Raw genomic sequence first — 64,711 nt, forward strand, 5'->3', positions numbered from 1 at the left:
TCTAGTAAGTGGACTTTCATGGATGTTTTACAATAGAAGTTGCCTCAAATTGGATGGCTTAAACATCACAAACTAATCTTCATTCCAACACTTAAAGTGTTAAATAGTCAAATTTCGCTTATTTTTTCCAAGCTTAAATCTCTCCTTAGTGTGTGATGTTTAAAAATGATAATCTCAAACGAGAATCCATTATGGAGAAAAGAATCAAGTTTTATCTTAAGAAGGATGTTACTCAAGTTGTTAGTTTGTTGCATCTTCACTTTCATGATTTTTTTGTTTTGATTGGACTTTTAACCAATTCATGTATTTTTTCATGTTTGTTTCTCTTTTTTTGTTGGGTTGGTGTTAAAAAATGAAAGCTTTTTTGCACAATGTTGTGATACTTCTGGTTAGTAGTAATAGGGAGTTTGAAACATGATCTTCATGGGACTTATGTTCTCATGATTTCTCATCAATATGATTGTTCTTAAAATGTATCATTGTGAGGGAAGACAACTAAAAGTTGCATTCAAAACATTTTGTGATGATCCAAAATCTATGGAGTATGTAAACACAAATATGTCAATAAACCATTTTGTTGGCAATGTTCTCTACAAAATAACTTGGCTTATGGAGGCCATAAGTGAAGGAAAGATAATAATTTTAGAAAAGTCTCAAATTTTCTTTCTCATGCCTGTTTACCAATCATAGAAAAAATGTGCATACACTATTTCATCGACCACAAGCTTGTTAAAACTATTGTGAATGTTGTTTGAGAGCCTTCATCTAATTCGTAGGAGAGGTATTAGAATGACACTGACATATCTATACCATTTATATTTCTTAAGAATGTCCACCACAAATTAAAATCAAAGTGGTAGTTGTAAACCATATTTGATTAAATGTTGAACAATCTTTTGGATTTTTTTTTACACATGCCCACCTTTACCCATTGTACTCCAATATCTACAATGTTGCACATGGTTTTTTGTTTTGTTAGTGCAAAAGTTCTCTATAATTTTCATTTAGTTAATTTATTCTTTAAAAAAATTTTGAAATGATTAGTTGATAGGCTTTTAATTTTTCCGTCACCATTTGTGAATTGGGCCCCACAACTTATAACTGTCTAATCTACAATGTGCTATCTATAGTTATAGTTATGGTGTTTATTTATTTATTATTAGTAAAAGGCCAAAGCCTTATATATTATATTATATTAAAATAAAATTACAAAGTCTTCATTCAAATGAGCATTGGTAGGAAAGAATGGAGAAAGAAAACCTACAATTTTTCTTGGGACCAAGGTCTTAAACAAAGTACAAAAAAAGGGGCATACCCTAGTTCCTAGCCCACTAGAGATATAGCCTTCTTTACAAGAAATTTCAATGCTTTCATCTATTTTCAAATTTGGTTTTCTTGATTTTATATTCAGGTGCCCTTGTCCTTGTTGGGATTTTTGGAAAATATTCCTTCCTTTTCATCTTGTGGATCCCTTATGTCAATTTGTATATAGTAATTGATTGTTCACATTTGAGCCTCCTTCTATTTTATTGACATATTTAGCTTCTTGTAGAGATACAAAGTTCTTTGTGTTTTGATGACTTCTACATGAAACTTCAAACTCACATGAAACCATTGGCTAAGAGTAACCAAAAAAGAAAGGAAGGAATCTCTTATTCTGGTGATCCTAAATTTCTTTTTTGTTAAATCTATTACTTTCCCATTTTACTTTTTCTACTTTCTTTATTTTCATTTCAAAGTGCTTTTAATTTCTTTATATATTCACAATTTTATTATCACTTAAAGTTTTGATTGGTATGGAGCCTTTTTTGGATCAATTGATTGGATATGAATATCTTTGCTTGTTGATTTCAAAAATATTCCATGAGTTTCTAAATAAATCTAGTGCATTGATTTTATCCCTAATTTAACTAGGTAGTTTGATTTCTTTTCCATTAACCCTTCCTTTGTTTTGATATTAATTTAGGAGTATGTGTTTTTTAAGTTTTATTATTTAAAAATTGTTATGCTAAATTGTTTTTTAATTTTAAAAGGACCTTGACTAAAAAGTCAATAGAAACTAGGGCAGAAGACAACAAATACTATGTCTTCTTACAAAGATAGGAATAGGTCGAGAATACATAATATATAAAACTTTGGCTAAGACTTTTTGTAACTAATATCATTCTTATTGAAGATAACAAAGAGAATTTTGATGAAGTTCTAGTTGTAGATTAATTTGTTTTTATCTAGGGTACTTTAAGATAACATTATTTTAAGGTATAGGATTTTTATATAGTAATTTATTTTGTATTTATTTTCTTCTTATTCTTTATTTATTATTAATTTATCCTCCCCATCTACTCCTAAGTTGGCTAATTTATTTGCTTCTTTGTTTCTTTCCCAAAAAATGTGTTCAATCATTATCTTGTTAAATTATTTAAGTATTATTATTGCATATTATAGCTTAGATTGCAATTTCCAGTTAAGTGTACTTTCCTTTCTTATTGCATTTAGTATAAATTTGTGAGTCTCCTTCTATAATTAGCTTATTAATCCTCAATTTATTATAGATACTTATTCCTTCTATTAGGGCCTCTATTTCAAATAGATTATTTTATATTTCCCCTAAAAGCTTTTCTTATGTTGCAAAGCAAGTTCCTTTGTCCAAGTAAAGGGTACAAACTAAACTAGTTGTGCCTAGATTTCTTCTTGAGGCTGCATCAAAATTCATTTTCACCCATACTAGAGGAAACAAAGCCCATTTGCATTCTTCTCAAGCTAATTTGTTTTTTTTAGTGTATAATAATGGTGGATTGATTAGGTTAGTCCAATAACTATGCATCCCTACATCCCATTCTATGAATGTTCCTTCTTCTTTCTAAGTGTTCCTTAAGTTATTTTTTGCAACTTCTATATTATTTTCTTCCACTTTATTGAGGTGGGAAGGAATCTCCATGGATTTATTATAGAATATTTTTCTTTCTTTCTTTTCATATTTCCCATAGTAAAATTGATGGGGACCTGAGACAAAGATTATTATAAACTCTATTGTTTATATTTTTGGGCCAACTTTTTAAGTACTCCAAAAGTGTGTTTAGAAGAGTTGTTTGCCAATTTAGTTTTTGGCATAACCAAGACCAACATTCTTTTTTTATAGGATGAATTAAATAATAAGTGATCTATTATTTCATATGCATGCTCACATAAGGAAATCTAGATGGTCCTTCAAAGCCCATCTTTGAAAAATAGTCCACAGTTAAAATTCTTCTCTAGAGTGCTACCCATAAAATTAAAAAAATCTTCTTTAGGGAGGCATGCCTTATTCCAACATAAATTAAGTGCTATATCAATTTCCTTCCATCGTTGGGAATTTATAATCCTTTCATATCATTTTTCACATTTTATTTACCATCTCTGATGCCCCCCAAATCAATTTGTCTTTCTATTCTTTATGATTTATCTATCTTTGTTTTATAATGTCTTCAAAGATTTATTTTTCTAGATGATTTGATTGAGATTCCTCAAGAGATTTCCATTGTCAAGCCCTATATTCGTTCTCATTGACTCTAATTTTATAATCACTTGTTTTTGTTCCCGAAAGATTAATTAAAGTTGATTTGATATTATTGGGAAGATTCAAAGACTCCAAGGGATGAGGGGATTCTATCCCATGACTCTTCCCAAAAAATAGAATCCTCTCATGTTCCTATATCCTAGGTTAGATTAGTAGTAATCAAAGGTCATTCTTCCATCATGAAGTTCCAGACTCTTGACTCTTTAGGTGGATTAATAGTCCTAAAAATAGATAAAGGGTTAGTTGGATCTAAATATTTTGAGTACAAAATCAATAGTTATGGTGTTTATTATCTTGTAATAAGATTTTCAATTATTTTTTCTATTAAAATAGTGGGAGATTAGGCTTATCTTGATTCTCTCTTCTCCATGTCAAAAGGTTAGAGTAACATCTTCACATGTAAAGTCACATGCACCTAAGTAAGTATGTGACCCATTATTAACCCTAATGTGTGTATGTCTGGTAGAACATATGTTTTTGTGTCAATCACAATAATTCTAAATAAACTAATTGATGTGTTTTCCTTGGTGTTTTGACATATGTAGTGAAGTGCTTCACAAAATTCATGTGGTATTTATACAAGGTAGACGATTCATAAAAATTGTGGAATAAGTAATTGTTATGGAAAAAAAACATGCAATTAGTCTCGATTTGCACAATTGTAGGAAAAAGTAAAACTAAACGAAGAGAAACCCAAACGTATGTCATAATTTTTAAAAGACAAGAAATTTAAGTTATGACAAGATTGAGCTTCTAGCATCATGTGATGTTGTATATTTGGAGATTCATTCACAAACCTTTGAGGAATTTGTTATTAACTTTGTGATTACTACAGGTTTTCCAAAGTTTAATTTATCTAAACTAGAACTTGAATAATAATAAATTGTATAATTAATATTTAACAAAATTTAATTTTTACATGTTAAACACATTCCAAAATTTGTATCACCTCACAAATTCTTCAGCTATTGTGTTATACTTGCTTCAATTGTAAAGGATGAGGTGATCTTGACTTGACTTGGAAAAACAATAGTGTTTTCATGTAATTAAAGCAAGTGGATAGAATAGATGTAGTGAAGTACTTTGTAGAAGCCATTATGGGATTTATACAAGGTAGGTCATTCATAAAAACTATGGAAGAAGTACTTGTATGCATAAATCATGCAGTCGATCTCAATTTGCACTTATTGTAGGAAAAAGTAAAACTAAAAGAAGATAAACCCAAAAGTATGTCATAATTTTTTAAACAAATAGACTTAAGTTATGAAAAGCTTGAAATCATCATGGAATTATATATAGTTAGAGGGTCATTCATAAAACTTAGAGGAATTTATTAATAAATTATTATTACTACATGTTTTCTAAAGTTAAGATTATCTAAACTAGAACTTGAATAATAATACTCCATACAATTAATAAATAACAAAATTTAATTTACATGTTAACATTTTTCAAAAAATTTGTAACCTCACAATTCTTTAGCTCTTGTGTGTTATATTTGTTTCAATTACAAAGGGTGGCGTGAGCTTGACTTGATCGGGAAAAACAATAGTGTTTTAATCAAAGTAGGTAGACAAACAACAATATCCAAATGATCAAAAAATGTATCTACAAATTTTGTGTGCTAAGGATTAGAGACCTCCAATTTTGTAATCTTTTATTGTAATCTTTTATGGATACATGTTGGAATTCTTTAGAATAACTGAGAGGAGAGGTCAATCAGTTATCCAAGGTCCAAATTTACAAATAAAACTTTTCAATTCTTAATAGACCCATATCCATAAAACCTTTTCATGCATGCATCCATTAGATCATGCAATACTTAAACTTTATAGATTATTGTCCTAGGTAAAATAACTTTGTAGAAATTTAAACATAAAACATAACAAATTCAATAACATATTTGACACAAGGGTTTTATGTGGAAACCCAATTTGGGAAAACCCACCAATAACATGCTACTAATTCTCAATCTTCTAAAGTGATGCCCTGCAAAATGCCAACACTGTTAAAGGTTACAATACACACTGTTAAATGTGACTTTGTTAAAGGATTGCAATCACTCTATTAGGAAGGAGCCTTAATAAAGGAATTTAGACCATTCCATTAGAATTTTACCTAGTTAAAGGATTTACAAATAATTGTTAAGTCAACCTTAATCCAAAGGATTTATACTAGACTAATAAAATGATTATAAAGTAATAGTAAGGCTTGATCTGATAACAAGTTACAACTCACTTGTAGATTATGTAGTACCTCTCATGTTTGTAGTCTAAACCTTGTTATATTTTGATTTGAGAGATACTTAATACTCTTGTTATGTTTCATTTGAGATGACCTAAGGGTCAGATGTTAAACTTTGATTTTACTATCATAGATGTTATACTACTATGTTGTTCAATTTATCATATTTGCATGTTGATGCAATTTTGAAATGATAGTAGGTCTATGATGATATCTGGTTATCAGGTATTTGGGCATATCTCTAATTCTATTATGTGATGGATTTTATGTTATGGATATTTACTTCATTCTTGCTTCATTATGTTTTATGCAAATGTGAGTGATGTAAATGGTTAAATTAGGTATTTAATGCATTTATTGCTTTGGCTATGATATTATATGTAATTTTTCTTGATCATATGTTTTAGTGTGCAGGATTTATATCCCTAGTAGTGGCACATAGAGTTAGTGATTCAGGTGTTCATATTTTACCAATGCCATTCCTGTATGGTCGACGGTATCCTTTAAAATGTTAAATTAAACCCTCCAATTATTTGTTAAATCCAAATTCATTTGCATTATGTGATTAGACCAATGAGTATGTCTATGCATTTAGAGTTTTACATTGTCGTGAAGTTGTTAAGGTCTTCTGTGATTTTGGTTTCAGGGTTTCCAAGCTTTATTTAATTGATTTAATTTCTAGCAGCTTTGCCATAAAGGAATTCCAATTACTTGGAATAGCCTATTTTCATTTGGATTGTTTCAGAGTCTAGCTAGTCTAACTAGCTATTTACCCTAATTAATTATTCGCTTGAAAATTGAATAAGTATTGAAAGAGGAATTTATTTCCTCATTTCTCACTTTTGCATTTTGGAAAATTGAGATCTTTTTCTAAAATCCTTTTCTAAAAGATTGCTTTTATGTTCATTGTGAAAGCTATGGGCATGGTATCTTTGTGAGGATGGCCTTGTTGGATCTAGCTTGGGGAGACCTTTCTTTGTCATCCTTTTTGGTTGTATTTGCAGATTATTTATTTTACCTAATTGTTTTCTATTTTAGTCCTTTTGGTTGTCAGGTAGGGCTCTCCCATTTTCTTATTTCAACTTCATTTTTGGTTTTGATTATGGTAGTTTTTTTTTTGGAGGCTAAGAACTAGTGTTCCCCTCCATTTTTGTTTGTTGGTTCTACATGGTTGGTCAAGTATGAATGTTTTCCAAATTTTTGGGATGAGGGTTTAGGGTTTTGTACTGTTATACTGGTTGTTTTTACATACAGTGTCTAAAACCAATTTTTTTTAGATTTTTGAGGCTTTTGTGCCCTAAGACCAAATGGGTTTTTATTTCAAAGTTTTTTAGTTTTGGGATTTTACCTCATTTTGTGTGTTGTTCTATTTTCTCGAGTTTTCTTGGCATGATGTTGGTCATGGACTTGGATCATCCGTTTGCATGTCAATCAAACTATTGTTGCATTGGGATGTGTGTCACATTTGTCCTCCCGAGCTTATTTTTGGTTGAGTGATATTTTTCTTATGTTCTCATACAATCCTTATGTTGTGATCTTTGTGATGGTGGTACACCACACATGAGTATGTGTGCATACATTGTCGGGTGACTTACGAGGTCCAACCTCCCATTTGTATTTTGGTGGAGTTTTGGTCATTTGAGGTTGGGTTGGGAATATGCATGCCTATGGGAACTCATCATTGGATGAGCATGGGTAGGGTAGGGTAGCATATGGAGGGGGCTTCTATCTCATAGTCTGGTGATCATTGTGCCCAAAGGGTTGGCAAAGGAAGTTTTTAATCAAGTGATAACTAAATAAAACACTAGGTGGTAATAAAACTTAAGATAATAAAATTTCATGTGTTAGAGCCTTCCATTGAGGAGTTGAACTACACAATCTAAGCTTGGGCATTCTGATGCCAAGTGACTCTGCATGATGACAACCCCCTACATAGTAGCCCATTGAGTGTTTGACTAGGACCTATCATTTATGCATCATCTCGAATCTTGGATTTAGTCCTCATTACTATCTAGCATGAGTGTTAGCCATGGACATCTTCTTTGAGTGTGTTTGTGGTTGGATCATTATCTCCATTAGCATGGCGGGAGTGGACCTACGAGTTTTACATGGTTGGGAGGAATAGCTACCTATGCCACTACTAGGGACTGATATATAGAGATGGTCTATTGTCTCAGTGCAACCATTTTTGGATTTTTTCACTTGATACTTTAGGTTCTAGTGTATGCTTCTTATGAGTTATTCTTTCATTGCAATGCTTGGATATCATGTTTAGATGATGTTAGTTTATTTGACACATTCCCTTATTATGATGTTTATCATATGAGTAGGTGATGTGATTTGGTTAGCTAGAGTATCTATTGCTTTTGGATTAGCATGTTAGATTTCGTGTTCTTTTGATGTTACACTTTAGTAGTGATGTTCTCATAAGATAGCTTCGACTATCAAGTTGGCAGTTTAGGATGTTATATGCGAGGGATGGATAGGACCTTTGAGGTTTCATGATGCTATTATGGTTGGGAGAAACCATGCACTTAGCTTGTTATTTCAATACATTGTGATGTTGCTTTTAGTTCCTTCCCTTCACTCCTATGTTAGATGGTTAAATGCAATTTCCATCTTGCATTTTAGTGTTTGAGTGTCTATATCTTGATATGTGAATCTGGTATTCCTTAGTGTGTATGTTCTATTTCTTCTTGTACCTTTCTAAATTCTCATAGGAGTATTCTTTCTTGCTCTAGGAAATAGTGTTCTAGCACTGGGTGACATTTATAAAGTGTCACATGCCCAAAGAATAAATATCGTGTTATACTGGAAAGTATCACACATCTTAAGGAGAAATTTCATACAATACTAGAAAGTAATGTACGCCCACTAAATAAAGGTCATACAATACTTATGAAGTATTGCATGGCTTCAAGAGAAGTATCACCCAGACCCTAAAAGTATCACAGGCCTTCTTTAGAAAGGTCATACGATACTGAAAAATATCACATAGTGCTAAATTAAAGTATCGCCTGGGTCTTGGAAAAACCTATTCAGATGGATAGCGGGCACTTTTCAGTTTGACTGGAATTTTTTGGGAGGTTTTTTGGCTACCCTCTACGATTTTCTTGAATACCTTTGAATTGTATTTTGATTTTATAATGTTTAAAATTACAAATCATTTACGTCCTTCCATGGTTAGTTATTTTGGTCAGTAGTGGCATTTGGAGATCTATTGGTGTTTGGGTGTTTTTTTAGTCTTTTGTTGTGATCTTTGTGATCTTCATATGTTATATGTCATGTGCATCCATACTTTTTAAATAAATAAAAATTCTTGGCTTATATTTATCCTTGTTCCAAGGATCTCTAGGTGGGGTATTACAGATTATAGATCACTATTTCATTCCTCCATTTTGCTTGGCATTTCACAAATTTCAAGTCTAATAGCTTGTCCATCCTTCAAGAATTTATACTCTTAAGCCTTCTTTCTTTGCATGCCAATTATAGTCACTTTTGTTTGGCTATTGAATGAAGCAATACCCCAGACTCCTTGTCTTCCTTAGGTTCTCACACATGACAACATTTGCTTCTAACCAACTATCTCTACAAATAGAGAATTCAAATTCTTTTTGCTTCACCACAATCATCCATTCTAGGGTTAGGTAGGATACAATGAATCTACCATGTTTCTATTTGGTTCCTCTAAAAACTTCTTCTACAATCTTCCTTGAATTCTCCTCAAAATGCTTTACCTTAAATTTTGTGTCAACAACTAATCATAGTTATCTTCTATTAGAAATATGATTGAAAATCTCATTGTTGTTGAAGATCAAAGAGGGAGATTGTTGTATTGTTTTGTCATTAATGTCAAACTTGCTATTTGTAGGGATGATATTTTCTTATAAGATCCAAGTACTATCACTTAGTTGATTGATGAAGAGGATTTGATCAATAAGATATAACAAGAGCACCTAAGGGAAAGGTTGAGTCATGATGTTGTAATGAAGTGCAAGGATCAATTAAGAAAATGGTTAAGTAATGTATTGATGACATACTCACAAATATAGAGGTTGGTCACACTTAGAGACATTGAAGGAAGAAGTTGTAACGAGGTTGACTACAAAGCTTAAACTAAAATCTTTAGTGGGTGTCGAGCAAGTTAGTTGAATCCGAGAAAATTTTGAGTAGGAGTCAAGTAAAAAACATTTCTAGTGTGTGCCAAGTGATATTCATGTGCTAAGTAAAGATCAGGTGTTGAGCATCAGAAAAATTTCAGTTGGTGCCGACTGATCTTCAGGTGCTGAGCATCAGGAAAAACTTAGTTATTGTCAAGTAACACAGTATGTGTCGAGCATTAGTATTTCAATAGTGTCGAGCTACTGCATTATTTCAAAATATGAAGAATCACCAAATCTAAGCTGATGTAGTGGTTACATTGAATTTTGTGAATGAGTTGGAAGATAAGGATGATGAGTTGTTGGCACAAAATCTTATGTAAATCATTTTTGAAAAAATTCTAAAGGATTATTTAAGAATTTTCTAGAGGAAACAAAATATGGGTTAGATGTAATGAATCCTACCTAATCCATGCAAATTAAAATTAAAAAATGGAAGAATCGAGTGGGAAATGGTACTCCAAGACTTCTAATTAAGAAGCCATAGACCAAGAAGCAAAGAGCTACTAATATTGTTGCTGCAAAAAGAGCCAAGTTTGCAAAGTGGTTGAAAGGGTGTCGAGGAGGAGACATCTAGGAGAAGGAAGAGCACAGAGGCTCTGCTTCTATGAGTGGTCATGAAGAGATGATTGCACTAGTATATTGAGTATGGAGACTAAAGGAGACAAAGCTTGAAAGGACGGAAAGCTATTAAGAGTTACAAAGATTAAAGACCAGGCAAGGGTATGAGCTGAGAAGTGATATGAGATCTGCAAGATAAGTTGTATGTTGTAGTCAGGTCAAGTTTTTCTAATACTTTCTAACAATTTTATTATATCTAAAAATCCTATGGACTTAGGTTGGCCTAAAATCCATTTGTAAGTCCTTTAACAAGGCGGCATTCCAAGTGAATGTTCTAAAGTCCTTTAACCAGGCCCACTTCTAACAAGATGGTTAAATCCTCTAACAAGTTCATATTTAATGGTGTGTTGTAAGCCTTTAACAAGGCAGACTTTTCATAGGGCATCACTTTAGAAGAGTAAAAATTGAGTAGCATGTTACTAATGGTTTTTCCCAAATTGGGTTTCCACGCAAATCATTGTGTCATGTGTTATGCTTGCATGTTGATTTATAGTAACTTGCTGATTGGATAAGTTAAAGCTTGGATGAATGAATGGTTGAATGGATCCACTATACTTAGTGAAAAGTTTGAATAGGACATCTGGACCTTGAATAACTTATTCACTCCCCCCCCCCCCCCCCCCCTCTCAATTCTTCTAAAGCAATTCTAACATCTTCCACACACTTCACATAATTCAAGAAAACAAAATAGTCAGCTTAGATTCATCAAATCTTCAATTTAACATATTTACTAGTATTCAGCATCAACATGTTGTCACTTACCTTCTATACTAAATTCTTTCACTCGACCAACACTAGTTTACTCGATAAATACTAAAGTTTATTGATGCTTGACATATATTGACAATCACTCAACTTACACTATTTTTCATCTTTTCTTGGAACCTCTTATTTTTCACTTAGCTTCCACTAATTTCTGCTCAGCTTGTATTGACTACTTAGCATGGCTAGGTAGACACTTTTCATACTTGATCTTCTTCTAGTCTTAACTTGAGTGATCTTTTATTCCATACTTTAAGTAGATAAAAAATAAACTATAGTATTAATGTATTAGTTGGTCTTAGTGCTTCTTTTACATACCAAATAACTCAACCTTTCTCTAGGTGCTATTGTTATCTCCTTTATTCAAATCATCTTCATCAATCAACTAAATGATAGCTTTTAGACTAAAAAGAAATTGTCTCACTAGTGAGTAGCGGTTTTGACATCATTGTCAAAATAATGTTTTTTTCATTACAGGTTCTTCACTTCAAAATAATCTTATATCGACAATCTCCCTCTTTGGCATTAATGGCACACCAATACCAACAACAATACCAAAAAGAAAATAAATCTTTGAAGTTTCTCCCACTATCAGTGTAGTATATGTCCTTTGTCTATGTAGGGTAATGTGAGCTTTGTCAAGTTCCTTTACTACTTCTTCTCCCTCTGATTTATAGCTCCCTTGATACTTTCTCCCTCTTACTTGGTAGATGTATATTTATGTCTTATATGTTTAGGTACACTATCTCCCTCTTTGACAATAATGCCAAAGAGTTGTTATCTCTATATGTAGATATAATCAATTCTAGAGACTCCCTCTATCACCTTTCACGTGACTATAAATCTTCTAATTCAACTCCTTCACTACTTTAGGTAGCTCCTAAAGTAATATCCACTACAACAAGTTGTAAGATACAACATTTAGCTCATTTGATGCAGGGCACTACTCATGCTTCTTAAGTATCTAAGAGGTAAACTAGGGGTGATACCCCTAGATTTTTGTTAGCATCAACAAATCCTTTTGGTTGTTATATATAAACCTCTTCTTCTAATATGTAATTCAAAAATGTTAACTTCAATCCATTTCATAAACTTTGAAACCTTTGTATGCAAAGTAAGCAAGTAGAGTTCTTACTGCTTCCAATCTTGAAACAGGGGCAAATGTTTCTCCATTGTCTATTCCTTCTTATTGTGCATACCCTTTGCAAACTAATCTTTCCTTATTCCTAGTGACTTCACCATTTTCATCTAACTTATTTCTATACACCCACTTGGTTCTAATCACATTCTTGTCCTCTGGTCTAGGAACTAGAGTCCATGTCTTATTCTTCTCAATCTACTCAATATCTTCTTTCATGAATTTACTCTAGTCCTCATTTTCTAAGGCATCTTTCACTATTTTAGGCTCATGAATGCTCAAAAAACATGCATCACTTCTCAGCCTATTTCTTGTCTTTGGTCTAGCATCTTCGTCTCCAATAATTTTTTCAAAAGGGTGATGTCTTTTGACATACTTTGACAATCTTGGTTTTGCTTTCTTTCCTCATTAGGTCTATCAACTTTTGAATCAGCATGCACTTCTCTATCAAGTAATTCAACATCTCTTTCATTTACACTAATCTCAAAATTAAAATGTGTCTCAGCTTTTGTCTGTAATTCGTCTCATGACTATAACTTTGTTCCTAAATGCAACTCAACATTCATTGTATGTGACTCAGCAGTCACTGAAACTTATTGTTGATTTGTAACTTGGTTTATAGAATCTTCATCAGCAAGCATACCTTCATAAAAGCATACAAAATACGTGTACTCCTTAGCTTCTTTCATAGGTTTAATCTCATGTACTTTTGTATATTCATCAAACTTAACACTTGCACTATCTACAACTTTGTTAGTGTTAGTATTTAAACACTTATAAGATTTTCTTCTTGTGGAATAGCCAAGGAATATACCTTCTTTACTTTTAGCATCTAATTTACCATTCCTAAAATCATTAAGAATGTAACACTTGCTTTCAAATACCTTAAAATATTTTACATTGGGTAAGTATCCATACCATAATTCAAAAGATGTTGAATGAGTACCTTTCTTGACTTGCATACGGTTCAATGTATACATAGTTGTACTTACAGCCTCTCTCCAGTATTTCAAAGCAACATTCTTCTTCATCATGAGTGTCCTAGCATAGGCCATTATAGATATGGTCCTCCTTACATCAATTCCATTTTGTGGAGGGGTCTTAGGTGTAGATGTCTATCTTTTGATCCTTCTGTCATTATAGAACATCTCAAACTCATTTGATGTAAACTCTTCACCTCTGTCAAATCTTAGACATTTCAAGATTTTTCTTGTCTCCTTCTCAACTCTAGCTAAGTACCACTTAAAAATTTGAAAACCATCCTATTTCTATTTCAAAAACATAATTATCATCATCCTAGAATAATCATCAACAAATAGAATAATGTACTTGTCACCTTTGTAGATTTTCAAATCAATTGGTCCACACAAATCAGTATGGACAATCTAAGGAATTTCTTTAGAGGAGTGAGTCTTACTTTTAAAACTAGAATTTCTCATCTTTCCTAATTGACATTGTTTACAAATTATGTTGTCAATTTTCTTCAATTTAGACAAACCTCTAACTCTTTTCATGTTGCTAATACTCACTAAGTTATCAAATTTAACATGACATAACCTCTTGTGCCATAACCACACATCATCAAATTCTAAAATAGGACAAGTAGCATCATTCATATCAAGCACTACTACATTTACCTCATTTTTCAACCAAAATTTTTGACTATCAACTAAATAAGTTTAGGTTGGTCAGAATGTTAAGAAAAAAAAAAAATTACATGTAAGCCCCGTGTTGGTCAAAATAGTAGTCAAAATTTTGACCAACACAAGGGTGGTGGTGGAAATTTTGACCAACACAGGGCTTATACATAAAATAAAATAAAAACATTTCTCACTTTGTCTTTCATGTGCATAGTTTCATTTGGGTTTTCTGTGAATTTTCACATGCTTTTTGTAGAGGGTAGGGCTAGTGTTTAATGTCAGATACAATCGCAAGCTCACATGATCCTTCTATTTTAGAAAAAGATGAATAGAAAGATAAAGACATTTAGGAGTGTTTCATGCCTAAGTCACGTTGGCTCCTCCTACAAATCCATATGCATTAGCTTTCTCAAATTAATTTTCACTTTCAAGTCAAATAATCATGAGAAGTAGCATCAATAAAGACTTATTACATGCAAGCTTTTTCTTGCACTATTATTCAATGTCAAAAGAGTGTAGATCTAAGCTAGGAGTAGAAGAACAAGTATTCAACCTTGTTTCTTTGGTTTTCAGTATGGCTTCAAAGAAAAAATATCCTTATCAAATGTCAGGGTTTGGGTGATGAAAGTAATTAGCTCTGTGGGGATCATAATGGTTAATAAGAAACTTATGTATGGATACAACTTCAGATTTGGTATGTTTGAATTACTTGTATTTATCAAATTTCATTTTAATAAATGCTTAATGGATACTTTCTCTAGGAAGAAATAGCATGTAGTCTGGTTTTTAGTAGTGGTTATATGTTAAATTGATGAATGGGAATATCTTGCAATGTAGGGGAATTCTAGGTTGAGATGTTTATTAAAATTGTGTAGGTTACAACTTGATGTTGACCAAAATTCACCTTGGACCACAATGATTATAAAATCTTGCATACATAACTTGCCTTTTCTAATAGGGATAGGCCAATCTTCAGAAAAAATGTACTAAAGAAAAAACAGAGTCAAACTTTTCTTTTTTCCAGATTCGTAGTGATTTTTAATAAAAGCTTCCACTTATCATATAGAGCACAATCGTGTATCAATTGAAAAGTTCTCATAATGCAGTGTTGGTTACTTGTGCTGAATTATTTTATTCTTCATGAATTTATTAGATTTCGCAATTAAAAAATTGTACTTTCAATTTCTTGATTTGATTGTGTATAGCTTTTTATCATCAACGTTTCGGATCATACTACACGATCCATCATTAGGATGCTAAAGAGAAAAGAACATAAGATAATGGATTGCAAAACTACTAGACTTTAAAAATGAGGAAGGGGGAGGGGGTAGGGGAGGAGAGAGAAGGTTGACAAGACCCAACCTCAATAATGAATGAGAATAGCAAAGAATGAAGGGGGGGTGGGGGGTAGTTGGGGGTAATACACTCAAGGGAGTGAAGAGAAGTCAAACACACACACACACACACACACACACACACACACATATGAGGAAAAGAGAAAATAGATAAGATATATTATGACTCATATACACACCTATTTCTTGCTCCCAAAGCTTCCCAACCTTATTTATTATCACATTGTCATTACATTCATGTTTTTGATTACTTGTGGCAACATAGGCTCCACCCATATGTCTAGGCCATGGCTGGAAGGACTAAATTTCTCATGCACATTACTCTAGCACCTTGATTTTGTTTGTATTGATGCTTGCAAGCATGTTTAGCCATTTAGAATTACAAATTTTGTGGAAAACTTTTCTCATTTTTATACAATGCTTTTGTTCTTATATAAGGAACAAGCTACAATTCTTGCACAAATGAACCTTCTCTCACCCCTTTTATTTTACTTTCATTTAAAATCCTACCACATAAACCTTAACATATAGTGAAGATGCTTGACTCAATTTTACAAAGGTCCAAGATGAAGGTTGAATTGTCTATTGTTTACTGTAATGCACTAAAAGTGTGACTAAATTGAATTGGGCAGTAACTTGAATGATTTTTGAGAATCCTATCTTTAATGGTGAATTCCCCAATGTCATTTGTACATTCTCATCCATGTATGCATGAGGAAATGAAAGAGCTTTGGTCAATTATTTCAGTACTTTGACTTGATATATAAGGACACTAGCTTAGCAGTCTAAACATTTTATGTTGTCCCTAAAAGAGTAGGCAGTAAATAAATGAAGATATAATAACTTTTTTTGTTATGGATATTCTAAATGAGTTTTATTGGGTCTAACCTTTAAGTACATAAATTTTAGAGCACATGCCACTACTACAATGCTGGCCTCACGTTGACATTTGCCTACAAGTCTACAACATAACGTTTGAATAATATAAGAGGGTGTTTGTTGATTTCAAAGTATATCATTTCATGATTTTTTTTTTCAAGTCATTTTCCTTTCTTGTTGAAAATGTCTTGTATTCTTTGCAAGCCCCTACACTTTTGCAGGTTGTGCATTCCTTTACTATTATAATGTTAACAGCTTGAAGGTTTAGGAATGGCATCCTTGCTTGCTCTTGAGAGAGCTATGAATTTTACATTTATACAAATTTGAAATTATTTTATATGTACACAAGTAGCAATTCACAAAAGTATCAAAGCACCAAGAGTCAAAACTTTAGTGATGCTTTCCTTGGTTCTTCTTTATATTATGGAGGGCGTGATCTATACCATGATCCTTCAACTGCAAAAGTAGAGTGGGCATGGGCATGTATCGATATGCTTTCCTTTCTCATCATGTTATTAGAAGTCATTTTATTCAAATTGTAGGCATGTGTGAAAAGTTGTCCAATTTTAGATTTGAAGCAAGCTTTCCATGATACAAAATCAAATGTACATCATGAGTACAGGGTAATTATTTTTGTTTCCTATAATGTATACTATGAGTTGTTTTATTGTTTTCTTCTACCAAATCATTCTTAAACATATATCCAAGGGGAATGAAATGGAAATTATATTCTCTAAGGAATAAAGGTTTTTTTTTTTGAAGTGCATAAATACAAAAGTTATTTGTATGTATTGCATTCTTTTGCAGTATACTTCTCGGTTTCTTAAATAGGCATTGGTGTGACTGACCTCATTAGTTAATGTATGAAAAATATGATGTTTACAGCTTATATATACAATCACACTAGCATCTAGTGATATCGAGGAGACTCACGACACTTTAAAGTTTTCTCAAAGAGCCCAACAAGTTGAAATTCGTGCTGCACCAAATAGGGTTTGTATTTCCATTACTTAAAAAATGGCAAATCTAGGTACTAGATTAACATATAAGACTTTGGAAATTCTTGTACTTTGATATTTCTTTTGTGTATAAAGTTGAGGCTTTGCTTGCCTATGTAGATCATTAATGAAAAGTCATTGATAAAAAAGTACCAAAAGGAAATTTTGAGTTTGAAGGATGAACTTGATCAATTAAGGAGGGATATTATTGTGACAACTAGTCAGAAGGAGCTTATGATAGTAAGGCAATAGGTCCTTTCCTCTAACCAATTTATTACTTTCTCCCTGACATTGGGATGTCTTGTGTATTGCATTTTTGAGTTACATTTCTATGATCCAATTTGAATGTTTTTTTTAATGGTAGTCAATCATTACAAATTATGTTCCCCCCCCCTTTTTTGTAGTTAATCTATTTTGAAGTTCTTATTCATGGCTCATATAGTGAAAAAATTTAGAAAATATTGAATTATCTCATTGCACCTATATATATTTAGCCTTTTAGGTAGTTATACTCTATTTTTAATGAGTCTAAGAGTTGTACACTATGAATAGCTTGAAGTTGGCCAAGTTAAAATGTAGTCAAGGTTAGAAGAAGAGGAGAAAGCTAAGGCAGCACTTATGAGTAGAATCTATAGGCTAACAAAGCTTATCTTAGTATCTATGAAGAATGCAATTCCTATAAATCTTCCAGATATTCCTGCTCATCAGTACAAAAAAATTTTTGGTGAAGATGGGGTAATTATAATTTATATTTGAGCCTTGAAAATTTTAGATGCTTCAACTAATTTGACAAGTTTCTGAAAGATTTGTGTGTGTATTTTTATAGATTAGTTCTTTGAAGCAAATAATTTACAAACTTAAATCTCAATTGTTGGAGCTAGTCAAATCTCAGGCTTATATTTGTTCATCTGATCAATAATGAATGACATGGATACATTTAAGTATGGCAACTTAATTAGAGTGCTCACAAGTTGTAACCAACTTGATAGGATGTTAGGAACGTATGCTACAATAAGTAGTCCACCTTTGCCAAAAGACCTATATCTACTTGTCACACCTAAATGGGAAAACTAGCATTTTAGATGCTACTTGATTATGTTTTGAAGTATATCCCTCATGCAATGTAGGTTTGAGGCTTTATCACATATCACATAAGGATTCATCTTTTGGGCAAAAGATAATTGCTATAAGAATGCAGCATGATTTCAAATCACTTAACTGGAGAGCCCCTCAAAGACATTGCAACCATATATCAATGCATACAACCTATTCTCTCATAGAAGGATCTAAGGACCACATAACCTATAAAAATGCATTAAGACAACAATTTTAAGCTATGGTTCTATTTATTCATGCTTGAAACCTACTTAAAAGGTTATCTATGCACAATTGTTGAGTATGCATGCTTGGTTCTTTTCTATTACACTAACATCATTAAGATCACATCTAGATAAATTAAGAACCATTCCAAAAGCCTCATTCTTTACATGCTCTTCGAGTTTAGACCTATTGATAAAAGTTTGTATGATAATGTTGCCCAGGCCTTTGCCATTCTAATGCAAAGGTGTATTTTAATTTTGACAGGTATACCAAATATCTTAAGGTCTTGATTCTTCCATCATTTATGTAAGATATAAATATATTTGAGCCATCCCAAAGGCCTTATTCATTGCATGTTCTTCATGTTTGTGCCTCTTGGCAAAGGCTTGCATGATGATGTTGCCCAAGCCTTTTCCTCAAGATGCAAAAGTGTCTTTTAATTATGACAGGTATAATAGGTACTAGAAGTGCATTGTCTATATTGTAGAATGGAAGGACCAACTTATTCCAAATTGAATTGATACTTATCTTTATCATTTGATTTTTTGAATTTGAGCCAATGAGATCATGGCTCATATGTAGCTCTATTTTTTTTCTTGTTTAATTGGTCTCAAGCATTAACACCATACTACATAAATATATGTTCCTTTTCTAATAAATAATGACAAAACCTTTCGCCAAATGCACAAATATAAAAATTTTTACTTTATTTTACTTTATGTTGATTTGTTACATTATTTTTAGGATAATTGAGGTTTGATTTAATGAGGATATGCAAGTAGCACTATGATTTTCTTTAAAACTATACCACACTTTATTTCCTCATTCCAAATTCTATTTTGAAAAGTCAACTGAAAGACACTATATGCAATTGCAATGCAATACATGAGCTTGAAATATTTATGTTACAAATACTTCCAATTGTGCTCCAAGCAAGTTTGTGCAGATGGACTAAATTTTAGTAGTTTGGATTCTTCAATTATAATATAATTCATTTTCCAATGTTGTTTTGTTTTATATTGGGTCTATTTTCTTGAATCTTTAATTTTTTTAGGATACAAGCATCAGCTATTATTATTTTCTAGCAAATTTAAAGTAATTGTTAATTTGGATTCCAGCTAACCTTGCATAAACAACTAATATTTTCCTTTTCTGTAGTACAGGCAACAGAGATTAACAAATTGATGCAAGAAAATGTAAGGCTAAATGAAGAAAATGGTAGCCTACAAATTCAGAGTCAGAAGTTGGTTAAAGATTCATCATACGCAAAAGAGATTGCCTCAACTATAGTAGTTGAGCTCAAGAATCTAGCGAAGGAAGTTACAAATCTTTCTTTCCAAAATTCAAAACTGTCAAAAAAATGGTAGCAACCCAAGAAACGCTATCTATTAGGGGCTCAGTAAAACAAGGTCTTAGCAATAGTCAGCATAAGAATTCTGATGCCAGGATTAGGAGAGCATGTTATGGAAATAGGACATTGAGGTTGGTCATGGGGTTCATGATGATGTAGATTCATGGAGTCTTGATCTAGAGGATATGAAGAGAGGGTTGCATGCAAGAAAAGAGAGGGAAATTTCTCTTGAGGCTACTTCAACTGAAAAAGATATTGTTGAAATAGAATATCAGAAGAAAATTGATGAAGCAAAGAGGAGAGAGATAGATTTGGAGAATGACTTAGCTAGCATGTGGGTTCTTGTTGCAAAATTGAAGAAAGAGGTAGTAAAAAATGTCGAGACTAGAATTGTTGATGTTGTTGAAAATGATAGAAATAGTGTTGGTAATGCAGATGGATTAAAAATTCAAGAGGATGATATTAAAGTGGGCAAGCAGAAAGACACAAATGCATTAGAATTTTTAAAGGCTTCTCTTGAAGTTGAAAAGAAGTGAGGTGTGGAAATGACATCACTTATTGCTCAACTGAAGGTAATGTAGTTAGAAATATGAGAATATCATGTGGGTCATATATTTTAAGCTCTTTTTGATAGAACATGTAGATGACAATGTGTGTGTTTACATTTTGTACTCATATGCATGACTGGATTAAATGACAAGGTGAAATTCTTTCAACTCCATAGCTAATTGTGAAGATACTTGAGAATTTATAGTAATTTCATGCTTTCTTTAAACCAATCAAATCAGTTAAATCATTATAGTAATACATAAAATCAAGTATAGATAAAAATATTTAGTTCTTTCTTGCTATCAAGTATGACATGCACTTAACTTTATTGCCGAGTGAGGATCTGGAGGGGTTAGAACTTTCTACTTTAGAAGATCTTCAAAGTCTTCATGTTGAGGCATTGACCAAGCTTGGTGAAGCTAAGGTCTCTTTCCTTTTTCTATAATTGAATTTTTTGTACTTTTGAAATAGTTATCAAATGCTTGCTTTTCAAAGAAAAATTCCAATCCTTCTATATGTGTCTATACTAGACCAATATGTGCTAAATCCCTAATCATTTTTATATAAAATATTATGCAGTCTTATCATTAACATTGGCCTCTTCTTGAACAATATTTTCATACACTTTATTCTGAGCAGTGTGCACTTGATCATTTGATTCCTCATAAAGATGCTAAATGAAAACCCATGTGCTATTTTATGAAGTAAAACTAGCATAGTTTTTCAAAGGTTCTAATGGCTAGGTTGATAAGATAACAACTTTTGTGATTATTGTGGCTACAATCCTAAATCTATAGTCTCATCTACATAGGATTATGAAATACATCTTAGAGTATAATAATAATTGTAATAGTGCATATACACACACCTTTTCACAGTATCAATGATCATTGTCTATAAATGAATCATAAACAATAGCAATTCTAAGGAACCACAATCTGAGGAAGGGGCAGGGGTTACTTAAGATGAGACACCTAAGCGATGTGGCTCTTTTTCCTCTCCTAAGGAAATCTCTTATGAATCCTCAATTTATATATTAAATTAAATTGCCAATCTTTCAAGAAATATTAGTCTCCTACAAGCAATAATATCTAGATTAGTGAGGAAATGTGGTAGGGAGATGCAGTAGTGCCAATTTTCTCAAATTGAGTAACCTAGCCCAACTTACTTAGTTAGTGTCCCATGAGGCAAAATGACTAGGTTGGTCAGTCAATGCTCACAACTTGGTTTTAGTTGTGAAGAACCAGTATCTAGGCTTCCTTCAATTAAAAAACCAACATCTAGTAGGTTAGCTTATGGGCCAAGGGGTCAATTAACTTGGTTGGTTTTTCTGTGCTTTTGGGCTTAATTGTGAGGAACAGTCTCTAGGCATCCTATAGGTCATTCACATTAAATTCTTAATATGGTTAGTTGTTGGAAATATGCAAAGAATTGGATTCAGTGCATTTAAGATATTATATTTTTCAATAGGAATTATCTATATATGATCTACATCCTTGATTTTAATGTTCGGTATTAATTGATTACAGTTCTCTCTAAATTGAATTGCAATTATGTACAAGAACACTAATCAAGATCAAGTACATCCCTAAAGGGGACATTACAAAGAATTTTCACATCTATATATAATTGTGTTCATTTCCTTGGAATTTTTGTACTATTCAACACTCTGTTGCTTGTGAACTTGTGATCAAAGTAGCGTTCAAGGCATCCCAGAGTGAATGCCTGGGCTAGATTTTCTCAACAAGTGAAGTGCACCATGGACTCTAAAGCTGAGCTTCAAAAGTGCAAGGATTCTTTACTTGCGGTGCCTTGAATCTACATCTTCTTGCAAAGAAGTTGCTGGAGGAAGCTAAATTTGATACTTAGACAAGTCGAATCAACACGCAATTTTCCATTTGAAGGTTACAACGTCCTGGTGAGATTTTAATTCCATGTGCCATAATCAATGCAAAAACAATCTAAATATATCATTTATATACCCTTCTAGATTTGTGCAATATTTTCTCCTTTCAACAATGAAGAGTATATGATGTTTGTGCAAATCAATTATATTGAGATCTTGGAAAATGATCTCCTAATTTCATTATCATCAGATGCATTCAATCACTGATCCTCAATATGCACTAAGTGCTTGTATCTTACTCCATAGGCACTTTCAATTTGATAATATGGATCAAAATGGGATCTTATTTCCTATAACTCCAAAGAACAATGCCTAAATTCTCTCTCTGTTACTTGCTAGTAGAAGCAATGGACAAGCTTTGGTGTCAAAACTATGTGGAAATTCAATTCCTAGCCTGTTTGTATGCTTCTGACTCCTGTCATTTATAACTAACTGCCGTGCAACTTCCTTTAGCAACAACTATTTGGTAGAAACCTTAGTAGTTTGATTAGGCATGTTGTACTTTCTAATACACAGATGTAGGTGAATTTTGGAAACTTAGCATACCATGATCCATACTTCTTCACAAATTTCTCCACTCAACTTGATAATCTCGTCAGGAGTGCCTTGTAATACTCAATGATAACTTAAAGAAAACCCTCTTGAAAAAAAAAGCCTAAAATGTTGGTAAAACCAACATTTTGTGGGAAGGAAAATTTTAATGTCAAGGGCAATTTTTTTGTTCCATATATGGAAATAAAATATTATATGTTGGCGATTTTTTTCTTGCCCTAGCAAAAATTATTTTAAATGTGGCGAATTAATGTTTTTTTTTTGCTGATAGATAAATAAATAATGGCTATTTTTTCCATTGCCAAAAATTAATTAATAATGTTAGAGGAAAATTATTTGTTTTGTAGAAAAATGAATAATAATGGTCTTGGCTAATCTTCAGTGGTAAACTGAAAAATTGTTTAATCTGAAAGTGAAATTTGCACATGTACTGGCTAGCAACTGTACTAACTACTGAGTAGTCACTTCAAGTTTCAACTTGTGTACTATCATAGGTATATTATTATTATTAGTGTTGTAATATCGTTACGTCAGTCTCACTATTACCAAGTCAGCTACCGTCACTTTCGTATTGTTAATAATAAATACAATAGTTTTATTGATTGTTGATTAATTATAAATCGATGACAAAAGATGCATCTAAGGGCCACTCGCTTGAAAAGACTTGGAGTGGCACAAAATTCTCTGGAATGGAGACATGTGAAAAGGTTTGCATGAAAATCATTACTCAATGTCAGAAACTATTGACTGTCTAACATTAATGCCAGTACATTTTGGCAATTCACACACTTAAAAATTAATAGGAATATTAAAAAATAAGATATGAAAGATCGCAAAAGCCAAAGAATTAAATGCAACTACCATTAAATAGCCTCTTCAATTCCTATTTCATTATCATTTCTCATATTCTTCAATCTAAATTCGGTTTGCAGTTGCACTTTGTAGAGTTTCTTGAATCTTAGTCATAGATACGCCAATTCACCTGAAATGCACTGCAAAAACTTAGAAAAAGCCCTTTTTGGGCAAGATTCCTGACGATGTCCTTGCCATGGTTTGCAAGGTAGATGCATGAAGTCCTTTTATCTGCCATGCTATATTCATAGTACTTGGCCATAAATTCTTGAGAAATGATAAGAGGTACCATGTGTCCACAAATATTACCTCTCACTTCCTCACATCTCTTCTCAACCTTGGAGGCAGTCAAATAGACATGCTAATGCTTCTGTGTAACATTTTTAGAAGATGATGTCAAAATTATTGTATTGGCCGAGCAAGTACTAGGGCTAGTCATTGGCATCCATTTTGCAGATGGAGCAGACAAGTGTTGGGAGGAAGGCATAGGGTGCATTATCCATAAACATCCTTTCTTGCTTGGCATGAACTAATGACAATTGACTCGTCATCAAAAGTCAGTGCGGCTTGAAAGATATTTTCTACGAAAATGGTTGTTGTTGGACAATGTTAGTGAGACTGACTTCACATGGCTAGATGAGTTCAGCAACATCATCTTCTCCAATAGATCTATCACAGATAGACTTGAAGACCTTTTTGATTAAAGGCTTCAAACCCTTAGCCTCTCAACCCGTTGATGCTTCTACCCTCCCTAGTTCCTTAGTTCCCTCACCCTATTCCCTATTTTTGAATATTATTTCCTTACCCATTGTCCTTAAGGCAAAAAAATGTTTTTAAGATATTTATATTTTTCTTTGAATTGGGCCTTGCCTTTTTTTGTAGATTACGAAATAGTAAAACCAAGCTGATTTAATCAGCTATTTTGAATATCTATGCTATGAATTAGTATTATGTACATTGTACAGTCTAAAATATTATCAAATGAAAACAATAGTTTTGGCTTCTCAAATCATTGTTCTTGTTATTCTACAACTTTTTAAGTTTGTTTTTGGCATCTTGATTCTCAATACACTGTTGAAATGTTACTGTTAGTCTGTGACTTTGTTAAAAATAGCTAACTGTTAATAATTAACTATTTTTCTTTAATCCGATTGGTTAAAACAAATGGAGCTTCAAGAAAAACTAAAAATTAATAGATTATAACTTTAACAAAGTTAAATATAATTTTGATAATTTATGTGTCAAATTTTTATTTCATACCTATCTTGTCACCTATTCTTAACTTTTTTTTCATTAAAAAATCTTTTAAATGATGAAGAATAGTTTATAAACAATTATCACAATTTTTAATTTATGTTAAATTTTAATAATGTATAGATATTTTAACTATATTATATTTTAATTTTGAAACTAAATAATAAATATGAATAAAAAATATAGCATTTGCAATTATATTTTTAAACTGTAATTATTTTATTTACATTAAACTATTGTCAATTTGATTATTTCATGATATCTTGCACCAATTTTATTTTATAAAATTTAATATATCTTCATTGAAATTTTCATATCATCTTTACAATAAAAAGCTTATGATAGAAAAGAAAATCCTTTATTTATATATATTAAAACTATTATAATAATTATTATAAATTATATTTTATATTTTATATTTTATATAAATAATTAAATTAACATCATGATTTTGACATGCTCATTTCCCAAGCTTAAAAGTAAATAATAATAATTAATAACAATTTCTTTTATTTTTCTCTATATTAATTAGTATGCTATGTAAATTGAAAAAAAAAATCAATGATCGCGGCTCAATTTCAGGCCAAATTTTAAAAGATTGAAGATAAAGTCTATTTCTACCTGAAATCGGGACACGTGTACTCGAAGATTCTATCCAAAATCTTGACTATTGAATAAAAGAAGGATTGACGGCCTGAGATAAATTTTGGGCCAATTTGGAGAATGCTTTCCCATGTGCCTAGATTCATTCAGAATCATGACACGTATTCGATCATTGCCAATTGAAAGACTCGATTAATATTATTAATAATTATGTTTATAAACAATTCTCACAATTATCAATATATGTTAATAATTTATAGATAATTAAACTATAATAAAATTTTATTTTGAAACTAAATAATAAATATGAATAAAAATATAACATTTGTAATTATATTTTTAAATTTTTTTTAGTTTATTTAAATTAAACTATTGTCATTATAACTTATTAATAATTATTAGTACTTGTCGGTAGGTACTAGGCTTAGGGCTCCTAGCTAAGAGCTAAATATTTCATTTTCAATTTGATTCATTAATGTTAATATTTTTATTTTTTTAAGTGCATTGGTTTATATTTTATATTGTAATAATGTATTTTTTTAATAAATTATAATATGTTTTTTGTCATTCAATTAAAAATAATATTAATTATATTATATAATCATTTAAGATTTATTATTATTATAAAAATATTATTATTTTTATTTATAATTATTTATTATATAATAGAATATATAATATAATTATTAATAATATAATTATAACCATATGATATATATGTAATAGAACATATATATCAATGATTATATAATATATTTATGAATAAAATTTAAATTTAAATTAACAACATTATAAAAAAATATAATTATATTACATTTTTATTAATTAAAATATTTTATATATTATAATAAATTTATTAAATTTTAATTAGATTTATATAAAAATTAAAGGCAAGTACTAGTGGCAATTGTTTCATATCTTCCACCAATTTTATTTTATAACATTTAATATATCTTCATTGAATATCAATAATTAAATTAACCCAAATCGGGACACATGTACTACAAGATTTCCAAAAATTAAAATCTTGACCGTGCTAAAAGAAAGATCGATGGCCCGAGATGAATTTCAGGCCAATTTGGAGAATGATTTCTCAAGTGCCTAGATTCATCCAAAATTGTGACACATGTCTTTGACAAGTGTCATGATTTCGGATGACTCTTGACAACAGTGATATCACTCCACAAATTCACCTAAAAATCATATCGAATCATCAATAATTAAGTTCTTTTTTTATTAATTTATTTATTTAAAATGAACAAATTTATTCAAATGTATATCAATGTAATAAATTTTTTTATTTTATTATTATTGTTATGTACATTACTAAATTATTGAGTCTTGACTCTTTATGTCATTTACATGTACATTGTACATACTATTAATAATGTACCTAAAAGTATTAATTACTTAATACTTTATTTTTAACTATTAACCCTATATGTTTTTAGAGTAAGAAGTTGAAAGTTCTCCAAGTTGAGTCTGATATGATAGGGTTTTCAAATTTCAAATTTTCTCAAACTGGCAGAATTCCATTTTGTGTTCTAAAGATTGAAAGCATGAAACTTGAGTATCAGATGACAACACCAATTATCCAATCTCAATTCTAGGTATTTAATTTTTTTTCAACTTTTATCATTGCAATTTGTAGCAATAGAAATCTTGATTTTAATTGTCTTAGGTTTACACTTTACAATTATTTTAAATAGGGCCTGAAGAAGAATTTTATGTAATAACCAATTAGCAAGCATGGGTAAAACAAATTCAAAAATCTCCCATATGAGTGCAAGCATAAAGGAAAAGAAACACATTATAAAACTTAGGCAAGTGCTACAAACCCCAGGTTTCACTGATAATTATCATGATATTTTTTATCCTGTTGTCCATGGAGATTTAGGAATCATGAGAATTAGACATTCATTGTTTAATAAGTAGAAAGATCCATAGAAGGGGAGAATTTATTACAAATATAACAATAGTATTCATGCACATACAACTAGTTGCGCTAGTTACTGGATTAGCAAACCTCATTGTACCCAAAGTATTCCCTTGCCCTAAAATTGTAATGCTATGTGCTCAAAATTATGATGAAAATAGAAAGGCAATTGTAAACCAAAACACTCAGGAGAAAATTGTATCCCTAACTAAGAGTGAATGTTTCACTCTATTAGACCTAGAGCTAGGGTTTGAATCAGAAAGCTCTAATGAGTACAATGACTTGGATAAACTAGCATAGGCTTATGACAAACTAGAAAGATTTTTTCAAGATTCATTTATTAAGGGTTTAATAACTAGTGTTAGACTAGATATAGACCATAAGCCTCCTTATCACTATGATATTTTTGTGCCATGGGTTCATAATACTATTTTTTTGTTATCATTTTGTCTGGGATTAGATAGTAACAAGGAAGTGGGGGTCAGTGTTCTTGAAATGATTTATAATATCCATTGTCGAGGTCAATCAGTTGAGAAGGTAGATGTAAGATATAATTTTGTTCAGCATATTGTTGAATCTATGCAACAACAATTACTAATAATTAAACAAAGTACAACTACAAGCAAGACAAAGACATTTAGGTTCACAAGTTACTTGTACTACCTTCTTTTATCAAAGCATCACCCAATAGTTGAGACAGAGAACAACAAACTTGATATTGAGGTCTATAAGTTTGATGAGAAAACCCAGAAGAAATCAAAGACTCTAAGTCTAGTATATGAGTGGACACATAAGATGAGGATGACTATAGTAAATAAAAACTACAACCATTTTGTAGACTTCTTTTTGGCACCTATTTACCAAAAAATCACAGGCACTTTGATGCCTAGATTGCATGTGTCTTGTAAAGATTGCATTCAACTAAAAAGTTAGATTCAATTGGTTGATTGGTTCTTCATGGAAGAGTACACTGTCTTAAGGTTTTACAATTCAGTAGTTGAACCCTACAAACTTCCAATGCATGTTACAAAAAGGGTTTTTGCACTAGAATATGTACAAAAAATGGAGAGTGCAGATGAACTTTTTAGTAGACAACAAAAGAAAATGAAATTTCCTTCCTTTCCTTTTGCAATTGGAGGCCTCACATTTGAGAGAAAGCCTTTCAAAGTGGCAAATGAATTGATAACTTTTTTGGCTTTGATTTTGTCAGTCACTGAAATTATGATCCACTAAACATAATAAAAATGAGACTTATTGCCAATGGGAACCCTGTGAGCAAATATCAACATCAGGAGATGCCATTGATAGAAAATTTTAAAAACATGGATTTATGGGATGAAGTTAAGAAAGAGATGGAGAAACATGCAATAGAGAATATTATTTCAATGCAAGAATTATCACCCCAAATTATGACATTGCACAAATCAAAGCCTCTGACATACTTAAATTTCTACAAGAAAGCATCTAAACCTTCTAAGAGGTCTATGTCAAAAGAAATTAAAGAGGCATGCACATTTGAATTGTGGTGTCAAACCAAAATGATTGATTTTTGGAAAATGAGGCAAAATTTGGGTGAGCCAATGACATCAGTTGGTTTTGATGAAATTAAGGAGGACGAACTTTTCAGCAATTATTGGAATAAAGAGCATCCAACTATACTATATGATTTTGGTAGTGACAATGATAATGAAAGATAGAAGGACCTCGAGTCTGATGCCAACATTCAAGGTATTTAGGATTCTAGGTCAACCAGGGGCAGAGATATTGTTAAACTTCAAATCAGTGATTCTATTAAACAAACGTATAGTAAAGGTGCAACTATGATACAAAAAATGGGTTATGCAGATATAGGGCCCATTGGTGCAAGTGGTGAAGGAATTTGGAATCTAGTTCTAGTACCAGACCCACCCAAAAGAGGATGTAATCCAATCATTAGACTCTCTGAGATTGAAGATAATTCATCTAGAAAGGGAAAAAATATTGTTAAATCTTCAAATCCAGTTGTAGTTGATCCAACTAGCACTAGCATAGATGAACCTTGTGCAAAAAAGTAAAAAATTATGACAATTACATCACTCGCAATGCCAGTAGTTACTTCACCAATGTATGCACTAGTAGCTTCTATACAACACTTAGAAAATAGTCCTCAAATGTCAGGATTTGGAATGGGCCATCTTCGGTCTATTGGAAATCCTCAAAATACAATTTTAGGTGGAGTAAGTTTAACTGGAGTTGGAGGAGCATACAACAATACAACTAATAATTCACCTTTCAAACACTCAATTGTGTTAGCAAACCCAAATTTTAGTTTGAATGATTTTGCATCAAAGTTTGAATAGAAAAGTGAAAGAAATAGGCAAATTATGAAGACTTTGAAAAGTGATGCAGTTGCTAAATGTCAAGGATCTCCTAATACAATATTTCCAACATATGATCCAAAAAATGAAATGATGAATTTCATGGTTGTTATGCCCCTGGGTAGAGATAATAATCTACCATAAAATGTAATATATTGTAACGATATACAAGTTACCATTCTTCAAATGGATTTGTCAAAAAAGAAAAATATTGACAAAATCAATATATCAAAAGAGAGCAACAAAATGGTCTACTCTACACTTCTAAAAGTAGAGAGGAAAAACAAAAGGCTTACAAAGAAAATAGAAAAGTTACAGGAAGACCTTGATAATGTGAAGGTGAAGGAGAAAGTAGTAGACAATAGGTTCAAAGAACTGTAAAATAGGATAAAGAAATCTTCTCCTACAGAGGCAATTGTCCAGTAAGAAAAGATGAATGAACAAGTGCAAAAATTGACTAAAGAATTGGATGAGTGCCAAAAAAGATTTCAGCATGAACAAGCCTCTACTGCACAATTGTTCAAGTCTGTAGAGAGTAGTGCACAGGTCAACAATAAATTAAAAATTGACCTAGACTCTGATATCAAAGAAAATTATAATTTGAAGATTGAATTGGAGAATGAAAAGAAAAATTCAGAGTCTAGGGCAAGGATGATTTTTAATATGCAAAAGGAATTGGGGAATGATAAGAAAAAAGAAGAGTCTAGTGCAAACACAATCCACAATTTGAATAAGTAATTGGAGAATATGAGACAAAAAGAAGAGTCAACTACAAAAGCTGTCGATGATTTGAAGAAGGAATTGGAGAATGCAAAGAAAATAGAGTCTAGTGCTACTACAAGCACTAACACAATGCACCATATAAGGAGGGAATTGGAGAATGCAAAGAAAAAAGAGGAGTTAGCTACAAAGAAAATCCATGATTTGAGAAAGAAATTGGAGAACACAAAGAAAGAGGAGTCTACTCAAAGACTCCATGATTTGAAGAAGGAATTGGATAGTGCGAAGAAAAAGGAGGAGTCCACTTTAAAGACAATCCATGATTTGAAAAGGGAACTCGAGGATGAGAAGAAAAAAGAGGTAACTACTACAAACACAATCCTAGATTTGAAGAAATTGGAGGATGAGAGGAAGAGAGAAACTAATTGGCAAGGGAAACTAGAGGAAATACAAAAAAAAAAGTGAAAAAGAGATGTCTGAAATGAAAAAAAAAAAAAGGGAGAATGTAATGGCAGAAAATAGAATGACCTCTTTCTAAGACCATCATGTGAAGGATACTATAATAAACACAGTTAAGCTTATTAAAAAAGAAAATTAGGACAAAATAATGAAGAACAGTGATATTTTGTTTGAATGGCTTGATTTAAATAGAAATCTCAAACTTGTGTTTGAAAATATAAAAAATGATATTGTGGGTAAAAGATAAATCTTCACCAATTCCTTAAAAAATCTTTCTAACTAAATTTTGAATAAAGTAAAAAGATCCAATGACAAAGATTTGGCAAACCATGGAATAAACAACTACTTGGATGCCTCTGTAATGACCATTGAAGTTTGTCACAGTTGTCAACAAGTAGTGGAAATAGCTGAAGCTCTCAAATCTGCTTCCAAAGACTTGATGAAGATGAATAACATCATACTAAACTTGCTAACTGTTGGATTACCAAATCCAACTAACTCAGATGGTAGCTTCATTGGAAAAGAAAATTACATGAAAAAGTTGTAGGATAGCATGAATTCTGATTTAGGTAGCTTGCTTGAGGAAACCACTCCAGAAAGAATTGCAAGTTGCATCAAACCATTGTCAACAATGAGTGAAGTTATAGATAAATTCCTTGATTCATGTAAAACTATCTCTTAGAAGTATTTATTGTTGACAAGGTTACAACTATTTAACTACAAGTTCAAACAAATAGAGCTTTCAAATGATGCAAAATGGAGTACCCTAAAGAAATTCATTGAAGCTGGGTCATCTTCTCAAATTGAAACTGTTATTGTTGCTATCAGTGGTAGTCATAGCTGATAACACTAAGAAGTAACAACTTAGTAAGTGATAGTACTATAATTGTTTTGTTACTTGTTGCTCTTTAATTTCAAATTTTGGATTTAATTTCAACTTTTTTTAATGTTAATTGTTAAAGGAATTATGAGCTAGCATATCAGGATAGTTGGGCAGCTAGGCACTGGTATACTATTACTACATAGAGAAGATGGAAAAAAATTCCCTACTATGTGAAAAAATTGTCCAATCAGAAATGGGGCAAATTGGCAATGTGATTGTACACACATGATGTATTATGTCATAATAATCTGATTATATGTACAATTACAAATTGACCTACAGCTATTGTTGCTCCCTTCTGTTAGAGTAAATAATTAATTGTTAATTATTTATTCTATTGCTTAAGCTTACTTAGGTTAATGCATTTATTTAATATTTCATATTTAATGCATGTAGTGGTTAGTTGTTGACAACACGGGAGTTTTTTCCCTTCTTGTTGTCACACTTATCTTCTACCACCTTCCAGCTTGTTCTACAAGCTTCCATGAGCTCTTTATATTCGGGCTCTCTCTCATTGTAAAACAACAACAACATCACATTATTGCATATTGTAAATACATTTCTTCTTGTGTTTGCATTATGATGGCTCTCATGTCCGTTTAGGGTTTTTGCCCGTGCTCCATGCTTCTCCCCTTCTATGGCTTCTCTTTGACAGGTTTTGCATGCAAGTGATCTTGGCATCTTCAGAGTTGGCTTTCCTCAACTCCAACATGGTATCAGAGACTTCCTGCTGCTGCTTCATTGAGAAAATTTTGAAGCCGTGATTTGAAGTCACAAACCCTAGTTTGTTTGTGCAATTTTTCTTCAAATCAGGGGATCAGCAATTTTTCAGAGCACTTTGGGACCAAACGGACATCACCATTGGATCCGGAAGGCCGTTTGCAGTCAGGATTCATATAAAACTTGTCGTTTTTGGAGACAGGGCAATTTTGGCAATTTTTTGAGGCCTCCAGGGTTGCTGTCGTACGGATCGTACGGTCGCAGGGCTTGAGAAAAACAAAAAAAAATTATTTTGCAGCACCGCCGCCGTGCCACCTGCGCGCAGCCCGCAGCGGCCGCAGCAGGCAGCGCCGCCCGCGCTCCGCCGCGGCCCAGCCGCCGCCCTCCGCCGGCGGCTCATCCTGCATCTGCCACCTCCGCCGGTAGCTCTGCCGCTTGCGGCCACCTCCTCCCGGCTCCGCCGCCCTGCGGCCGCCTCCACCCGCCAGCTGTGCAGACAACTCTGCAGCTCGTCAGCAATCTGTAGCCATTGCGGGGGTGACACGTGGCATGGGTGCCATGTGGCACCTTGCCACGTGGACCCGCCACGTCACCCCTACCACGTTAGTACTGCCACATGGCAATGCCACATGGCACTCTTTTTTTCTGCGATGGCCACCAAACCATCAAATTTAATCGGCTGACTTGCTAACGTCAGCGCTGCATCAGCCCTTGCATGCACCTCTCCCGATTGCTTTTGGACCTACCTTTGGTTTTTTGGCCATAACTCTTGCATACGGAGGTATTTTTCCGATCTGAAAGAAGTTCCGGGAAGCTGGTTCCGAGACGGAGATTTTGGTGTAGGTATTTTTTGGTTTTAATGCTTTTTTATTACTCGTTTTTTTTGTTGAATTCTGAAGTCTTGTTTTTGACTCCGGCATGCATATCTTTTGCGTCCCATGTCAGTTTTTTGAAAACTTTATATTTCTGGAAAGCTGGTTCTGTGTACTTTTCAGAAAATTAGTCCTTTTTCTTCGTTTTTGGCCTCTACTCTTTCTATCATAGTTTTGGCATTTTTGCTCTATGGTGGATATTTTGAGTATTTTAGGCCTGAGGATCATTTTCTTGGCATGGTTTGCTTTCTTTTCGGCTATACTTTCTTTTGGTTCAGCTCTTTTTCAGTTTTGATCATTGTAGCTATCTTTTTGAAACACTTTTTTTGTTTCACACTGAGATAAAGTGTCACTTTTGCATTTCGGGAGTCATGAATGTTGTTTTGAGTCAGTTGTACTTGCACTATTTCATAAAGCACCATGGGGGGGATTATTTGTTTGTTGTTTTAGGCATTCTCCCTTTGTCAAGTGAGTGTCCCTTCCACGACATTAGCCCCATGTAGAGTCAGTTAGACCGTGTCTTTATCGGTGTCTATACCTCTTTTCCTCTCTCCTCATTCTTGGTTCGTTTGCAGGAGATTTTGGCTCACCTTCTCAGTTGCTTGTCATCACACCCCGTCTGCATTAAGGGGGGTTATGTTGTGTTCTAATGCATCCATGGTTCAATGGTTCGATAGTGTGAACTATGTATTTAGTGGTTGATCCTATATACAAGGCGATTGCAGTGGCTGGCTACCTATGCATTTCGGTGAGATGGATCATCTACCATATAGACATGCTCGGCTCGTGCCTTCTTCTTCCATGGAGGTTCTTCACATTAGCAATTTGACAGATTTGCGGCTCTTCATGCTTCAATGATGCTGCTTCTTCATGATCATTCTTTGTTCCTGTTTTAGGGGACAATTTCCCTAGTTGGAGACTTCTTCAGCTCTTCACTAGGTTCTTACCTCTTTTTGGGGGAGGGTTTTTCCCACGAGGTTTTCTCTCTTTCCTCACTTACAGAGGTTGCTTTCTTCTTGCATTGTACTTGGGTACCTAACATGGCCTCGTTGCCAGGACCCATTTTGCATTTCATCTTAGTTTTGTGAGCTTAAGGCATTTCCCTAAGTTGCACTTAAGGGGGGGTGTTAGAGTAAATAATTAATTGTTAATTATTTATTCTATTGCTTAAGCTTACTTAGGTTAATGCATTTATTTAATATTTCATATTTAATGCATGTAGTGATTAGTTGTTGACAACACGGGAGTTTGTTCCCTTCTTGTTGTCACACTTATCTTCTACCACCTTCCAGCTTGTTCTACAAGCTTCCATGAGCTCTTTATATTCGGGCTCTCTCTCATTGTAAAACAACAACAACATCACATTATTGCATATTGTAAATACATTTCTTCTTGTGTTTTCATTATGATGGCTCTCATGTCCATTTAGGGTTTTTTCCCGTGCTCCATGCTCCTCCCCTTCTATGGCTTCTCTTTGACAGGTTTCGCATGCAGGTGATCTTGGCGTCTTCGGAGTTGGCTTTCCTCAACTCCAACACCTTCTATCTACAAAAAAGAATTCAAGGTCATTTCAATTTGACATTGAGTCATTTGCAAAGGGTTGTAATTGTTTGTATTGACAATTGTTAAATGGATTATGTTATAGGCTGATTTATAATTATAAATTATAATACAATTTTTTTTAAATAGAGCTTATTCTGTTAAATGCATTATGTTACAATTTCTTAAAGAAACTAGAATCAATGAAAATCTCAACATGTTAAAAAAATACAATCAATGAAAATCTCAACATGTAAGTTTGTAACATCAACATGTTCAAAAAAAAAAATTTAAGCATCTATAAAGGGATGGTGAATGAAGGCTATAAATTAACTTCTACAAACATGTTATGTAATTAATTAGTAGGTAGAGTCTTAAATCAGATCTACTAGCCTACTACTTGACTTGCATAGAAGTTAGAACTTGAGGTTGAGACAATGCTATTTTTGTCATTCCACCTAGACTAGCTTAGCATCACTATCATCAGAATCCTCCTCATTTATTGCATACAAAGTTTCATTGTTTGTTGTGTTTTCTTTAGATTCACTATTAGCATCTGACTTACTATGCATGCCAAAGTCAACATCATCTTCATTGTTTCCAATATCAGGATATGAACCACTACCACCACCACTGCCACTACCACTACCATTGCCACTGCCATTTGGGTTTAAAATGTTGGCAATCCCTCTTCTTTGACATTGGTTTCTCCAAATGTTGACAGCCCTATCATAAGGGAAATTTTCTACCTCATACCTAGAATTATAGAGCCTCAAACAATTATCCAATTTTTTTATCTAATTTGTTTCTAACCTTTGACTTTAGGAAGCCTAAAGTACTAAAAACTCTCTCATCCTCCACTAAACCCAATATCATTGTAAAACATAAATTTGTAAGCTTAAAATATTCTAGTATTACCTCTCTCAACTGATTTCTCTCACCAAGGTTTTTCCAAAGCATTGTTATCACTCCCTCTTCATTTGGGTTCTCCATAAGAGCACATTGTTCCCTCATTATATTTGCAAAAGAATATGATTGATCTCTCAGTCAAGATTCATCTAAAATTCCATGTATAGTGACTCCATTGATTACTTTAGGTTTGCAAAAATGTTGAATCAAAGTTTTTATCCTTCTTCGAAAATCAGTTGGATAGTTTAGAGACTAATATTATGGAAAAATAATTGGCATTGCTTCGAGTATTTCCTCTAGAGGGAATTTGAATCTAATTTCTGATGAAAGATTGTAGCAAACTCGCTTGACAGAGTCAAGCACAAAGTCTTTGATCTTCTTGAAGTTTTCACTTGTAACATGTGAAAGTACCTTCTTTGGTACTGATTCAACTTCACTTCCTACTTTGATGGGGTTGGAATCAGGGTTGACACAGACATAATACTGCATTGGTATGTCAACTCCATGTACCCTGGCATATACCTTATCATTTGCACCAATATGTAAAAAAATTTCAGGATTGTTCAAATCTAAGATTTCTAACCACTTTGCAAACTTTGTTTCATCTAATGGTATTAATCAGTACAGAGTATCTAGGCTACTACACGTCATTTTACGCAGCTTATTATATTCTACAATGTACATAGCTCTTTGTTGAACCTTTTTTATAATATTTCTCATGTCCTATAGCATGGGGAGAATAGCTACTATAGTTAAGAGTACTATAACATTAGTTAGGCTTGAATATAGATGAGGGAATCTATCTCGCATAGAGTGGATTAGTCCAAGTAATGATAGGTATTCAAACATTACTTGATGCATCAATTCATCCAAAGAGATCCATCTGGTATCATTTTCTTTAAGAAGCTTCCTCCCATCAATAACTCCTTCAACAAAGTGTTGAAATTCTCGAACTCATTTTGGACTTCGACAAAAGTATTGGTAAATCTCTTTGATTAGAGATTCCACTTTACTTACACAACCAAAATTACTGACAATTCCAAAAGCTAGATCATTTTATGGGCCATGCAATGAATGGGAATAGCGTAGGGTTCCAAATCATTCTTGATCTTTTTGCAAAGACTTCCTTTATGACCTTGTATAATTGAAGCTCCATCCACTCCAACACACACTAAATTTTTGGCAATCTCCATGCTATCCAAACCTCCAAATTCAATTAGAGTAGTCTTTAATAATCCATATAAATTTTCAGCTATCGCACTACGATTCAATTTAGCAATAGATAGTAGAAATGATTGACAACAATGATTTTTTATAGTATAAACATGCATGCACACTCAGGAAGTATTATCAATTGTTGTAACTTCATCTAGAGACAATGCAATGAAATTTGAATCTTTTATTTTTTCCTTCATATCTTCTTTTTCAACCTGTGCAAGACATCTAGCCCATTCCTACCTGCTATTTACTGACCAATGACTATTTGATGGTTTTGAGATTTCAAAAAGTGCAATGAGGTAGGAATTGAAAGGTAGTCTATCATAGGATTTCCTCTACTCAATATATAAAAGACCACACTTAATTGAACTACTTTTCTCATATTTTGCACTTCCATTTTTTTTCCAATGAAAACTTCAATTGAACCTTTTAATGCAGAACGCTTCTCTCGTAATTACTAGTGTAACTCATCTATTTTGGCATTCCTAATATGAAAATAGTTGTCCTTTTTTTTTCCAAGATAGCATGGATTTTTCAACTTCATCTATAGTTTCCTTCTTGTAAACTTTACCAACATGCTTTTCTATGGTATCAATTTTAAGCTGCAACCTCTTCTCCTTCTTTGTTATCTCTATGCAAATCTTACATATGCATTCTACAAGAGGCTCACCATCAATTAGATTGGGAATTGGTTTAATGAACCAATACTTTTCCACCCATTCTAATTGAAAATTTCTTTTGGACAAATTCCAGTGAGATCAATCTTTTGTCGATTCCAATTTTCTTTTCCCCTTTTGTGCATGAACACAATTAATGGAATCAGTTTTGGTTTTCTCACTCAATTGGTCCAGGACTGACTCCAACTCTATAATCTTAGTTTTTGACTCCCTACTTAGGGGAAGTGCCTCCAAATCATGTTCAAGTTCATCCTTGACTAAGATATCAAGTTCACCAACTTGAACTTCAATATGGTCTGAGGGTCCAACTTGTGATGAATCTCCTTTTTCACTAAGCACTGGAGATCTAACTTATGAATCTTGTAGGTTGCCAACATTTCCACCACCAAAATATGCCACTATGGTTATGCATTTTAGTAATGGTGGCCTCTCTTGGCTTTCAGGGATCCTATCGAAACCCCTATTACCCCTCTTGTTTTACATGGAAAACTGATAAAGGTTGCAAAAAATATATCAACTTAGTTGTTGAACAAAAGACTCAACTACTTAGACTACATATAATAACAATAATACAATTAATTCTCAAAAAATGGGTACTACTGCTATAGTACTATAGTCTACAGTACTACCAATATAATTTGCAAACCTATAGGCTATCTTAGCATGTGAGATGTTTGGTCACTAGTGGGCACTAGACTATGAAACTAAAAAAAAACCAATACCACTATTGACATAAAAAATAAATGAAAAATCACTTGCCTTTTACAAAAACTAGGGTCCATGAGTCAATGGCCAATGCACTCAGCACTCTAAAAGTTCAACAGCAATAAGAAATGCTAGTCTCCAGACTAGAAAATAGTGAATTGTGTAGAATAATAATAACTTATAGTCCAATCTAGGTTGGTGAATTAGGCGGGATTAACAAGTGGGAATGTCAAATGCAAGTGAAACACACCTTCCTATGCAAGCCCATAGTAGGAAACAGTTGGCTAAATAGGGTTGGTGGTTGACACATGTCAGAAAAATGGTTGGTGACACCCAACCCAAGGGAAAATTATTTGGTTTTAGTAATGGAAAAAGAACGTGGGCCAATAAGAAATAGCATGCAAAAGTTGGCGATATATTTAAAATAAATGTATCCAAAATATATATTACATTAGTGATTAGACCAATATTTTTGACCAATCATGTGATAACTAATGGGCAACTACTCTAGGCGTTGGACCCAAATCTGTTAAATATCTGGTGATGTAGTTGACCTATGTTGCATGCACTATTTTCCAAATGAAGATTGAACCGTCAAATGGGATTGCCAAAAGGTTAAGATTCACCACTAAAGTAATCTCTAGTAATACTCTCACTGTGTGTATAGCAAAGGATTTGTTTGCAATCTTAAACCCATCCCTATCTTGAGGTTACATTTGTGGATAATAATCATATATCATGTATTGTCTTGGTCCAATTCTAATTACACCCAAACTTTCCAATCCTCTGTACTTGTGTAATCACACAATCATGTAGATCACACACAAGCTCATGTAAAATGTCATTGATTTCATCATAGTTCTTAATTGTATATTTAAGTTGTCATTGATCATTGTTGCCCAATCAAATCTTTCACTTCCATTAATGATACTCTTGATTAAATATCTCATCCATGCTCTGAGTAGTGTCACTTGTGAGCTTCCAATTGCTTTATTCAATGTGATTATGAGGTCCTAATATCTTCTTTAAAATCTTCCTTGGTCAACTTCAACAACTTGGTATTGTGCTTCCTAGATTATAGCCATTCATCATTTAATAGAATAGAATTGCAGTTCATCAACATTTATTTAAAATTTAAATCACTCCTACTCACAAATTGTTCTAATATTCCCATGGACAATTAATGTTCCAAATTTTGTAAGATTGGGGATTACAAAGGGTCATATGAGATTAAAGGCGTAGGTATGTATTATAAATAAGTAATTATTTCTTAATCTACTATAAGACATAGTGTTGCATAATTAATCATTGTTAATTGGCACTCTCCTGATAAGGAACATTACAAGTTGCTATCCCCAAGTGCATTTACTTTATGATTTATTAATATATACTTAGTCTAATCCTTGTTCACTCACTAATACAATTAAGAGGATAGGTTGGGTTGTCAAGGTTAGAGTAATACCATGTTGGAGGAAGCTTTTAAGCCATTGGTATGGATGTATATCATGAATCTTTGAGGATGTAGCCCAAAGATAGGTAATTCTTATATGTGCCACAAATCCTTTGAGGGAGCCTACTTGTAGAGGGTTTCCAAGGCCCTCTGAAAAGTAATTTTCCATTTTTCTTCAGGTTAGTGATGAAGAGTACAGTGGGGAATTGAATGCGTGAATATGTATTGTGAATCAACAATTATTTTTTAATGCAATCGAAATGCATAATGATGAACATTGATCATTAGGAATTGGCATTCTCCTAGTAAGGAATGATTTATATTTCCATTTTTGTGTAGGATCCAAACCCTAGTTGGGAATAGTAGTGTAAATTAGTGGAGGTCTCAATAAGGGACCCTAAAACGAGATCAAAGCACTATCTTGCCATCCTATAGGCTATTGGATGAAAAAAATAAATCATTCTTAGTCAATAAGAAGAAATCTAACAATGTAATGTATTATGTGTATACTTGGTGTATGCTCTGTGTCTTCATGCATTAATATGTAAACTTTGTGTATGGTTCGTGTCTTCATGCATTAATGTGTATACTTCATGCATGCTTTATGTCTTCATGCATTCATGTGTATTCTTCGTGTCTTCATGCATCAATGTGTATATTTTACATATCCTTTGTCTTCATATATTTATGCATCCACAACCACTCTTTTTAGTTGGGTAACGAACATGATGTTCTCTCAAGTGTGAGAATTAGTAGGAATATGTTTAAAATGATTATCAGAAACTTGTTGTTAGAGAGGACTGATCTACTATGGATCTTTTTGAGGGAAGTGGATCAAATTGGAGGTTGGCCAAAACTAGAACCCTTGGCAAGCTTGGTAGTTTTGAGGACATTCTCTTTGCTAGCAATGACATGCAAGATACACTAATAATCACTCTTCAATATGTTATTCATGATAATGATTACCTTGTGGGTATGGCCTTTGTTGACCTGAGAAAGATAACTTTAGGCATCTCCAAGTTTCTGATGACAACCAATACTCAAACCTGGAATCTATTATGATAGCTCTTGGTTGTAGGGAATGATTGTTACCTCTAGGTAGTGGAAAGTCCGTTGATAATCAATTCCTACATAATGTATTAGCAAGTTGTAATGTTCTCTTAACTGAAAAGAAGAAATCTAATTTCAAGTCTAGGGATGTTGATCAAGATCTTTGTCGCTTTGTAAAAGGTTCAGTTGAGTCATTGAAGGACATAGTTGCAAGTTCAAAGTCTACTGCTACAGCTTTGGGGGCCCTCCTCTCTTACATAGATTTTCTTGTAGATGACAGTAATTATAAAAAGTTTACCATTTAGCATTATCACATAGGCAGATATATGTGGCTGGATGTTGCAGCTTTACGAGCATTGAATGTTCTTGAAAGTAAAACAAATGTGAACAAGAACTTCTGTTTATTTGGATTGATGAACAGGACATGTACTGCTGGCATGGGGAAGAGACTATTGAATAGGTGGCTCCAGCAACCTCTCTTAGATGTAGAAGAGGTCAAGTGTAGACTGGATATGGTGCAGGCATTTGTTGAGGATGCAATATTACGCCAAGATTCAAGACTTCATCTAAAAAGAATTGTAGATATTGACCAACTTGTATGGAAACTGGAGAAGGGTAGGGCCAATCTACAAGATATTGTAAATCTCTATTAGGCAAGGACCTTTAAGTTTTAATGTATTTTATTTTTTATGCTATGTATTTTCAATAAACATGGTTTGTGTTTTTTCTCTTCTATGATCACATGGATACTTTTGCACTGAACTTATGTGTTTCTTTCACAACAATGACATTGTGCTTTTGAATGAAAGTTGATCATTGCTTTGTATCTAAATTTATTTGTGTGTTGTACAATGGCACTTACTGATTAAATGTTGTATTTCATCATCTATGATTGTTCTTAGCTATCATGTTAAGAATGTAGTTAGCAGATATCACATATTTTACAAGATGAGAACTATGGTTTTCAAGCACTTAAACTATTTATGGATTGTTTTTGTTCACTATAGTTATTGTACATGTGAAAAACAAGCATACAAATTCTTATAATCAAAAGTTCACTCTAATGATATCAAGGGGACTTTTCTTTATTGATTAGGGAAAGATATAAGGATGCCTTTGAATTTTGGACAAATGAAGAGCATTTAACAAAGTTTGTAGCACTTGTGGAGGCTTTTGTTGATCTTGGTCAACTTGACAATGGAGAGTACATGATCTCAGCTAGTTATGATCCTAGTCTAACGACATTTAAGAGTGAACTAGATGAAGTGGAAGAACAAATTCAAAAATTACATCATAAAGAAGCAGATGATATGGATCTTCCTATTGACAAGGCTTTAAAACTGGACAAAGGCACACAATTTGGACATGTATTTAAGATTACAAAGGAAAAGGAACCAAAAGTATGGAAGAAATTGAAGACATAGTATATATTCTTAGAGACATGAAAAGATGGAATCAAATTCACAAATGCAAAATTTAAGCAACTTGGGGAGCAATATATTAAGTTATTAGATGAATATTTGAGTAGTCAAAGACAACTTGTTACTCATGTGGTACAGACAACAACAACATTTACTAAGGTAAGTTTTTTTAAGTCTATTTTTTACCTTATTTACTATTTAATCTTTGTGAGAAATAATTCTCTACATAGTCTCAATAAAATGTTCTCTGATATTGTATATTCTTTTTTAATATGTTTATGGATTTAACTCATATGCCTTCACTCATTGATCATTGTTAGGATTAAGCTATTCCTTTTGCATGCTTATTGAATCTTCCAAAAAGAATGTATCATTGCAGGAAAACTAAATTTTTTGTAGGTGATGATTGATTTGAGATTTTCTTAATGTCGGTTGGATGATTTCGTATGGATATCAAGTAATGTTGTAAGACAAGTTTTGAATGAATTGGTTCTTGAACTCATAGGCCTTTGATAGCATACAATAACAGTCTATGTTAACACTTAAGTAGTTAACTCTATGCTTCATATTTCTTTAGGAATTTTTCAAGATTGTATAAGTAATGGAAAGGCGAGGGTTCTTCATGGTAATATTGTTTCCAGCAATGACCTAAAAGTGGGGTTATGTTTTTGTTTGGTTTAAGATACCTTTACCCCTTTATGACATCTAACAAAAGGACCAATTGTGATACCATTCATCATTGGAAATGGGGTAATTTTATTTGAGCTAAGTCCATAAGCGTACATGTAGACTATATGTTGTTATAGAGCAATATTTTTTGAGAAATCTAAGCACACTTTTAAGGATGTGATCTGATTTAGGATCTATAAGATTATGACTTAATCCTAACAATCAGATATAAATTATTGATCCTTGCAGTAAATGTTTGATTATGTATCTTAAACCATTGAAATTACAAGAAGATTTATGTTTTAAACACTTAAAATTAAACAATGTGTTTAATAACATAAAATAAAGAACATAACTAAAAAATAAATGAGAGAAATAAGAAAGAGATAGAAGAGACATGAACAATTTGATAATGGAGTTTGTCAGATTAGGACTACGTCTTTGGGTCTGCTTCTCAATTCAGGGACTGCTTTATTAATGTTGCCATGAAAAACATGCCTTCTTACAACATCCAAGCTTCAGCCTTTACAGTCTCTCTCTTTCGCACTTGAAGATAATAACTTCATGCTTAGAATAATCTCTCACCTACAAGCTCTATCAAGAATTACAAAACTTCTCCAAATTCTCCTAGGAGAAAATTTTCCTTTCCAAGCTAATTTTCCATCTCTTCTAAATTCCCTTCCTTTTATACATAAAATTTTCCTTATCTGGTCTAAAACCAAATAACCATTTAATTCCCAAATTACATAACAAATTAACCTATTTTGGCTTCATAATTTGAGCCTCACAAATTAAACTAATCCCAAAATAATAATTTGTTTCTAACCAAATTTAATTTGGGATGTTCAATAAATTATGAAGTTTAAAATAAGGCCCTCATCATTTAAAAATAAAACAACCTTCTTTTGAATCCCAAAAATCAAAGTAGCTCTTCGAAACTCAAGGCAAAACTAAATGCATGACATTGGGGGACTTGGTTAAAACTATGGGTCTCCATGCTTTGACTTTAGAAAAGCTAAACATTAGTCTTTAAATAAAGTAAGGTGCATATACTTTGCAAGGTGGAGCATGTGGTGTAGTGGTTGAGAAGGAAATTAGTGGAAGGGAGGTTTGGGGTTCAAATCTCCAAACCTCCATTTTGACCAATATGCCTAGGGCCTGTTTGGTTGATGGAATAGGAATAGAAAAATTGGAATATGATTTTTATTTTCTATTTGGTTCATCACTTGGAATAGGAAATAGAAATACATATTCTCATTTTGCCTCTAAAATGGGCTTATACCCATTCCAAAAAATAGCTATTATTGGAATAGACATTCCTATTCCCAATATTACATGCCTATTCTCCATTCCTATTCCCATGGCCAAACAGGCCCCTAAAGACTTCAAACCATGGTCAATGCCTGGTCAACATAGTGCATGTGGCAATTTATGATTTGTCAAGAGATGACACATGTCAAATACAGATTGGGCCAACTATATACTCTGCCACATCACCCTACCAGCCACATCACTTGCCACATCAGTATATATGCTAACCTCTACTTTTGTTGATGTCATCAAGATCACGTTTTTGCTACCCAAATTCAAATGGCCATAACTTTCATATGCAAACACTATTTTTGATGAAGCAAACACCATTGGAAAGCTCATGACAAGATCTTTAATTTGAAATCCATTTTTCACCACTTTTGAGATAGTCAAATTTTGTTTTGCTAGGATTTTGACCAAGTTTGACCAAACTTTTACCGAGCATATCTTTTGCATATGAGCTCCTTTTTTACTCGTTTGAGTTGTGTCAAGTTCCATTCTATGAGCTCTTTGCAATGATGCTAAATTTGAGAGATTATGAGACTGTAAAATATTTAGGCTTTCTAGATCTACCTGGATCAGGATGACTTAGTATAAGATGGTAGCATGACCTTAAGTTTTGGCCCCATTTCCAAATTTCATGCTCCATTTTGGTTTTTCACTACTCCTTCTAGTTTGTTTAGACCATTTTTTGTATTGTGCATATTAATGGAGATGCTCTACTCTTAAGTAGAGCTTGAGATACTCAACTCTTTGTTAATTGGTTTTTGTGGTTGCATGCAGGTAAGTGTATTAGCTAGTGCAACCTATAACAGTTGGACTCGGGACATTAAAAGTTCTATAGTTGCAATGAGAGACAATTGGAGGGTAGAAATCTCACTTGGGGCTCCTTTGTCTAAGAGTAATATTGTGCTTATGTTTCTTTTTCAACAATTTCCATTATTTGTTGTGCGAGATACAACTCTACTCTTAAATCTTCACTCATCAAAGCAACATAGTCTTTGGTATGGTTTTGACAAGAAGGTAAATACCTAACCTATCGGTAGAGTTATATTCTAGCTAGAAATATGTTTGTAGACATCATTGTGGCCCTGTCACCTTTAAGTTTACTATGTTCTTTTGTCACAAAATTGATATTTTGGTCTTATGATCAGTTTCATTTTAAATGAGCTTGACATTGGTAATTCCAATTGAAGTGAACAGGGATTTTATCTGGCTGCAATATAGGTACCAATGAATTAGGTTCTTGATCCTGAGTATGTGCTATGAAAAATACCAAAAATAGTAATGAAAAAATTTGTAGGTTATCAACATGATTCACTTTCCCCATACCAAATTTATGTAGCTAATCGTACTAATGGGGGTGATAAGCACATACAATGCAATAGCATAATGATTAAAATCTAAAGGGTGATTAAAATTTCCTACCTATTTTGTTCATTGTCATTTTGATAAAGGACTTTCCTAAGTGCTTAGCTATTTTAAGTGTAAGAATTGGTAAACTTGTATTACATCATGTAACTTTGAATAATCATATAGTAATTTTGTTTTAAAAGATAATATGTTTTATGTCTCTTTAGTAGGTATTTTAGTGTTAATTAACCTCACACATAAACTAGAGTTGATTCTTTTGTTCATTGGGAAAGCCTAACATATTAGTGCATGTAGTTCCTTCACATTCTTACACATTAGACATGGAACTTGGTAACTTAACAAGCATTTTTTTGCTCATTTTTTGGTGCTAATTTTTTATTTTCAATGTGCAAAATTTACAACACATACTCCTAAAAATTTGTAAACTTTATAGATCCTTTTGATCTGTTCTTGACACCAAATTTCCAATTTAATATACAAATGAACTTGTAATTTTGAAGTTCTTTAAGAATGTTATTTTTGTAAGAATCCCTTAAACCTAATCATCATTGTTTTACATCCATAAACATTCATGTTATTTTGCAACTCTCTTCCTTTAAACACTTCTCAATTTTTGAATGTAAATACAAACAAGGTATAAGACAGGGAAATCTTGCTTGTCTAAACAACTAGCATTTCTTTCCCCCAGTGATCCATAGTTATAGATAATTTTATCATTTAATTTTCCATAAAATGTTTCACTGGCATTCTCAAAACACTAGAGGAATATCTATGCCCTTAAGAGTCATCTAGAGTATATGTTTAATAGCACTTCAAGCCTAGAAAGTAGCTAAGGAAATGAAAAATTGTAAGTTTTATTTTGAATTAAGCCCCTCCTTAACTTGATCGGTTTAGTACTCATTTAAGGTGCTAATTTTCTTTTCTATACACCATAAGTTTTTGATGTTTGATTAACAGAATGTTCTTATTTGTCTCAAAGTTTAGAGATGAAATGATTACATTCTAGGGAACCTTGTGTAACTTCCCATTTAAATAGAAAGTTGATAAATGTTTACTATTTCTATTGGCCAAACTTGGAAATATATAGACGGTAAATCAATTTTTACTTGAGATCTTCATGATCCTCCATTTCTTTAAGTTTATTTGAATCTAATGAACAAGAAGACAATATTGAGCAACCATGTTGAATTGCATGATTTTATTTATGTTAACACTTCCATATGTTGAAGTTAGATTAAGTCTCCTGTTCATTTTATAATGTTATTTGTAGGTGGCTAAATGCATAGAGATAGGACTTCCACAACTTATCGCATTGGTCTTTTTTTCACAAGTAAAACCATCAAAATTTTGAATGAGACTATTAAATAGGTTAGTTTATCATTTTCTAATTTTGAACTAGTAGCTTCTAGTTTAAAAACTCATATACAATCTAAACCAGGAGCTACTAGTTCAAAAGATTAAATATATGATTATAAAATTTGAAAAATGAGCATTTATTTTGGTTGGGTTCTTGAAAAAATTCTTACCTCTTCAAGAGATTGGGTCTTTAGGTTCAAATTTAAAGATTTATAGGTTTTATTTTATGCTTCTACTATTGAGAGTATACATGGTGTTTTAACCTTGTACTTGGGTCTACAGATAATGTTTTACAGATGGAAAAAAGTATGGTATATGCTTGAGGTATAGTAGGAACAGTAACTGATTGAATCCCTTTTCTGTCATTTCAGTATGCTCGACGTATCAAGCCTAGAAAGAAACCTATTTTTGAGTACTTTTTTGTCATCATTGTTGTCACAATTGTTTGGCTTAATTCTTATTTTCTCACAGTAGGTGGAGCATACCAACATAGCCCTCAAAAAACCCAACTTCATTGCAAGACAGATAGTTTTGGATTGGTTACACATATCCCATGGTATAGACTACTTACAAATTTCTCATGTTAAATCACATTTTTGAAAACAGTTTTCACTCATTCTTGTTATTCTATTGGATAAGGATTCCCTATCCATTCCAATGGGGAGCACCCATATTTGATGCAGGACAAGAATTTGCAATGATGGCTACTACTTTTGTCTCACTCATTGAGGTTAGCTTGTCAAATTCCAAATTCCAATATTCATATTTAATTATTTTAGTAGTTGCTGACTACCTTGTTAATTATCCATATGCTACAAAGTGTATTGATTGTTGTGCTTTGAATTGGCAGTCTAGTAGTGCATTTTATTTTGTGTCAAGGTACACAAGTGCCACGACTCCTCCTCCATCTATCCTAAGCTGAGGTATAGGTTGGCAGGTGAGGAGTGGACTTTTTCTTCTTTACTTATCCCGTTCATCTTTTCCTTGTGTTTGGACATTAGCATTATTAGAGGAAGGTTAGGGAGGATATCTAATAGGTTGTAGTTGAAACTAAAAGTAGATTCATAGCTAACCCAAGCATATGTAAAACATAATGAAGCCCAAAAACATAACCTTAAAGAATACAAAAACAAATAGTTCTAGCTACTCTTTTAGGACATGTAGCATTATCATTAAGTTCTATTTGCATAATTTTTTTGTCTACTCTAGAGGTCTAGTGAAAGCCTTCTTATGAAGGTCACGTGTCCATTGTCTAAATACTAGCATAGAAGACTAGAAATAGTTTTAGTGGATTAGTATGTGATTCAAGGCACCTAAGAATGATAACGGATGTATTAGGATGCCCATAAATGTAATAAGGTCCAATAGTGACCATTTTGTTCATTGGGTTGATGTAATAAGGCTAATAGAGCCATTTGTTTGGTTGTAAGGTCACAAGACCAGATGATCAAACATTGTCAAAGACCATCTTAGGCATGTAATGGTGATCTTGATGTTGTCTAAGGTCTTCTTGGATCATTCGTAACTTGTTGGGATGTCATGTGTTCATTGTTTACATACCAGCATAGAAGACTAGAGATAGTTTTAGTGGATTAGCATGCGGTGCAGAGTACCTAAGGATGATAAGGATGTTTGTAAATGTAATAAGGTCCAATAGTGGCCATTTTGTTCATTGGGTTCGTGTAATAATGCCAATAGTGCCATTTGTTTTCTTGAAAGGTCATAGGACCTAGATGATCAAACATGGTCAAAGACCATCCTAGGCTTGTAATAGTGATCTTGATGTTGTCTAATGTCATCTTGGATCATATGTTGGGATGGTTCCTACACTTGTTTGTGATCAATTTGGTTTTCTTTATTAATGCATTGATAGGAGTTATTAACCATCCACATTTCTAATTGATGTTTTCCACATTGTGTCAAACTTGTTGTTGCACCAGTTACAGAACCAATGACTTCTTTTAACTATTTACTTGCTGCAATAGAATTTAAGAATAATGGAAATAATTCCATGAGTATGGGGGCTCAACATTCATGGAATGACTAGAATTGACATGTATTATAAGTTACTAACCAAGAACATGTAGGATTAACAAGATAGGAGTGATCTCAATTAAACAACAACATGACACTGCATTAAAAATGCATGTCAGGTATAGCAGTAGACATTCTACCCAAAAAAGAGGTCTATTTGATGACTAAAGACATTGAAAAATGTTCATGTGAAGGTGATTCCATTGTTAATTGGGATTGGAAGTGTGTGTAATTGGGGGATTGAGGAAGCCCTAGTTCAAGGGTTTGGGAGTGCTAGTTTGGGGGTTTTGATGTTGCAGGGTATTGGAGAGCAATTCATTTTGGGATTAAGCAATTGAAGAGGTAATAAGTCACTGTCTAGGAGTTGGGGTTGACTGGATGTCATTTGATGATACTTCCTTTGAAAAAGTAGTCATTTTTATGCATAAAATAGGGTACCAATCAAGGGTAGTTGTGCTAATCGAAAACAAACATAAGGAAATCCATGATATGCTATAATACACCAAATAGAGCATCATTACATTGTCACATATCTTGGGAAAATTCAAAGTCATCCCCATTTCAAGTATGCAGCAGGCCTAAAGGGTAGAGAATTGGACTGTTGGAACAATTTGAGAGTGCATTGTATTGAGGTATTAAAATTGTGTTGGATCCTTAGAATCCTTGAGTTCAAATTTTTTAAAGTTAATGAAGCCAAATCCTTCATTTAGGTAGCCTTGAAGATAGTCTTAACAAACCAAATCCTTGAAGTATTGACATGGTTGATGGGCTAGAGTGCCTAAACCACTTAAGTTTGTAACTCTTATTGTGTTTTGAATAACATTCACCCTATCTGCTGCATCATTTTGATATGGGTAAATTTAGCTGGTCAAACTCTTTGGGTTAAGTTTTACATTACAATGATTTTAATATTTTATAGATCAATTTTTAGAGATTTATCGCATATGTTATGGATATGAGTTTGAAGATATTAGATTACATGATTGATTGCATAGATGCAACCCTTGGTGGAGCCTCTACTTCAAATTGTTAAAAGTAGTGCTTCAAAGCCTACACAAAGAGTTGAGGGAATCTATGCTCTACTTCTTGTGGTAAAGATTGTAGCTGTTAGTAAAAAAACTAGTAAGTATAAGTGATTAGAATTTAAAATTTGATAAATTATAGCTCAATTTGTGCTAGATTAATCTAATCAATTTGTGGGTTGTTAGGGTTATTGTTTCTTTCTTTGCACTATTGGGGAGATTAATTTCCTTATTAATGCAAAACTTGAATAGTTTGCCCACTAGAAAATTGTTTCTTTCTTTTAGTGTGCCTCAACTAGATTCTGACTATGGGTCAATTCCTACAATTTTTTTCCAGACATTGTATTGAGTAGTATTGCCTTTTGGCTTCCTTGTAGCTCAATTACTTAGTAGTTGTGACACCAATTGTGTATGACTTCTACAACTATGACATGGCCTCATCTGAATATGTAACTAAGTTCATTGAGTTCTTGAAGGTATGTACTTTTAAAATCACATGTTTCTGATCTTTAATTTAATGCATGATTTCATATGCAATTTGTCTTAATGGGATGCAATTTGGATATGAGTTGTCTGTAATGAAGTTTATATTTTTGCAAATCACACGTTGCTATGCAGAAATAATTGCTTTTGATAATTTTGATTTTGGGATTTTCCCTAGTGCTGCTAGTTATTTGTGACATCTCTGAGATTTTCTATTATTTATGCTTTCTACTAATTTCTCTTGGTTCATGCCAATTAAAAATCATTTATATCCTTAGATTTTTTATTAAATTTTTATTTGATTTTTCTTGTGCTTGACTATGGAACAGGGCATTCTTCTAGATGGTAAATTAATAGCAGTGAAGTAACTGTCATCTGAATTTAAGAAAGGAAAGTGTGAGTTTATAAATCAAGTAGCCATAATATCTATAATACAACATAAGAGCCTTGTTAAATTGCATGGATGTTTTGTAGAAGGAGATCATCATATTTTGACCTATGAATGTCTAAAAAATAACAATCTTGCACAAGCTTTATTCGATAACAGTAAATGGTCAACCCACTTACCTTGATTTGTAAGAATTATTTTGTATCCATTCACATAGTATCAATGTGAATTAGCAGGAAATAAAAGATCTAACATCCACCTCGATTGGCCTACTCGGCTCAACATCTACATCAGAAATGCACATGGGCTTGCTTATCTTCATGAGGAATCCAGCATCCAAATAGTGCACTAAGACATCAAAGCAAGTAATATCCTGTTGGATAATTGTTTGAGCCCCAAGATAGAAAATTTTGTGTCACAATGTTATCTTTGTGTACTCTTCAATCACCATGACTTTGCTTTATCGTTGCACTTTTATCATTGTGCATTTGAAAGTAAATAATTTGCTAATAAAACTATAGCCAGGGAGTAATCTGCAGTGGTTGAAATACCCTTTTATTACCTCTTAATCAATTCTTCAAAGGACTAAACAATCTATGTTAGGAAAACTACTAATAAAAACTTCAAATGAGTGTGAATGAAATCTGAATACAGAGACAATAGACCATGGTTATCTCAAAGTCGGGTCCTACTAATGGACCAGAAAATGTGGTTTTGTATTTTTATTCTCTTATCATCAGTTATTATGATTTCTCTATAACATTATGAATTGTGGAATCTTGAAGTGTTTGAGTATTCATTTTTCCAAAATATGTCCATATCCTTGCAAATGTCAAATTCTCCATGAGATGGTTCCAATATCATAGGCACACTTTTCTTCTTTGTTCCATGTTGTATCAAGCAATTGTTTCTTATCCAAGTCATTTAATTTGCAACCTTTTAAATCTCTGCAAAGATAAAGTTGGAGTAGGAGAGCTTTTCTTCTCAAAGGTGTCTTCTAATTGTAAAGCATCCATTCCATTATCTATTGAACTAGATATGTCTTGTTCATTGAATAAATAATGGAATGGATGCTTTACAATCAAAGGACACCTTTGCAGAGAAAAAAAAAATTTGTTCCAACTTTATCTTTGTAGAGATTTAAAAGGTTGTAAATTAGATGGCTTGGATAAGAAGCAATTGCTTGATACAGCATAAAAAAAAATTTCGACCAAACATTGGTAGAAATTTCAACCAATGCTTGTTAGTTTTCTACCAAGAATTGGTTGAAATTTCCACCAACTAAAAAAAATTCGACCAACTATTGGTGGAAATTTCCACCAATGTTAAAAAAATTTGACCAACCATTGGTGGAAATTTCCACCAATGTTAAAAAAAATTGACCAACATTGGTGGAAATTTCGACCACCATTGGTTGAAATTTCAATCACCATTGGTGAAAATTTCCACCAAGCATTGGTCAAAATTTTCAGCAATCAAGAAATTTTCGATGAATGGATTGGTCAAAATTTTGACTAATCAAAAAAAATTGACGAATGGATTGGTCAAAATTTCGACCAACATTGACAAATTAGGGCCACCAAAAACTTAAAAATTTTGACCAATGTATTATTCAAAACTTTGATGAGAAAAACTTTGACGAACATCTTGGTCAAAATTTCAACCAACCTAGGTGGAAATTTTGACAAAAATTTGTCAAGAATTGAGTTCAAATTTACTAGTGAAGATAAAAGAGACTACGTCTAGTCTGATCACCTTTCCCAATTAGTTTCACATCAGTGTCATAGATTTTTTCTATCTTGTTCTCAAACTCAACTTTGCAACCTAAACTATTTAGTTGTGACACACTCAAAAAATTATAGTTAATTCCTTGAACATAATAAGTGTTGTCACACATGATCGACTTTTCTATGAGTTTGATAGATCATTTTCCTTTTATCAGACAGGTTGCATCATTTCCAAACCTTATACTATTTCCATCATAATAATTCAATGTAATGAACTTGCTTCTATCTCCAGTCATGTAATGTGAACACCCACTATCAATGATCCATTTGTCACTTTTTTTCACATAAGATACTAGTGCATTTACCTCATCCTCATCAGAATCATCCTTTATTAAAACATACACTACTTCATCATCATGGTCATCAAATCCATCTTTGATTTCCTCTTTTGCAATGTAGCAAGACTTCTTTTCTTTATCTTTGTAGTCTTTTTTGTGCTCATATCTTTACTTTTGTATTTGTCTCTACTTTTATTGTTTTTCTTGCCTGGACATCTAGCAGTAATATGACCAACCACATTGCAATTAAAACATATGATAAGTAGCTTACCTTTGAATTTTTCTTTGCCTCTATGAGATCTCCTTGCTAGCAGTGCTTCAAGTTGTTCTACATCATCCTCATATATATCACTATCACTAGAAACATATTTGACATTTTTCTTCTTCTCTTTAGGTTCCTTAAATGACAGTTTATCTTTGAAAGAAGATTTAACATTCTCATATGTGAAGTTATCATAGTTAGAGAGTTCAAAGGCAGTGATCCTACCTACCAAACCTTCAAGACATGGATTAGAACTTGATATACATCTTAATTCTTGTATGGCAAAAACTCTAATAGCATAGATGGGCAATAATGTTCTCAATACTTTGCATAATACAATCTAATCATCTATCTTACCATTAGCTCCTCATATAGAATTAAAAACATCTTTTATTCTAGAGAAATATTGAGCAATGTTCTCACCTTCTTGCATCCTCATGTCATTGAACTTACCTCTAAGACTTTCAGATTTGGCTCTCAAAACATTTGTGTCTCCTCCATAAATAGTGTGAAGATCACCCCACATCTTCTTTGCAGTATCACAACCTTTGATTTCACAAAAATTTGAATAACTTAGGGAAGAGGCAATCTCCAACATTGTCTGGTTATGTTCTTTCTTCTTTTTTAGATCATCAATAGTTAGGGATCTAGCAAGGTTAAAATGCTCAGTAGTGATGGTAGATTGTGCATGGTCTACATGACCTCCTAGGTGTAGCTTCATCAAACTTTGTCATGTGGGGAAGTTCTCCTTGTTGAGCTTGGGTACCTCTCCTCTTAGACATCTTGATCTTTTGCCTCTAGTACCCTTCAGACTAGTCCTCTTATGCACCATGGCGCTCTAATACCAATTGTTGTAATTCTTTTGAATAACTGGGGGTGGGTGAATTAGTTATCCAAGGTCCAGATGTACAAATAAAACTTTTCAATGCTTAGTAGACCCATATCCATAAAACCTTGTCATGCATGCATCCATTAGATCATACAATACTTAAACTTTTTAGGTTAGTGTCACAGGTCAAAATAACTTTGCAAAAATGTAAACATAAAACATAATAGATTCAATAACACATTTGACACAAGGATTTTACGTGGAAACCCAATTTGGGAAAAACCACTAGTAATATGCTACTAATTCTCACTCTTTTGAAGTGATGTCCTATGAAAGGCCACCCTATTAAAGGTTGTACACACTGTTAAATGTGACATGGTTTAACGATTTCAATCACCCTATTAGGAGTGAGCCTTGTTATAGGACTTTAGACCATTTTATAAGAATGTCACCCAGTTAAAGAATTTACAAATGAATATTAAGTCGACCTTAATCTAAAATATTTACCCTAGACTAATAGAATAATTAGAAAGTAATAGTAATGCTTGATTGATAACAAATTACAACTCACTTGCAAATTATAGATCTCTATTTCAATCCTCCATTCTGCTTGGCATTTCACACACTTCAGGTCTAACAGCTTGTCCACCCTTCAAGCATTCATACTCTTCAGCCTTCTTGCTTTGCATGCCAACTGCAATCACTTTTGTTTGGCCACTGAATGAAGCAATACCCTAGACTCTTTGTCTTCCTTAGTTTCTCTCACATGATAACCTTTACTTCTAACCAACTATCTCTATAAATAGATAATTTAGATCTTTTTCTACTTAACCACAATCATCCATTCTAGGGTTAGGTAGGATACAATGAATCTACCCACTTTTCCATTTGGTTCCTCTAGAAAAAAAATTTACAATCTTCCTTGACTTTGCCTAAAAATGGTTTACCTTGAATTCTGTGCCACCAACTCATCATAGTTATCTTCCACATGCTTCACATAATTAAAGAATATAAAATAGTCAGCTCAAATTTGTCAAATATTCAATTTAACATATTTACTGGCACTCGGCATCAACATGTTGTTGCTCGGCTTCTATTTGTTCTTTCACTCGGCCAATACTAGTTTATTCAAAAAACATTAAAGTTTAGTGATACTTGGCACAAACTAAACTTTACTCAACATATACTGACAATCACTCAGCTTGCACTATTTTTTATCTTTTCTTGGCACCTCTTGTTTTTCACTCGACTTCAACTGATTTCTACTTGACTTGCACTGACTACTGCGCAAGGCTAGGCAAACACTTTTCATACTTGATCTTCTTCCAGTCTTAACTTGAGTAATCTTTCATTTCATAATTTAAGTAGATATACAATAAACTATAGTATCAATGTCTTACTTGGTCTAAGTGCTTCTCTTGCATACCAAATAACTCAACTTTTCTCTAGGTGCTATTGTTATCTCCTCTATTCAAATCTTCTTCATCAATCAACTAAATGATAACTTTCAGACCAAAAAGCAATTGTCTCACCAACAAATAGGAGGTTTGAAATCGTTGACAAAATAACGATTGTTCCATTACAAGTTCTTCACTTCAAAATAATCTTATATCAGCAACACAGTTATGAAATGGAATAAATTTATAAGAACATATTAATTACGAAATTAGTTATGTGAATAAAAACATTTAAGTGTGAATTTCTTTTGTACGCAAGTTTAAAATTATTATTATTTTACTTAATTAAAATGATTGATGAATTAGAATTAGATTTTTGGTAACAAATTTTAGAAGATAGGGCTCTGAGTCTTGTCTCTGGCACCAATCAATGAATTGTATTCATATGAGTTTTGGGCTCTTTGTAATTACTATATTCTCAATCTGAGAATCTCTAGGACAAGATTCATTAGTGTTGATAGATTATATTGCATCAAGATACTCTCTCTTGATGCAATATTTCTTCTTCTGCATTCCTTTTTGTATCAAGCAATGACTGGATTTTTCTTTTTTGGTTCTTTTCTCCAGGAGCTCTTTTGAACTAGTTATTATTAATATAAATATAATTTTTTGCCAAAAAAATAATAATAATAAATTTTAGAAGATTTTCCTCTTCCAAAAATACTTATTTATGTGAACTTCTTTTGTTTTATCTTGTTATTTTTGGCCTAACAATTGTTGTCTTATATAAATGGCGTGTCTATGTGACGTTGTATTGTTGTATTTATTACATTAAGATCTAAATTTATAATATATTTTTAAGCTTACCAAATGTATCTTAATAGTTATATTTATATTTTTGCTATTGCAAAAAAAACATTGATTGTTGTAAACATTGTGTTATAGATGTGAGTATTTTCTCATCCAAATTTTGAATTCTATTTGTTAGGTTATAAAATGTGTTGTAATTATTATTTTTTATTTTTTATTTGTATTCTTCATATTGCAAGAGTCTTTTTAGTTCATGAACCAATATTGAATTTAAAAGAGCACATAATTAATTACTGGTAATATTATTTTTGTATGTGGGGATATTTTCAACACCTAAGCTCTAAATTATATTTGTTTTGATTAATTAAAATTATAGTTCGCAAAAGCTTGGTGACCTTTTACAATGCATCATTGAATATTATATGGTAGAATCTCGTGACAAGGACAATAAATGTGGCAATGCATCCACTTAACCAAACATGCACATGAGCACGATAAAGCTTAGAAACTGTATCTCTATGTGCCTCAAGTAAAATCTTGTGTAAAAAATTGGAGAGCCAAGAAGAAATTAAATCTCAATAGAATGGATTGCAGATGAGAATGGTGCAAATGCTACTAGATGGAAATAGTTTTTTAGAGTTGTAGCATATCAACTTGAAGGTGACCAAGACCAACACTAGTCAAAGTATCGTAGTATGGTAGTGGAGTACATTATGGAGCATTTTTTAGACTTTGAGCCTTTTTTTTCTCAGGAAGATGACAAAAGTTTTAAAGAATACTATGAAAAAATAGAAAAAGACAAAACTTTTGCAGACCACTACAAAATTTATGCAACCTCTATGGTAATTCAAACTAACATTCATGTGCACCACTTGAAGGGCCAAGTATTCCAAATCTTCAATTTTGATAGCTTAGATACTCCCACACTCCATGTCTCATATCATGATGGAAACCACTACAATAGTTTGTACTTCATTCATAACAATGTCAATATTTTTTAGCATCCATTATATTGGAGGAGAATAATCAAAGTGTAAACCATTCTGACCAAGAGCCTATAAAGTTCATTATGGATGTAAAAGGGTGCAACAATACTTGTAGAACTTGTGAAGAGAATAACTTTCTAAAATGTTAGGATAAACCTCAACAAAGGAAAAGTTTAATAGGGTGTTATTTATGGGTACCAAGAAAGATAAAATAATAAAAATAAAAATTATCTTACCATAGTTTTACTATGCACACAAAATGTCACGTGAAAACTTTCCATGTTAGCACTACAATGTGACAACATTTCATATATATATAACTATCAACATAACCCTTGCATGCTTCAAAGGTGCAAGTGGGGTAAGTGCACAAAGTTGTGGATTAAAAAGATGCCACAAATTATGTTTTTTTCTAATCTAAGTTATAGTGTGATAGCACTGTAGTATGATCACGTTTTTTTTTTTGGGTGGTAGGAGCCTATGGCTCATGAAATTGGTAGTGTGATCACACTATTTAAAATAATGAATTAAGTAGTGTGATTGCACTATTGAAATTTTTTTTAACCCAAGAGTTATTTCTTATTTCTGTTTGTTTTCTCTCCATGGCTTTGGCATTTTCTTCCTCTTCCAAGGAGCGTGTATGCCCTATTGCTACCCATTTTGAACCCCAATTTGCATGAGATATGGCTCCACGATGTAGGAAATCCCAAACTGCTCAGAGAGGTGTGAATTTCAACTCTTGTTTTTCTTAAATTTTGTAATTTTTAATGATTTTTTTAAAATTTTGATTGGGATTTATTTAGTTTTTTTAAAATAGTATTTTTTTAATTATCAGATAATGTAGAGAATCCACCACCTAATCCACCCATGAACAATCAACTGCCTAATCCACCAAACCCTCCATAGGATCAACCCAAAAGCCCTCAAAATGAAGAACAACCACTTCCATGACCTTCACCAATCAAAAGACCTTCTCCAGGAACCCAAGAAAAATTTTTAAATGAAATTAAAAGAGGGAAAATGGAGCTAGAAATAATTATTAGGAAGTTGAATGGTTAACTTCATAATAATCTTGGTATGGCATTATTGGCACATTCCCTTGAGACTATTGTGGGTGAGGTAGCATATGTTAGTGGTCAACTAAATCTATGGCATAATAAAAGAGAAGAACAAAAAATATATTATGTTGATAAATTTTCATGTGAAGATGTAAAAAATAAGAAGATTGCCAAAGATAAGATATGTGTTTTGTTTAAAAATCCTAGAGAACAAAACACATTGATAACTACAACGAAAAGGTTTCTCATTCATTGGTGCATTCATGAAGGTATTAAAAATAACTTTTGGGATAAATGGTGGATGGTGTTTGATTTCCCTCCTTGTAACAATCATGAGGTTCCAAACTATTTCTTAAAAAAATTGTATTGTGAGTTTATTCTTGGGGGGATCCCCAATTATTTTGATATTCTTTCTTCTCAGGGTAGAGGTGGAAGATCATCATTTGATAGGCCAAAGGCACCTCATGACCTTAATATTTTTGTGGCACTTGTTGCCAAGTCACGGGTGAAGGAATACATAGAGGCTGACACTCTAGGCACAATTTAGAGATTTGACTTAGATCCTCGTTCATTGTGCCTCTCCTTTGGTTGTGGATGACCCATGTCATACTATAGGTAACATGTACATGTCATGTGGATATCTATCCACATTTGGGACTTATACGAGACTAGATGAAGATAGTGGGATGATGACAGATCACTTCCTCAATGCCAGATCTAGCTAGCATTGATACATAAGTAAATATAAAAAATCATATTTTAAACTATTTTGATCACATATCATATGTACATGAATGACTAATAAATTATTATGTCTTGATGTTGTTATAAAATCAAGGCCAGAGTGTTGTTGGCACTAGCATTGATCCCCTGGCCTCATTTTACACCATATCAATGACTCCATAGATATGTATCAATGTATTAATTTATATTTAATACATATATTTATAATGTAATCATATCAAAGGTTAACTCAAAAAATTTATCCATGTGCATTAGTTTTGTGTTGGACCATCAACTTTCATAGTGGACTCTGAGTGTGGGCATGATACCACTCATGATGAGGTATATTTATTTTCATATTGATTTGATTCAATCTAATATTTTTATTAATAAATGAGTGAATAATTTACTTATTTTTCTTATTATATGATCATATGTAGAGTTAGAGTGTTCATGATGATGTTGATTTGGGGTCACCTAGTTTTTGGATGAAGTCATTTTCCCCAAAGGTATATACATGTTCTAATGCATTTTAATTTGTATGTCTTTAGTGAATTACTTTGCAAATAAATGTGATTAATTTGTGATGTTTAATAGAATTACATACATGTGCAATAGGTAAATGTTGCTCCTTTAGGATCGACACACACAATGAAGGATGTGGTGCTACATTCACAGAGGTACCTAAATATTTTAGTTGAAAATGTGGCATAATAAAATATGTATTCTTGGTAATTGTATTTGATTCTCATGTTGTATCATTTTTAGATAATGACATCAAAGACTCCTCCACATCTTCATCATTGTATTGATCAAGGAGTCACTACTTCTATTGCTAGTTCCAAGTCATTGACTGAGGTATGAAAGAGTTTGCATTACAATTTAGTTAGTATTAAAATTAGATATGATATTCATAAGTACAATTGAGTGATAACTTTGATGATTGATGTAGGGTCTTAGTAATCTCGATCATCCATGTGCCTCTGAGGTGGTTGTAGATTGGGATTATCAACTAGCGGTATAAAAAAAAAAATTATTTTATGTGTATGTATATTTCATTTTTGATGTATAATAGTTATTGATTCGCATATACTTTTGATTGTAACAGGTTGAGTCATAGAAGATTCTAGACCAATGCACTAGTGAGTGTGTTAGGAAGACCCAATCATCTGTAGTATTTCCCTCTTCTTGGGGATCAAAGACAGTCAAGGATTCATTTCCTTCCCCTAGTAGGAAAGAGTAGATATCTAAGGATGTACATTTTATGCTTATATTGTGTTATTGGACACACTTTTTGTATATTGTTTTTGATCTATGTCATTTTTGATATATATTTCATGTATGACATTATTAGACATACAATTATGATATTTCATGTTATCGATAAATGACATTATATGACATTGTATGAGATTGTTTGATATTGACATTATTAGACCTTATGGCAATAACTTTGAGTTTTTATTATTACATTGGATTTGGTGCTTGTATTATGGGATTAGTTGATTGGATGCTAAGATTTGATAATTGTGAGTTTTAAGATGTAATATTTTGGAAAATAAAGAAATTTCATAATGCATATTATGTTAGACCTATGGGAATGTTTGTATTTTTAAAGATCAATAGTTTACAAAATTTAGTACCTTTATGTTGGCTAAATTCTTTGTTGAAATTTGTGTCTAGTGCTACATGAATGGTTTGAATGTAAGGTTCCAATTTTATGCATGATTCCATATTTTTCACATGTATGAGTAAGCGAGATCAATTCCTTTTCTTTCAATTGTATTTGAAGGTGATTAAATAAATACTCTTCAACATTTAACACTATCATCAAGGTTGATTCATTCCTCCTCACATTTTACCAAATAATTTGGATGCATCAGCCATGGCTCCTTAATTGCCTTGGATAAATTTTTCAAACACTTCGCAACATGTCATTTCTTCTTCCATATAGTACACATTCTTTGAAGGTATTGTCAAATAGTTTGTGTGCTTTGTATATTCCCATATGACCAATAGTCATGGTGCAGTGCTCACAATCTCAACAGTTGAAGAGAAGCTATGTTAAGTTTCTAGCCCCATGAACCAAATAATATGTACTTATACCTTGGGAACACCTTACTTGTGTACTTCACGAAACATTTGTAACTACCAAGATATTTCACTTCAAAAATTATTGTTTGGTTTGACTTAGTGCATCTTGGGGACACTTAGGTATGACATGTATGAAATCGCTCCTGATTCTATGTGAAGGAAATGAGATGTGCCCTAGTATTTACCCAACCAATCAGACCTATCAAAGGTAACAAAATGGCCCCATAACAAACAGATTGAAAGATGTTCCATTTAGCAACTTTTGAGTGCACAAAAAAGCAAGATTTTGTGTCAACTGATATGTGTTTACCAAAACCAAGCTATGAGGACCATCAAAAAATGGAGGTACATTCACTTACACCTGGGGAACACCTTACTTGTGCACTTCACAAACTTTGGTAACCATCACGAGGTCTAAGACATCATCCTTCAAATATTGTTGTTTATTTTGACTTAGTGCATCTTGGGAACACCTAGGTACAGCATGATCAAAAACATTCCCAATGCTTGGTGAATAAAATGAGATGTCCCCTAGCATTTACTTGGCCAACTAGACCTAGCAGAGTTGATGAAATGGTCTCATGATGAATGGATTGAAAGACGCTCCATTTAGTAACTTTCTACTATGCAAAAAAATAAGCTTTTGTGTCAACTAAGATGTATTCACAAAAACCAAATTGTGAAGACCATCAAAAAATGGAGCTACACGTACTTACACCTTAGGAACACATTACTTATGCACTTCATGAAACTTTGGTAACTATTATGAGGTCCAAGATATCGCCCTTCAAAAAAAAATTATTTGGTTTGACTTAGTACATCTTAGAAACACCTAGGTACAAAATGCTTGAAAGAATTCTTGATGCTAGGTGACTAAAGTAAGATGTCCCCTAGCATTTACCTAAACAACAAAACCTAATAGAGCTGACGAATTGGTCTCATGGTGAACAGATTGAAAGATGCTCCATTTAGCAACTTTTCACTGCACATAAAAGCAAGATTTTGTGTCAAGTGAAACGTGTTTTCCAAAACCAAACCATGAGGACCATCAAAAAATGGAGCTACACACACTTACACCTTAGGAACACCTTACTTGTGCACTTCACAAAACTTTGGTAACTTTCACAAGGTCCAAGATATCTCCTTTCAAAAATTGTTGTTTGGTTTGACTTAGTGCATCTTGGGGCCACCTAGGTATGGCATGCCTAAAAGAATTCCCAATGCTTGGTGAGTAAAATGAGATGTCCCCTAGCGTTTACCTGGCCAACCATACCTAACAAAGATGATAGAAAAGTCTCACAGCGAATGAATTGAAAGATGTTCCATTTACCAACTTTCCACTGTGCATAAAGGCAAGATTTTGTGTCAATTGAAATGTGTTCGCCAAAATGAAACTATGAGGACCATCAAAAAATGGAGCTACACACAGTTACACCTTAGTGACACAAGGGAAAGGTTGGAAGAACTAGGGCCAAAGACATACCTAGCTATTCAACCTTCCTACATAGAATCAACACAGTGGAAATAACAAAAAAACAAAAAAACATGAGAAACAGAGGAAGAAAATGCCTTCATTCATATATACATTTAAAGATCTATTACATGCCCAGTTGTAAGTCTGTTACCTATTTTTGCCTCCTGCCAAAAATTTGAAATTCAAACACTTGAGCCCACCCAACGACCGCTTCCCATCTTTAATATTATTTAAATACCCTGTAAATACAAAAAATAAAACAATTAAAACTTTATGGTATTTCTTTTATTTCCTAATTTGTTTCCACTGGCCCACAACTTTCCATGCCATCAGATCTTTTGTGATCTACAATGGGTACTTTCCTACATTCTCAAAATGCACTACCTTTACATAATGTGGGGCAGCCCTTTTGTGACATGTGGCAGGTGAGGTAAATGTTCTTGTGTGGGCTGCAGAAAGGAAGAAATGTCAGTCCAGCTGGCATTATTGATTGGTGCCCACTTTCCCGCATTCTGTCTTTTGTCAGACTTCTTAACAATCCAAGCAAGTGCCTTGGTGACACATGTCCTAATGAAATCATAGAGGATATTTACGTAGGTTCAAAGGGTATGGGTTATGTGAATCGTCTAATGCAATGAGATTGAGGGTTGGCACTTCCCCGCATTATGAATATGCAAGGAGATTAAGGAATGTGGGCAAGCACCTTATTGTCGTGTGTCCTTGTGGGGTTAGGTTATTATGAAGTCGTAGGGTGATGCCAAGGTGGTGCCAGGTCATGCTGAAGTGTATGTTGAATGGTTCGTGGGCCCAGAAGTATTAAGGCCAGGCGCAATGTAATGAGGATCTTTCACGATCGTTGATCTTACGGAGATCAACGATATGCGCTTTCCCACATTATGAAGATGTGAGGAAATTAAACAATACAGGGAAGTGCCTAAAGGACACATGTCCTAGCGGGCCTGGCTAAGGAAATTAATAGAAAGGCAGCATAGTTAAGGCTGGCAGTTATGTGACCACCATGGTCAGGGTATTGAGGAGGTGGCACAGTTAGTTGGTTTGGTGGTTAAACTCAGGAAGGCCTTACAGGGTGGCAAAATGGAATGAAACTATTGGCCCACATGGCCCATTTTGGTTGTAGGATTCAGTTGACCTTCTGACTTTGCTAACGAATGAGCAATAAATGAAGGAAATTGAGTTTTCTTGCACGATTTGATCCTCGTGATCAATTCCAACTACTCTCAAATGAATGTTGAACCTAGGAGAACACTCCACCACCCCATTTTATCCATCTACTTGGTCAGGATGGTTTAATGGCATCATTTCTGTCAAGGCCCTATTTCAACAAAATATCAAATTTTATTATAGCTAAATTTGTGCCCAGATTAGATTTTCTCCAAATCTTTATCAACACTTAATGGCAGTGGTTGTGGAGTAACTTCAATTAGAGAACATTTCAGTTATGCCTAAGTTATAAAGGCGATTTTTGTAGATTTTGTCTTCTCTAGTCGACTCTTCTCTATTTTCTCTGATATTGCTCTACAATTTCACTGTAAATCCCCTTTACCTCTTAATTGTATGACATTCTTATCTCCTTCATCCATTGATGTGAAGTGCAAGAACTATTTTCCTCTCATTGGTGTATTGTAGATATCCTCAATCTTGCATGATTGTATCTCTTTTGGCCTATGAATGGTATATAAGTGAATCCTCTCTTTCCTTG

The 64,711-nt window shown here is 32.9% G+C and overlaps 2 pseudogenes; both read left to right on the plus strand.

Moving 5' to 3' along the window:
- Positions 1-18,013: 18,013 nt before the first annotated feature.
- Positions 18,014-21,018, plus strand: LOC149542985 (kinesin-like protein KIN-7D, mitochondrial; annotated as a pseudogene).
- A 2,636-nt stretch (positions 21,019-23,654) lies between these two features.
- LOC149542986 (DNA mismatch repair protein MSH2-like) lies at positions 23,655-60,543 on the plus strand (annotated as a pseudogene).
- The last annotated feature ends 4,168 nt before the right edge of the window (positions 60,544-64,711 follow it).

Source organism: Cupressus sempervirens, chromosome 8 (assembly GCF_028749045.1).
Source record: "Cupressus sempervirens isolate cs-2001-9-10 chromosome 8, ASM2874904v1, whole genome shotgun sequence".
Lineage (NCBI taxonomy): Eukaryota > Viridiplantae > Streptophyta > Pinopsida > Cupressales > Cupressaceae > Cupressus > Cupressus sempervirens.